This window comes from Impatiens glandulifera, chromosome 7 (assembly GCF_907164915.1).
Source record: "Impatiens glandulifera chromosome 7, dImpGla2.1, whole genome shotgun sequence".
Classification (NCBI taxonomy): Eukaryota; Viridiplantae; Streptophyta; class Magnoliopsida; order Ericales; family Balsaminaceae; genus Impatiens; species Impatiens glandulifera.
Window position 1 is genome coordinate 32278866 of NC_061868.1, and position 72089 is coordinate 32350954.

Consider the following 72089-nt stretch of genomic DNA (forward strand, 5'->3'; position numbering starts at 1 on the left):
GGAACCCATAAGTTTGAACATCTCCATCCAAATCCTTCCAGTGAAGTGAGTATCTCGATTGCTCACAATGTATTTTGGAATGCCCAATATTTCATCACATGTTTGAAGAACGAGTTGGCAGCATCTTCGGTTGAGAACTTTGTGGTCATGGGGATGCTCAAATGCTTCATTACATCTTGTATCCCAGCTCCACGACTTATTCTTTTTTAATAGGTCCGTTAACAGAGCTGTGATGGACGAGTACCCTTTTATGAACTTTCGATAGTAGTTGACAAGGCCAAGGAAAGATCTCAACTCGGTAACTTTCCTTGGTGGCTTCCAATCTTCTTATGGCTTGTACTTTGGCCTTATCCATTCGGAGTTGGCCCCTGCCTACGATGTGCCCCAAGAACATCACTTCTGGACTTGCGAATTCACACTTCTCTTTCTTGACAAACAGTTCGTTTTCCCTTAGTACCTGGAAAACTTGTTACAGGTATTGCAGATGATTCTCTAGTGTTCTGCTATATATCACAATATCGTCTAGGTACACCACAACGAACTTGTCCAAGAAGGGTTGGAATACTCGATTCATCAAGGTGCAGAATGTGGCAGGAGCATTTGTTAAACCAAAAGGCATAACTAAAAACTCAAAAGAGCCATACCTCGTAACACATGCGGTTTTGGGCTCGTCTCCTTCCGCTATTCTCACTTGGTAGTATCCCGACCGCAGATCCAACTTTGTGAACCACTTCGCATCACCAAGTTGGTCAAACAAGTCAGCAATCAGTGGGATATGGTACTTGTTCTTTATCGTCAACTTATTGAGTGCCCAGTAATCGATGCACATTCGTAGCGACCCGTCATGCTTCTTTTGAAAAAGTACTGGTGCTCCATAAGGTGCTTTAGACGGCTTGATATAGCTCGCGTCTAACAACTCTTGCAATTGTCTCTTCAAATCCTCCAATTCGGGAGGTGCCATGCGATAAGGGTCCGCCGCTGGTGGTTTAGTACCTTCGAGTAACTCTATTTTGTGGTCCACCTCTCTCCTGGGCGGTAGTTTCTTCGGCAACTCAGCGGGCATCACATCTTGAAATTTCTCTAGAAAATTCGCGACTTCTAGAGGTGTCTTCTCTTGGGACACGGTTTTCCCATCTTCCTTCAGGCTAACAAAGAATGTTGGGCAGGCCTTCTTCATACCTTTTGAGAGTTTCATGGCAGAGAGTTGCAAGGCTTCTATCTTGCCTTCCCTTGTTAAAGGTATCATGCAAGTATTGTCGGGTTCCAGAATACACATAGTATTTGCAAAAGAGAGTGGGAAAGCATTTACCTTGTCTAGAAACTCTATGCCGAGGACCATTTTGTGGTCGTCCATGTCGACAATGGAAAAATCGAGGACTCCAGTCCACTCCCCCAAGTTGACCCTTACATTATGAGCAATGCCGTATGTTGCACTTGGTGCTGAGTTGACCGCTTTAAGCCACCCCTGTTCTTTAGTGTAATCGATTCCCAACCTTCCCGCCTATTTTACCTCTAGGAAGTTGTTGTTGGCCCCCGTGTCTAGCAAAGCTTTAACAATGTGGTTCCCGACTTTAGTTTCTACGAACAATCGTCCTTTCTTCATGGACTTTGGTTCTTCGAACTTGGCTTTAATGGAATTGAGGAGATGTAGTGACCTCAATCGCGCCTCTTCATGAAGGCGTTCTTGCTCCTCCAGTAATGCAAATAATTTGTCTTTCGTAGGGCAATCCCTTGCCTTATGGGGTCCTTCACAAAAGAAGCATTTTATCCGGGGTCTCTCCCCACTTTTCTCGTCCTGATCCCTTCCCCCACTGGGTTTGTTGGACTTAAACGAGCCTTCCTTGTTGTGGAAACAATCTCAACCGTTCTTCCCCTTGTCACTCTTGTCGTGGGTCGACTTTGTATTGTCTTGCCTTCTTATTTCGATAAGTGATTCATCCACGACAATAGCGGAGCTTAGATCTTGGACACCACGCCGTTCCAACTCCAACTTCGCCCACATTTGTAGACCATCAGTGAAGGCGAACAAGGCTTGATCGTCTGAGTAGTTAGGGATCTCAAGGAGAGTAGCGATGAACTCCTTGACATACTCCTTGATACTCCCTCTTTGTGAGAGCCGCCGCAAGTTGGCCCTTGCTTCTCGAATGGCGTTTTTAGGATAAAATTATCTCTTGAGTTCCTCCTTGAATTCACCCCAGGTATTAATAGAACACGTACATTTTTCAATGTCGCTACTCCTTCGCCTCCACCACAACATCGCGGTGTCTTCCAGGTATGTCGTGGCAGTATCTATCTTCCTCGCCTTTTCTACTAGGTCGAGTGCTTTGAAATACTGGTCCAGACTCCATAGGAAGTTGTCGATCTCTTTCGCATTCCTCTCGCCTAAATACGCTTTAGGCCTTGGAACGCCTATCCTTATCGGATTGGGGACTCTCACAGGCGCGCGTCCGCACTCTTACGCAACCGCCTTCTTGAGTAACGCCACATCCTCTTCGGTAGCTTGTAACTTAGAAGTCATTACCTCGAGTTTCTCAGTCAAGGTACTGATTTCACCAAGAAGGGTCTGCTCCACGATCTGAGCTTGCTCTTGACATTTGGACAAGCCTTCGTTCAGGGCACCTTGCATTCCTCCTCGGAGCTCGTCTCTATCCTTCTCAAGCTCGGTAATGCGTTCCTCTATGTCCCCGGCATTATCTTGTCCGTACGCCACGATGAGTTTTACCTTCTCCAACCTGGAGATAATGTCAACGATAGCGTCTCTTGATCTTTCTCTCTCTTGGGTATCTTTGGTTCCTCCCGCCTGAACTTTGCGAGAGTTCCTACCCTCTTCTCCGGTCCCGTGGGGAAGATTCTCTACTTCGTCCACGACCTTTGAATTTTCTTCCGATCTCTTCGTCATTTCAGCTCTGATACCAATTATCACGGGCTTGGTCTTTGCACCAACGATCCGTGCGGCACTAGTTATGATCTTCGCAAGATTGAATAACTAGTCATCCTTACTCAAAGTAATACTCGAATAAACACAAGAACTTTAGAGAGAGAAAGTAATGTATTGATAAAATAATTCGTGATTTACAATGTAATACTTCAAGAGTATTTATAGGACTAATTCTAGTCGTTACATTAATTATGCACTAATTTAGGGATTCCTTCTAATTGTCAATTAGTGATGCACTAATCAAGGACATTCCTTTTATATGTCAATTAGTGATGCACTAATCAAGGAATTCCTTTTAACTCTCAATTAGATGCGCTAATCAAGGATCTTCCTTCCAGCCTAGAATAATCATTGGGTTGGGCTTAAGAGGGCTTAAGTTTCCTCCTCTTCTTGGGCCAGGAAGATTGGGCCGTGACAATTTGCACGAGTAATGATATAAAAATCGAAAAAACAAAATTATAGTTAAAATGTGATAGTATTTTTAATTTATTCTCACATATATATTCAAATTAATCACAGCTCTCGACCCGGCAATCCTGACACTTTGAAAATTATATATATATATATATATATATATATATATATATATATATATTTGTTAGTTAAAATTTTGAAACGTTCCGCGTTCATTTATTTTTAGTGTTGAATTTAAAATATAAAGTCTTATTAGCCTAGTTGGTTAAAGGGTTGTATTTGTTTTGTTAGGTTACAAGTTCGAAATATACCTATAGCATTTTTAATTTTATTTTTAACCGTTTTAAGTTTATGAACGGATCAACCAACAATTCGACCCAAATATTCATTACTTTCACATATATATCCAAATTAACCACAGCTCTCGACCCGGCAATCCAAACACTTTTAAAATTAAGCATCATTATATATATATATATCCTTCTTTTGACCGGTCTTCTCGGCAATAGGATAACCAATCGAAGATTAACTCTTTCCGAGGATAACCAATCGGAGATCAACTCTTCAACGGATCAAATCTGTTGTTCAAAATGTTATGTTCCATTTTGAACCACCTTCACAAAATAAGTGAAATTTTATTTTTCTCTTCATTACATTTGACTTATTCTATAAAATTATTAATTTTTGTGAATGTGGTACATAGTGGAACATAACATTTAGAACAACTCCTCTTCAATCGCATGCATCGAGATGCCATGGCTCTACCTTCACCGGCCTCCTCGACGTTTTCCAACGACGATTTGTTAGGGAAATATTCGAATAGAGAGATCCACTTTTTTTTGCTTCTTCCAATTATGACTGTGAAACAAAGTCTTCCATCGCATTGTATTCTCATTGCCAATGTCCCGCAATTGGAGAGGCATAACGACGTTGTCTTCTTCTTCAAGTGCTTTCGTCAGTTTCCGGCAATGAATTGCAAACGAATTGAATCTCAGTGGAAACTCAAATCCATTCATTCTCCGAGGTATTTCTTTATCACATTGTGCCTTGGTAAACGATATTCGAAGTCGGACACAGACCAAGCTCTCCCTTCATCTTTTCAACGAGTCAACCTCGCATCAGCGACGAAGCAGCTTTGTCAAACAGTCCTCCTTCTTTATTATCTGATGACGAGCATCTTCGGATGCTTCTTCACTGAATCATGCCTCTAGTTGTGTATCGTCCAAAACTCGAAGATGCTTACAAAATTCGAACAGAGGAGAACTCTCTGTTTTCTTCTTCTAGTGACGAATAACAAGTCGATTCGACGAACATCAATTGGAGATGAGGAGTAATTTAATATATCTTAAATCCTTGTCTATGTTAATCCTAGAAATATCTAATCTAAACTATTGAAATTTTTAGGGTCACTAGTATAATAAATAATTGTGCAAATGTCATATTTAATATAAGCCAAAATAATGTGATCTAATGTGAAATTAAGTTAATCGCTTATGTATTTGTCATGAATATAAAGTGAGGATATCTAAGTGGCATTTCTAATTTTATGAAGGGGCTAAATTAGAAATGACCTAACTATAATAACTAACTTAATATTGGTTATATGTAACGGTAATGGTCCTATTTGAAGTACGGCCAATTCTCTTTTGTGTCCCCATCAACAAAGAGAAAACCTATTGATGAACTCACCAAATGGAAGAATCATTTCATATAAGGAAAGTTTAAAGTAAATAGACTAAATAATCATTTCATTCATGCAAAGTCTAACAAAGAGAAGATTCATGATCCAACAAAATAAGTTACTTCCGCCGTATTCAGATTTTAATTTCTCACACATTAAATTTGGATCTAATTAGTATAATTCTAACAATTGATATCAGAGCCATCCTAATTTAACTCATTATTATTATTATTATTATTATTAAGATAATATATATATATATATATGCATGAATTTATAGATAATTTCATGTTTTCGGATTACATATATATTGGTTGTGATAATTTCAAACCATAATCTTATGAATATATATTGATTTTGATAATTTCAATCAATTATGAAAATTTTAATCGAAAGATTATATATATATATATATATATATATATATATATATATATATATTCATATATTTTGAATTAAAATTAAATTTTATGAAGTCTATAATAGAGATTGACTATAGATTAAGAAATATTTGAATTTTACGGATTATTTTAAGATAAGATCCCTAAAAATGAATATTTGAATTTTATCTTTCATGATTTCGAAATATATGGATATATTGATGTTTGATAATATGAAATAATTGAGTACTGAATATAAAGATAGATTTATGATGTTATTTAATAATGTTTACTAGATTTATGGATATTAGATTCTCGTTTAGATTTTTTCGTTAAAAGATGAATTTTCTGATTTACTTTGATGATTAATTAAATATCATTAGGGATATTTTTGTCAATGGATTTATATATAATATATATATATATATTATAAATTTAAAAAGAGAATTAAGGAATAAATTTATTGTCATATATATAAATCAATATATAATAAAATTTTAATTATAAACTTTATTTTATGATTAAAAGATTAAGGTTAATGATTATTAATAAATTAATGAATAATTGAATTTCGGCCATAAAAATATTTAAAATTTGGTCAAATAAATCTTGAAAATTTATTATTTAATTCGATTAATATGAGACATTACAAATTTCAAATTCAAGAAGTATAAATTTCAAATTCAAGTAGTATTATTTGGCCTACAGTATAATTTTATTTTTTATAATAAAATAAATTATATGTTTATTTGGTAAATTATATATTATTTATTTGACTTATATATAATAATATGACATTTAAATTTAAAATAATGATATTATTGTTCATTATTTGGATTGTATTAATTGATACAAATAATTACAAAAGTGATAATATTTGTTGAAATTAATTCAAAACAATTTTGAATGCTAGTATTGTGTAATTTATGTGATTATATTATTTGACCCAAAGACTGATAATTAATTGACAGAATTGTATCAATACTTGTGATATACTTGTGAGGTAAAATATGTAATAATTATAAAAGTCTTATTTATGTGAATAATTAATCTATTCAAAGATGAATTGATTATTTGATATGTCTTATTATTAATGTTTGATCATTACACTAAAATACTATATATTAGCAATTAATATTATTGTCCAAAGACTTGATATTAATGTTGCATTAAGTATTTTGAGATGGGATAAATCATTATTTGAATTTAGTTGTTACTTAAGTTTATAATTGTGAGAAACTAATTTATTGAATATCCTAAATAATTAGGGGCTATAATTTTTTTATGATGTAAAGTTAAAGATAATTTTTTTAGACGAGATTGCAATATTTGTTTTTGAGGATATTGAGTTTGAGGGGAGAAATGATTTTGTCTTTAAAAATGATTTAGATCCATAATTCCTATTGTGGAAGATTTGATTTATATCTTAAGTGTTTTTTGACATTGATAAGGATTTTATTGATATTGATGATAATGTTTAAAAATCAAGAGTAACAAGATAGTATTGATCAAATTCATTAAGTACAAACACAACAACCTAAAAATCAAGTGTCTTTATGACAATCCAGTTTAATTGAATTACTCTCTAAGAACAATTTATGGTATTCGTTGCATATTTTGATATGGAGCTTCACCAAATAGATGTTAAGGGGTTTTTCAATAGAGACATTGAAAAAGAATTTGTTGCAATGAGACAACTTTGTGTCGAAAGACCAAATTAATATGGTTTGCAAATTAAAGAAATTCATCTATAGACTTAAAGAAGCGTCTCATTAGTGATACCATGAATTTCACAAAATAACAATTCTCTTTTTTGGTTTTGAGGTGAATTTAATTGATTATTTGTGTATCACACGTTTAGTAGGAGTAAACGTCTATCTATGGTTTTATATATGGGTGACATTTTGTTTGTCACAAATTTTGTTTGACATTAAGTAGTCAATAGTTATGAGATATTTGAAAAGAACTAAGAATTAAATGCTCACATATAGAAAAGTGAAAAGTCTTGAGATCATTGAGTATTCTGACTCCGATCTTACGGGATGCCAAAACAGTATAAAATCTATTTCGGGTTATATTTTTCGTTAGCTAGTTTTGTCGCTTTTGAAGAAGTGTCAAACAAACACTTAAGGCATCATTCAATATTGTAGCGGAATTTGTGACATGTTATTAGGCATCAAATTAAGTAATATTGATATCAAGTTTCTTGTTATGAAATAAGTTATACAAAGTGGATAGATTTCTATAAAATATTTATGTACAAATTCTGTGGTTATAAACTCATTGACAATGAGTTTATCGCCTAATGTTTTTCATGAGAATATTGCTCGTATGAGTATCATAGAGATCGACGATCTCTAACTTCAGTGGGAGTTTGTAGTTTGGTTGTCTTTCAGTTTAGTTATTTTAAAAATATTTATGACGTTTTTTTTTATTCTGATCAGAAATTAAGTATTATTTAGTACATTTTGTATAATTATGTTTAAAGTATGATCTCACTAAAATCAAGTAGGACCAGTTAAAAATTGACATGAAAAGATCACCTTGCATGGAATTTTTATTCCTCACATTCATGATATAATTTGTCAATTAATTGTAATGATTTATGTGATCATTATTGGGTCTAGTTGTGCTTAAATACAACGACGAGCTCTTTGGTTCTATATTGATATGCTTAATTGATAAAATTGTTTATACAACACATGATTGAGATGACATAAAAACTTCGGGCGCATTATGGTTGATACATTTATTTTTGTATATACGAGACCTAGTGGGAGATTGTTGGAATTTTTAAGGTCACTAGTATAATAAATAATTGTGCAAATATCATATTTAATATAAGCCAAAATAATGTGATCTAATGTGAAATTCAGTTAATGGTTTATATATTTGTCATGAATATAAAGTGAGGATACCTAAGTGGAATTTCTAAGTTTATGAAGGGACTAAATTAAAAATGACCTAACTATAATAACTAACTTAATGGTGGTTATATGTAAGGGTAATGATCCCCATTTGAAGTACGGAAAATTCTCTTTTGTGTTCCCATCAACAGAGAGAGAAACCTATTGACGTACTCACTAAATTGAAGAATCATTCCATATAAGGAAGGTTTAAAGGAAAGAGATTAAATAATCATTCATCCATGCAAAGTCTAAGAAAGAGGAGATTAATGATTCATCAAAATAAGGTACTTCCGCCGCATTCAGATTTTAATTTCTCACACATTAAATTAGGATTTAACTAGGATAATTCACTGAGACAATCAAGCAATCACATATTAATCAATCAATTAAACGTTCCACAGAATAAAATTAACAACTAGATGAAAATGTTGATGTAGTTAATGTAGTTGATGATCAAGCAATGTTATAATATGAGTTGATGCTTGCTAAGCTCGGTAGTCTTACCTTAAGAATACGTTAAGAATAGCACAAAAGTCGCCGATTAGAGATCATTCGGTCGTTTCACACTCGTTCCAAAGTGTTCTCTCTAGGATTTAGGAAAATGATTCACTACTTTAAAATAATGAGTATTTTTTCTTGCAAGGGTCATTTAGGGATTTTCTCCCATTTGACTAGTTACCGACTCAGTGAGTCAAAAGGGACGTGTCGCGGCTTGGACTGAGTTTTTGTCGAGAGAACTAAGTAAGTAAACCATCCAGCTGCATTCTCCAACTTGAAACAACCTGTTTTATGTCTTGTCCTCAAGTTAAGCTTTTTTAAAGTTCAAACTCTTTTCAGTTTTGTCTTCAACTGACCTATTCGGGAAGAAACTTCCACATGCTCTTGAGAATTATGAATTGAGTAGAACAAAAGTTATGAATTTTGAAAGTGGCAAATATCATCAATTTTATCTAGGAGCTAAGCTAGTGCACTTGGGTCACCTTGCTTGGACGTGGAAGACCTCTTAGACATCGAATGATGACATGAGACCAGTATCATTCGATCGGGTTGTGTCTTAACTTTCCATACATGACAAGAAATCTCTTTTTGAAGTATCGTGGCTCAAGTTATGATACTCTCAGATTTCCAAAACATTCAGAATCATTCCAATCCATCAAGCATTGAGGTCGGAATGCTTTTTAAAGTTAGGTGTAAGTGTTGGTTTCCTTCAGTCTGGTTGGTCAATTTTGGCACCAATTGAGCATGCTGACTCGTGTTGACTCATCAGAGTTGGTTCAGATTGAGTTTTGAAAAAAAATTATTTTTTTTCTTTTGGTCATAGAGCATTTTCAGAAAGTTGAAAAAGATAATATTATACTCAAAATTCACGATTTTCCGAGCTGGTCATCGCAAAAGTTTCAGTTCTTCCAAATTCTGAGTATTTTGCGAGGTCGTGTTTGGGCAAATAAACGAGCGTTTAAATAGTTGTTCGGTGCATTTTGCGAAATTACAATATTATACTCAAAATTTACGATTTTCCGAGTTAGTCAATCTGAAGATATTATATCACTTAAATTTTATGTAGTTTCAGAAATTGGTGTTTAGACCGTTTGTGAAAGGCTGTTATGAACCGTTATTTTTGAAAAAATAAATTTTGTTTTTTTATTTAGTAATCAAGTATTTTATATTATATTATGGATGAGCTTTATCTTTTAAAATTTTATAAGAATTAATTTGTTTAAAAAATAATAATTATTATTCAAATATGCAGTTACTTATAAAAAGAAATTACAAAATAATGTCAAAAAAAAATTAATGTTATATCATATTTTCATATTTAAATAATATAAAAAATTTATAATAATTAAAATTTTAATAAAAAATATTTAACAATTTTATGGTGGCTGTAAAATCTGTAACGATAAATAATGTTGAACAAAACAATCAATAACGATAGTAGAAGAATTTCTATTAAATATTTTAAACCTTCACTAAAAAAAATTATTCTTACTCGGAATGTTGAACTATGTCCAACAGATCACGTCAATCAAGAAAAAAAATGGTTTTAGAAACTCATAAATATTTAGAGGATTAATGTAAAAAATATGTTTCAATAACTTTTTATTAAAAAAAACTACCCATTCATTTATTTCCATTTGCTCTAAAAATAATAAAAATAAAAATAAAATGCAATGTTATAAAAAACAGCAAACGACCCATCACCAACTAAAAATATGTTTTAAATTATAAAAATTTAAAATAAAAAATTTAATCCGACCAAACAAAAGACTTAAACAAAAACAAACATCTCAAATCTGAACCACCAAACAAAAACGAAATAAAATAAAAAAAAAAAAAAAGTCATCCAAAGAAAGAATAAAATGACTTTTCAAATTATATTGAAATTAAAGTCATAAGAGAGGAACCTTCTGGAACATTTTAATATAATGTCTAATTTTGATATATATATATATATATATATATATATATATATATATATATATATATATATATATATATATATATATATAAATATATAATTTATTACATAAATTTATGTCCAATTATAATGGTTGAATTTATTTTTTATATTATATTTAAATTCCCTCAAAAATTGCATTATTATTAAATCATAAATATTGAGATTTTATTTTTTATAAATTTATTTAATATTTAATTTATATTGTTTAAATTTTATAAATATTATTATAAAATATTTATAAATTAATTTCTTATACATAAGTTCTTATTTATTATTATTACCTTAGTTTATTAATGGTTTAGACCATCCAAACAACCATAAGTACACATAACCCATACCAAACATTATCAAGTATTATCAATATTGTAAATACTATATTATTCAACCAAATCCCCATAGTTTAATAACCTACCAAACGGGTCTATGAATCTCGGCTCTATATATCTGTTCCTCAAATTCAAATTGCATCTGAATATTTAGTTTTAATTTGAAAATAAAAATCTAAAAATAGTAGTAACATATGTAAGAGCTTCCACACAAATTCATTAAAACTTCCAGAGACATGTAATACAAAAATAATTCAATATAAAACAAATTCAAATTTGATTTCTAAGCATTGTGAATACCATCCTGAATTTCCTATAACCAACTCCAAAACTAGTTTAGGCTGGAAAATTGTCAAACAACTCAAACCGAGTGGGAAAAACTGAAATCGACACCATCTATGGGAACAACGTTATCAAAATTATCAGGACTACCATAAGAATAATAAGAACAGTTTTCTGAAAAAGCTAATAATACCAAAGCAACACAAAAAGTAGTAATATATATGTATCATGTACAAATATTAAAATTTTCGTACATTTAAAATTTGTCTACAAGGAACCATTTCAATATGTAAACAGCTTGATTAATCATATGTCTACTCAATGATCCATTTCTCATGTGATTGATTTGCTTTAATTCTGGAAATCCAGTCAATAATAAGCACTCACCAGAGATTAGAGATTAGTGTGTTGTCTTTGCAATTGGTGATCTGGTAAATGCTGGTTTTCCTCCTTCATCATAGTTGAGTAGAGGTTTTATGGAAACTAAATATTTTGGTCAAGTGCCTTTAAAGTGAGGATATCATCCCGTGGATGAGCTTCTACAATCTTAACTTCCACTTCATCGCCGATTTGGACTCCGGTAGAAACCCACGCAGAAGCTTGAATGCCAACCTGCCAAGTGTATAAAATAGTGAATGAGAAGTAATCATGAGCATAACGAAAACCTAGCATGTCTTAATGGGCATCAAATTCGATTAATCATTTGTGATTGGGTTCCCTTTTAAAGTACTTGAGAATATGCACAAGAGAGAGGCTAACCACTTACAGTTTTTTTGTTCCTAATTAAAAGGAGATTATAAAGCTCTCCTTTAACTTACATGTCTATCTTATTTCCTAAATAATAGGAATTTTGTTTCCACTACCCTCAAGTTGGGTTGTCCAACTACAAATTGTACTTACCTAACTTGTTACTAAATCTTCAAAATTTTGATTTAGGGAGAACTTTGTTGAGAATGTCAGCCATTTTAAGCCGGGATGAAGGTGTAACTCAAGGTGAGAAAGTTACACAACCCTTTTCTCAACCTTCTCTGAGATGAAGTTCTTTTAGTATTCTTTGAATCCATATTCCTTCACAAATTTGCGAAGGCTAAAGTTCTATGTTCGGCTTCAATACTGTCTTGAAAACAACCAGTTGTTCTTTTGCTTCTCCACTTTACAAATAAGAACATCTCAATTTTCGTTCTTGGCTAACATTAAAGGGTTATGTTAGAAGATCGTTGATATGTCTCTTTGCCAACCAATGTATTATTCTTTATTGAGCCAATTTATTATGTTTGGTGTGCCATTTGGTGTGTCAACTATTTTGTAACTAAGAATTCTTGTTTCCTGCAATAGATCTATTAGTGTGTCAACTAGTTGCAAGCATTCTTGTTTCCTTTAATAGATTCAAGAGTACTTACATTGTGACACAAATATGCCCGATGTTGACCGTGCTAGTTCCATCCCAAGAAAGAATTTGGGATTTTCAAAATCTATTGTTTAAAATTGAATTCTTTTTCATCATCTCCGATGAGGAAGATATCGCCGAGAATTGCTATCTTCTTTCGACTTTATATCTTTATAAACAAACTGTGATCAATTTGAGTTACCTACCTAACTCGTGTTTAATCACAGATTTTACAAATCTGTTAGAACTATACCGAGTAATGAGGTCATTCAATGAATTGTGGAGTCTAGGAAAATTTCTATTTTTGAAGCACCTAGTGCTAAAGGGATTTCCATGTATAATTCATCCATATTGTCATTTACGAAGTCATTTTTCATAGCAATTTAAAAAAAAAAATGGGACAACAGATTAAGTATGTCACCGCAAACACACTTAACCATTTAACCAGGCGCAAAACTTGTCGCCTGACGGGCTCGAACCCAAAAACTTAGGGTTAGTATCCCCTCTTAATGTCGTTAGGCTAGAAGAGGGGATTTCATGGTCATTTGATGCAAAGACATGTAAGGGGTTTCCATGTATACTTCATACATATTGTCATTTAGCACCCAAGAACTTAGGGTTAGTATCCCCTCTTAATGTCGTTAGGCTAGAAGAGGGGATTTCATGGCCATTTGATGCAAAGACATGTAAGGGGTTTCCATGTATACTTCATACATATTGTCATTTAGCAAGTCATTTTTCATGGCCATTTGATGCAAAGACAAGTCTTAGTTTAACAAAATTTGGCAATTGGGACAAAACTTTTTTGATAATCAATGTCATACTATTCAGAGGTTCCTTTAGTCCTAACTTGCACTCGTGAGAATCATTTGGCAGTCAAAGGGTTAATTTCCTGCAGATTGCTAACACGACCCCACCGCCATGGCCTCCCATTTAAATCAGAGCGTTCTTAGTAGGAAGTAGGAATCAGATGTTTGGTCTCTTTGGCAGATCTTTGGTCTCTTTGGCATGACTTTCACTTGAGTCACCTTAGTAGGAATCAGATGTTTGGTCTCTTTGACAGATCTTTGGTCTCTTTGGCATGACTCTTTCACTTGAGTCACCCAGGTGGATTGATGATTGTTCCATCGACTTTATGTTTAACTTTAAAGATCCATTTATATTCAATTGCCTTGATAAATTGCAAATAGACCATGTTCAGGATTAAGAATAAGAGAGAGTTCGGAGTGACTGAAAGAGTGAATGAATTATTTGTCCGTAAGGCATATACCTCATCATCACCTCTAAGGATGTTTGAGTGCTTCACTAACATCTTTTAGATATGAGTTTCGTCATAGGGAGTGACATGCTCTCGGTAGTTGGAGGATAGTTTGTTGTAAGAGATGAAGTTTCCAATTCAATACATAGTGCATAATCAAGTTCCTTTCCTCAAAGCTTTTCGAATATCAAAATTGTTAGACAAGGTAAAAATCAATCATGTTCAAGTATCATACCTAAGTGATTTTTTTGTAGAAGTTGGAGTTGGTTGAGAGTTGTGACTTATGGCCCAATGTTTTTCGTGTTGGGTACCTTAATATGAGTATTCACATAATAGAGTTGAGCCTCAAAAACTGATGTATGGTTACTGATATTTTTGAGAAGTTCAATATTTTGTTCATGATAATTATAGAACTTAGATTTAAGAATGGACAAAGAACTTACTGGACTCGACAATGTTCAAGATAATTATTTCAGATTTGAGAATGGACAAAGAACTTAGAGGACTCATTAACATACAAGAGAGATCTTCTCTCACATTCACTCCTAGCTACATGATAATTGACCTCACAAGTCATACGACTCACAATCCACGTTCAAGCCTTTTTTATGTATACATAATCTTCTAAATTTAGGCAAGATTCCTAATCAATCTTCATTTCCTCTAATTCTAATTTTATGTATACTCTTTCATAATTATCACTTAACCAAGTTTAAACAAAATAAAACATAGAAATAAACCTAGAGATAATTACTATGAGTAAAGATTCCAGTCTATATAAGTTGATAATCCTAGAACAACGTGATTTACCTCCATTATCAACAAAGAAGCTGTTTTGTCTTTGATGAATCTAAGGACCAAAGCATGAAACTTTGCCTCTTTTGGTTGTCTCCTCAAGTACTCTAATACCCAATACCTTAGACTGATGTTGCCCAATTTCTTTTTGATTCTAACATTCATGTTCACAATTGATGCCATTCCTTCAAGCTGACCAGATGAAAAAGGCAAAGAGTCACTTCTAAGAAATGCCTTCACCTGTGAATGGATTGCATGGACAAGGAATATGCCAATTAGCAAATATAAGGTTAAATTTATTTGATCAACAAACAGGGTGGTGCAAAATGATTAGCAAGTTCACAACATTCCCAATTTTAGTTATATCTAGAACACAAGTATGTGCTTTGAAGTTGGCAAAGGAATCACTATTCACTAGTTCCGTACTAAGGAATCCTGAAAGAAAATAAAAATTGCATAAAACTTAAAAGAAGTTTCCTCAACTAGTATCTTCTTGTGCAAAGTAAAAAACATAAAACTTGATAGAACCCCAGTTATCCTTGATCCACTAGTAGTCCATTATGTAACGGTAGTAGTAGGTAATTAGTAGTAGTTGAGTAAGTTAGTAGGTTAATGGATTAATGGCATTGTTAAATACCAGCCTAGAGATCTAGGATTTGTAGAAATAATGTAGGTGAGACTAAGAACGGCATAACCCTGAGAGATATAATCCAGATTTAATAACTATTTCATTCATTACTCCAAATATTACATACTCTACTAATTATAAGATACTAACTTATTAACCCCCACTAACCTACATACTATCCTTGTACTACTACTACTGTTATAATTTCAAGCCACACATGTGCAACAAAAGTTATGGATTGATAACTCAGGTACTAGGATCCAACTGTATACAGTAATGAAACAAATTTGTCAAACAGAAGTCTACTTCTCCTTGAACCGGAAACAACAACAAAAAGAACAAAAGAAAGAAAATAACCTGATAATGTGCCAGAAGATCCATGTATCGTCTAATGGGAGAAGTAAACTGGACATAACCAGGAAGCCCCAAAACTCCATGGCGGACAGGCTTCCGAAAATCCATCTCAGCTGCACGCATTACCCTAACAATAGCTGAACTTCTAACAGGCCCTTCAGGCAGGTGAGCAAATGCAGATACATCAATATTTGATTGGGGTTGTCCCCTAAACGGCAAAGGAATGTTATTAGAAGAACCATAAGTGGCTATAGCTTCTCCACAAAGTATCATCATCTCCGAGACAAGTCGCATTGCAGGTTCAGCCTGATTTTCAACATATAGATTGATGGAGGGCATAGGGTCATCAGGATTAGCCACTTTAATCCGTGTCTCTATTGTCGTTGTGTCAATTGCTCCCTAAACAATTCAATAAAGGTTGAGAGAATCATACAACAATTAGATAGAAATCAATGACTTCTTTTAAAAAAATAAAACAAACAGAGGTGAGACAGGGATGGGATCAAACTAGGCCAACATAACTTCCAAGGATGGAAAATGAGACCAAAAATAACACACAAAAACAACCCAAACATCTCATGCAAACAGAATCCTAGTCCTAGACCAAAATAATACCACCTTTTTTATTAAATGAAACATAGTCCACGCAAAAAAATGGCATTTACAATGAGAGGAAAAGTAAAAAAAGATACAAGTCATGGCCTGTTTGGCCATGAGTTACAAAAGATGAGTAAAAAATGGAAGACACAAATCCCACAAGGGACTAAAGAAAGCTCACAACGAAGAGTCTAAAATTGATGTTTATGTCGTTAAAAATGTATTTGTTCTTTTCACCCCAAGTTGACCAAATGACAATGCAAAACAAAATTGTCCGGTCAAAGTGAGTGGTCGGAGATTGATCCATGATGCGAAGTACTAACATATGTCGATCACGGAACGCCTCATAAATCATGTGAGTAAATGTCATTCAACATGATGATTGTATAACAATAGATGGAATATGGTGAAGAAGCATCTCCAAGTGATCAACATGACTGGTTATTCCATTGTTGACTCAATAATACCAACTGTAATAGGATCGATATGGACATCCATGTGATATGTTGAAAATGTGATGCATCTCCTATAATAGAGAATTCAACCTCCATACAGTGGATTCCTTCTGGTTTCTCATGACAAATTTGTGTTGTCATTATGTTTGATCGTGGAGAAGGTTGTTGAAAGTGATTCACATGTGCAGTGCAAGAAAAGAAAGATAACTCTAATACACTGATATAAGAGTAGAAATCTAGGATTTAGAGAAATATAGTGAACAACTTGAGAATAAAGGAAAATGGCTTAAACCTTTCACATGAGAAATCCATATTCCACAACATTCACCATTCATAACCCGTCACAATACACCACTCCCTTATTTATATGTCACTAACTTCCTCAACTAACATAATTACAATATTAACCATATCACTATTACACGTATACCCTATTACATAACAGTAAGTATATTAGTGGTTGCAATATTTATTCAGTAACTACAATTTAACTCTTGTATTTATCTCCAATCTAATTAAGTTTCTAGTAGATAGAGCCATTCCTATTTTATAGATTAAATTTTGTCTGTTTCGCTCTTGAGATAGTTTTGCAGGGTGGTCCATTGTAGCATATTTCAATTTATTCCGAAATAATGAAGTCCCTTTATTTTCTCTCAATTTCCGCATATAATCTTCATTTGAAAACATTTCTTATGTCAGATTTCTTAAATCTCATCTGGATCATAGTTATCAATAGCGTATAGCGCTCAATAGAGTCAAAACTGCTCATGGCTATGGCGTAAAGCGAATAGCATGGCGAGGGCTATTTGAAAATAAAGCGTAAAAAAGCATATAAATATCAAAAATAAAAAACATAACAAAAATATAAGTTCAAAACATAAAACCATCAATTCTTAAACTAGAAAAAGTTCAAAACATAATCTAAATTCATTTTCATCATTTTCTTCATCAAGATCGAGATCATCTTCTTCATTTGAAATTGCATAATGCTCGACATCATTCTCTTCTTCACTTTTTTCATCGAAATCAAATTCATATTCATCTAAAAGATCAAATGTGTTAGATGTTCCTATTAATCTTTTCCCCCTAAACTTAGATGTGATTGCCTTCGAGCTTCCTAAAGGTGTGATAAAGTTGTATTTGAGGTCCCTATGGATTTCCTCAATGTATAATAAGCTTCATCAACTCCAATAATATCGGTTACATCTTGCCAAGTCAAATCATCACCATCATAAAAATAGTTATGATTTTCTTCATTTAGTATTATCCCTGTCAACCATTCATTGTCATCATCTGGTTCACTTAATATGATAGGATCAATGATGTCACGATAGCAATAAGAATAGAAAAGGAAATGTGGAAAGAGGGAAGAAGAGGAAAAGGCTAGAGAGTAAAGCAATAAGAGAAGAAAAAGATGCGTGCAAAAAAAAAGGAAGAGACAAAAGAAAATTTGAAACTTAAATAAGTGACAAAAATTTGGGGAGATGAAAAGTCTAGGAGATAGAAATTAATATTATTTTTTTGAAAAAAACGTCGCTTTTGGGGGCAATAGGCATAGTTTTCATCGCTATATGAGCTATAGCGACAAAAGCTTGGCTGCAAACTGCGTAGCCTATTGAGCATTATAGCTACATATGGTCGCTACGCTATTCGCTATAGATAGCGCTACGCTCGCTATTGACAACTATGATCTGGATTGGTCCAAAAGGAAATACATTTGGAAACTGACCAGTAAGGCACATGTTCATAAATTTATTGATGGCTCCTGTCCAAATCCGGATCCAGAAAGAGAAAGTGTTATCAAACGAAGCCTATATTTTCCCAAGGCCTTGTTTAGATTGGGGTTATTTAAATAACACGTGGGCTTAAATAACTATGTTCAGATTGGGGTTATAAAAGTTGGATTATTTTGGTGACAAGACTTAAGGGTATTAATAATATATAATGAAAAATATTAAAAAAAGATAAATGAAATTGAAGGTAGTTTGGTATTTTGATTGATATGATGGATGAGAGGTTGTGTGAAAAGATGGTAGGTTATTTGAAGATAGTCAAATAACCCAATCTGAACAAGGCCTAAACACATTCCAGCTCCAAGAAAACGGAGTGGCACATATGGATAACCTTAATGGTCAAAAAATCATAGTTGTGCATCAAGCTAAACCAATTTCATAAGCACAAAGAGAATAGCCGTAAGCAAATGAGCCTTCTCCTAAACAATAACATGCTTTGATAAAATAAATAATTCCATATTACAGTTTTATGCCAATACTTGGTGAAAAAAAATTTACTCTAAGCAAATGAGGTAACCTGTTGTTGACGCCAATGAAACCGGAGAGATGCAGCCTCTTCTAAAATCTTCAGTTCACCCTCCTCCTCTAAGTTCAGATAAAGCAGTTCAGTTGCACTATGGTATGTCAGCATGTATGTCGGTTTAATAATAGAATTCTCCACTGAAATTTCTGCAATACTAAGAGAGATACATGTGCTGTAATAGCCACTCCAAACACACTAAGAAAGAACATAGTACCTGTCCTAGCAGCACTTAGCATTCAACCCATCCGCATATATTTACAGGGGATAATCCTTCAACTATTTTGTGTGGAGGTATAGTAATAGCTAGTAAGTGATGTTATAACACATGAAAACAATACATGGTCAATTGGTTTAAGAAGTGATTCCAGAACCCTTCCCCTCGCAAAAAAAAAGGCTACTTCAATCCTAAGCCACAATTGTTAGTATGTACAGTACTTTCAGTTTTCTATATGAGAATATACTGTAGGTAGTAGGAATAAGCATTCTTGAAACTTCTTGTGAAAATTTCCCCATGGCTTATCACTAATTATAGAACCTATCTGAAAGGGAAGATATGCATATATAGAACAGTACACAGTATAACATGCATGAGCATATTCAGCATAGTACGCAACTCAGAACTGCATAGCATAAAAATGGCCACACCTGCCATCGGAATGTAATACAACAGATACAGTTACGGCTCTGCATCGCATTCCCTGCTTCAAGCTCATTCCTTCCATTGCAAGTTTCTCAGGGAACATTGGATAAGTGGCAGTAGGAAGGAAGACAGATGTTCCTCTTCTCAAAGCCTCTCTGTAAAGCATGGATCTCTGAGAAACAAATGACAGAAACTGCAGTTACAATTGTATAGTTTAACCTTTAAGATACCTGTCTAGTTTGCTACCAGGTTGAACTAAGCTAGTTGGATCTGCCACATGTATCCAGACTTGAATCCGGCCATCTTCCATCCGTCTTGCACTTAGTGCGTCATCCAGCTGCATATCAATCCAGTTATATCTAATAAGAAATATTTTGATTGGAAGCTGATCACATGAAAATCTTCTAAGTTTACCTCATCAGCCTCATCAACGTCAATTGCATAAACTTTCAGGTGAGTGAGATCAATTCTGTCAGCCTATATTAAGGAGTACATAATTAGAGTAAGCAAATGATGAACAAAGGAAAGTTACAAGGATACACTTCAGTCTTCAAACCAAATCATTAGCCATAAATTTATGCACATAATGGTGCAAATTGAGATGGATTAATAACAATCCAAAGGGGTGTAAGAAGTTAAGCTTAGCAATCTCTTTAGCAATAAATAGTAAAGGTTTGAATTTTATGGTACTAAGCATATTTTAATTTACTAACCCAGCATATATTCAGATCATAGAACTGAAATCAAACTCACTTCATCCAGATCAATAGACTCTAAAAGAAGACTTTCAGCTGCTAATATATCTTCATCTGAGTGGTGAGTATGAATGTTGAGTTTCAACAGCTCCAGATTGACGTGAACAGGGAAATACCCAATGTTGACAAGAAGGTCGACTGCCGAAGATGATGTCTTTGCCAGCCCCATCGCCTTCAGGATCTAATGACAAGAAACAAATCTTTACAAAGATATTAAGAGATTGTGTAACAGTAAGATGACATGTGCATTACAGTTGTACCAACTTTGAAAAAATGCAGAAATTTGAAGAGGCTAGGCAAGCACCATTCCAGCGGTCTTTTGATCATCATTTTTGCAGGCATCTATAGCATAAGCTTCAAGTGAATTGATCCTTTGATGAATTTTATGGTCGGTTTTCCATGAAGTTTTACTGGGCTTTGCAGATGGCGGCATTGACTTGGCTGATTTTAGTAACATCACAAACTCATCAAACTCCTTATCTGCAGCCTCCTTTAAAAGCTTCCTGTGTTTATGTTCTTCCACCTAATTTCACACCAATTCTTCTTTAAATATATTGCAAAGCAAAACCTTTAAAAATCATAATTATGTAAGCTAACACAAAAGTTTCACCTAAATATTAAGTAAGCAGACATAGTAGAAATGGTTTGCGACAAACTGCTACAATTGTCACAGACTTGTAATAAGAACACAACTTTAACCTTTCTAAAATGCTTGTAACATGTCATAATAAACCTAAACATTACTTCATTTAAATAGAAGAAAAATTGACACATCACTTAATCTCGGGCGCTTGTCGCCCATGGACTGTTCTGTGTTTTTGGCTCCAGTACTGGCCACGCTTTCAGGTGTCTTTTTCGAACTTCTAGAGTACTACTTTCTCATCAATATTATTATTCAGCCTAGTTACAAAGACCCCACAATTCTGTTTTATATATTTCTTATCATCCTGACATACCTGCAGTGCTGTCCTGGGAGCATAAACAGAACAAGGACCTCTACTCTCCAGCACTGTGAAGTAAATTTCATCCTTTGAAAGTAAGAGATGGGTGCAATAGCTTTCAAGAGGCTCCATACTACCAAAGATCATCTGTCAGAATGAGCTAAATCATTATATGAACAATAAAATATATTAATAACAATGTCGAATTATTTTACCTTGGCTAACTCTACAACTGTCACTGACTTGCTATTTTCTAGAAGCTCAATCCAAGCAAATTCAAGCAATGAAGGATCCTGTAGCATATTATCGAAATAAAAACATACATCAAATTATTATGGCCAAAAGGGGAAAATAAACATGTTTTCACAAAATGCAAGAAGAACCAACCAAATTATCTTGAGCTTTCTGTATGAAATCACATATCTCTGCATGGTCAAAATTCTCAACACCAGGAACAATAAAAGTTATTTGCTGTGGTTTAATGGAAGTTGTAACACCATGCTGCATCATCAAAACAATCAGATTAATAGGAACCAGATAGATCTTAATCCGCTAAAAGAAGAGAAAAATAATAATCCAGAATTCCTTCTAACAAAAAAAAAGTTATAATCAGAATCTAGCAACCTATTCAATAAACTACATTTAGGTCATTCTACAACCTGGTCAGCAACCATCCAGTTCTTCTTTCCATCAGGCTTTTGGGCAACAGCTAGCAATAATCTATCAGAATCTTTTTTGAATTCCAAAAGGAAACCTTTTTTTAGTTCCCTTCTCTCAAGCTTATCTTCAAGAAGCTGCCCATTGCTTGTTAACCCCATGCTGTACAAAAGAGCCAAGAAAAGTTCATGATATATTCTACTTGTGTGAAGATGTCAGGAGAAACAGTTCATAGAATTTCACTACAAAATGAAAGAGTTGGTTCCTCTAATATATAAGAAAACCCAAAAGAGAAACTTAGTACCTTGTCTTATATCAATTTTTTGATAGAAAGGAGGAAGATTAAGGTTGTTTTAGGCTTACAGACTTAAAGAACTTTCCATCAATCATTACATCAAACTGGTAGATGTATTGTTGAATTTTTTGGCTAATTCTAAGTCTACCATTACCTTAACCTCAAATGTATTGATGCATTGATTTGGAGTAATGTTTTCAGTTCTAGTAATACCATATCTAATCCAGCGGCCATATTCATTAACTATACTTTTTGAGAAGGAATTTTAAAGTAAAATCTCGTTTGTACAAAATGAATACATTTGAAGTCATTAATTTATCAAGAACAAGCAAAAGTCCATAGAAAATATAGCGAATTTCTAACAAGAACATATTAGTAAAAAAATGCGCATTTGTAAATGAACAGAAAGTAAATTACTTATTGCTGGCGCGAACTTTCTTCCGCTTCCGCATGTTCTGGAGCTCCTCCATAACAGTATGAACAAGACTTTGACCGGAATAATTTCGAGTCACAGCATGGAAATTTAAACTTTGCAGCTGTGAATTTGGGATATTGTAAACGGATTTGGTGATTCTTCGACATTGTAGAGCTGGGAGTTGACAGAGATGACAACGGATGGAAGCAAGTGGAGGCGACGACATATAGCGGAAGATTGAGAAGGTGTTCACGGCTGGAACCGCCATAAGTATGCACATATGTTTGGAACGGAAGAAGAAACATGTAGAGGCAGTTCCAGAGAGATTTGGTGTGGCTAAGGATAAGTAGAGAAGAAAGACCGCTGTAACTATTTCATACTCCAATTTGGGATGTGAGTCTGATTTGAAGTCGATCTTCTAAATTCGCACAATTAAGTCTGAAACTTGTATAATTTAACAAAACTGGTCCTCCTGCACTCCTGAGTTCTCAATATCAGACTGCATAGTTATTCAAATATTTCATGTGTAATTTTTTATTTTATTTTATTTTTTTAAGAAATTCAAAATACATCATTTAAATGAGTTTTTATTTAAAAAGATACTATAGGAGCAACGAATTGAAACAAAAACAAAATAACGAATCTACTTGACATGTTGCGTTGTCGCTTATTTTCTCGTCTTTTTTTCGCCCGTCTCTTCGTATTCTTCTTCTTCCATAAACGATTTTTCTTCCACAATTTTCATTTATCCAGAAACCAGCAAGTTTCTTCTTCCAGAAATGATTCTTCTTCCGCAATTTTCATTTATCTAGAAACGGCCAAGCTTCAAAAGGCCACGAAACCCTAGTTCATTGTTCTTCATTATGTCTTCTCGCATTTATTGTCGTTCGGAAATACTCGTTCTTTTGTCTTCTCGTTCTTCATCGCCGTTCAAAAATGGTAAGTCTTCAACACTATTTGTCTTTTGTCATTCGAAAGCCTATTTTTCTGTCGCAATTATTTCCGAACATGGTCATGTACAGGACCAATTGTTCCTGAACATGGCCATGTACAGGACCAATTGTTTCTAAACATGGCCATGTTCGGGAGCAATTAGTCATGTACATGGCCATGTTCGGGAGCAATTAGTCATGTACATGGCCATGTTCGGGACCAATTGATATGTTTGTATGTTATCCCCACAATTAATATCTTTTGGATTCTCAATTGTATGTTATTTTTCTTTTACATTAAAATATTAACGTTGAATGTTGTCCCCATAAATATTATATTACAACATTTTCATACAGTTACTACTTTCGTTTAATGTTATCCCCACAATTATTATCTTTGGATATGTTTGAGAGGAGGACAAAAGTGATGTGAATGAATATTAAGTCGAGACTAGATCATTCCATTGTTGTTGTTGTGTTGAATCCTACACTATTGTTGATGTTGCCTCATTTCCCTTATTTCGACCCATTTTGTTCATAACTCTTTCGATTATAGATTGTTGACGTTTGATTGGTGGTCGACCTCTAGCCCTTACTCTCACAGGAGAGTTGATCACTTGTGTTGGTGCAAAAGGTGTATGTGAAGAAGGTGTTAGTGCAGAAGGTGTGTGTGCAGAAGTTGTTGGTGTTGAAGCGGGTGTTATCGAATATACAATGAACTTTTCCTTCACTTCTTTGACCACTTCAGCCAAAAAATAAGTATTATGATCAGAGTAAACTGCAACCTGTTAGAGCTCTTGCATCATTGGAGTAAGATAGTTATACCGATTTCTTTCAATGTAACCCATATCAGAATCATAAATGTTATTGATACTTTGATAATCTTTTTCAAATCTTTAAGTCAGCAGTCCAATTGGTCTTGTACATGGTCATGTTCGGGAACAATTGGTCCCTAACATGGCTATGTCCTGAAAATAGACCGATATTACCAATATTTCACCTCGGTTTATCAAACATTACACTTTAGTTTTAAAAATAACATTAAAGTTTAGACATTACACTTCACCTTAAAAGAATATTTCAGTTTAAGTTAAAAATAATATTACAGTTTAGTTTAGTGATCATCTTTTTCGTGGTAGTCGTCTTCTTCGTAGTGGACTTCACGGTGGTCTTCTTCTCGGTGGTTTTTCTTCGCGGTAGTCATCTTGTAGGTCGTCGTCAGCTTCAAAATGAGTTTCTCATTGAAAGTGAAATCTAAAGCTGGTACTTTTGAGCTCTTTTGAATAAGAGAATGCTATAATTTGATCAAAAATGTAAAACATCGCACAATTTTTTCTCTCTCTCATCCATCTAACGTGGTTTTTTTTTCCACGGTGGCAGTCAAGTGGGGCGTTGCTGGGGTCGCTGCCCTCTCTCCCTATCATTCCTCATTGTTAGGATGAGGTACAACAATATTTTGGGGGTTTGAATATTGTTAAACTCAATAAGACACTTTCAATTCGATTTTAATCTTGTTAGAGATGAAATTTTGTTTCTATTTTTCACAAATCTTCGCAAGCTCATTAACGGATTCAAGTGCGGAAAAGTTTGCTCGATTTGAAGCGATAGATACAAAACGAAAGATGCGGAAAAGAAACAACACACGGAGTTTTATGCATGTCCGGAGATAAAACTTCTACGTCACCCCTTCTTCTATTTCCAAAAGAATTTTCACTAGAAGACTTTGATTCGTATAGATACTACACAAACCCAGTCCAGTCAGACACACATGACTTACCAACTGTCTATTTCTGAACTTCTAGCTAACACTTTGTTAAACAAACAAAGTTCTGTTCAACTTATAATACTGAAATTTCACTAAGAAAAAACAGTCGGTGAGTTACAGAATAGACTTAGAGCAAGAGTAATCACAACGCTTGGTAATTCTTAATTCGTGCAATTGAATCGGGACAGTTAGAGAGATTCGACGTTGTACTATGATCGCTTTTTATACTGAAGTCGTAGCAACGGTCGAATCCTTCTCTTGGATGCGTGTCAGCTATCCGTTGGATGTACGCCAGGTGTACGGGAATGTACATAAGAATATATATTCGTTGGATCGTGCCATACCAGATTGTACTACAGAATGTTCGCTGGAACGTGGTGTAGTGGAAGGTACAACGTGAGCTGCTGGAATATTTGAGTATGTGAAACTTAAGCAGTTATAGCGTGATAAACTGGCTTGACAGACGGCTGATAGCGAGCACATCTGATCGCTATGCTGATAAGCTGAGCAGATAAGCAGACGTTTTTTCAAACGGCTGCTGAAGCAAGGCGTCTGCTTGCGCTTCTTCAGACCTAAGCGTCTGATGAAGCAGCGCTTCTTCAGACCTAAGCGTCTGATGAAGCAGGACGTCTGCTCGCGCACTTCTTCATACTAACACGTTTGTAGAAATTAGACGTATGCTCGCGCACTTTTTAAGAAACATGTAGAGGCAGTTCCAGAGAGATTTGGTGTGGCTAAGGATAAGTAGAGAAGAAAGACCGCTGTAACTATTTCATACTCCAATTTGGGATGTGAGTCTGATTTGAAGTCGATCTTCTAAATTCGCACAATTAAGTCTGAAACTTGTATAATTTAACAAAACTGGTCCTCCTGCACTCCTGAGTTCTCAATATCAGACTGCATAGTTATTCAAATATTTCATGTGTAATTTTTTATTTTATTTTATTTTTTTAAGAAATTCAAAATACATCATTTAAATGAGTTTTTATTTAAAAAGATACTATAGGAGCAACGAATTGAAACAAAAACAAAATAACGAATCTACTTGACATGTTGCGTTGTCGCTTATTTTCTCGTCTTTTTTTCGCCCGTCTCTTCGTATTCTTCTTCTTCCATAAACAATTTTTCTTCCACAATTTTCATTTATCCAGAAACCAGCAAGTTTCTTCTTCCAGAAATGATTCTTCTTCCGCAATTTTCATTTATCTAGAAACGGCCAAGCTTCAAAAGGCCACGAAACCCTAGTTCATTGTTCTTCATTATGTCTTCTCGCATTTATTGTCGTTCGGAAATACTCGTTCTTTTGTCTTCTCGTTCTTCATCGCCGTTCAAAAATGGTAAGTCTTCAACACTATTTGTCTTTTGTCATTCGAAAGCCTATTTTTCTGTCGCAATTATTTCCGAACATGGTCATGTACAGGACCAATTGTTCCTGAACATGGCCATGTACAGGACCAATTGTTTCTAAACATGGCCATGTTCGGGAGCAATTAGTCATGTACATGGCCATGTTCGGGAGCAATTAGTCATGTACATGGCCATGTTCGGGACCAATTGATATGTTTGTATGTTATCCCCACAATTAATATCTTTTGGATTCTCAATTGTATGTTATTTTTCTTTTACATTAAAATATTAACGTTGAATGTTGTCCCCATAAATATTATATTACAACATTTTCATACAGTTACTACTTTCGTTTAATGTTATCCCCACAATTATTATCTTTGGATATGTTTGAGAGGAGGACAAAAGTGATGTGAATGAATATTAAGTCGAGACTAGATCATTCCATTGTTGTTGTTGTGTTGAATCCTACACTATTGTTGATGTTGCCTCATTTCCCTTATTTCGACCCATTTTGTTCATAACTCTTTCGATTATAGATTGTTGACGTTTGATTGGTGGTCGACCTCTAGCCCTTACTCTCACAGGAGAGTTGATCACTTGTGTTGGTGCAAAAGGTGTATGTGAAGAAGGTGTTAGTGCAGAAGGTGTGTGTGCAGAAGTTGTTGGTGTTGAAGCGGGTGTTATCGAATATACAATGAACTTTTCCTTCACTTCTTTGACCACTTCAGCCAAAAAATAAGTATTATGATCAGAGTAAACTGCAACCTGTTAGAGCTCTTGCATCATTGGAGTAAGATAGTTATACCGATTTCTTTCAATGTAACCCATATCAGAATCATAAATGTTATTGATACTTTGATAATCTTTTTCAAATCTTTAAGTCAGCAGTCCAATTGGTCTTGTACATGGTCATGTTCGGGAACAATTGGTCCCTAACATGGCTATGTCCTGAAAATAGACCGATATTACCAATATTTCACCTCGGTTTATCAAACATTACACTTTAGTTTTAAAAATAACATTAAAGTTTAGACATTACACTTCACCTTAAAAGAATATTTCAGTTTAAGTTAAAAATAATATTACAGTTTAGTTTAGTGATCATCTTTTTCGTGGTAGTCGTCTTCTTCGTAGTGGACTTCACGGTGGTCTTCTTCTCGGTGGTTTTTCTTCGCGGTAGTCATCTTGTAGGTCGTCGTCAGCTTCAAAATGAGTTTCTCATTGAAAGTGAAATCTAAAGCTGGTACTTTTGAGCTCTTTTGAATAAGAGAATGCTATAATTTGATCAAAAATGTAAAACATCGCACAATTTTTTCTCTCTCTCATCCATCTAACGTGGTTTTTTTTCCACGGTGGCAGTCAAGTGGGGCGTTGCTGGGGTCGCTGCCCTCTCTCCCTATCATTCCTCATTGTTAGGATGAGGTACAACAATATCTTGGGGGTTTGAATATTGTTAAACTCAATAAGACACTTTCAATTCGATTTTAATCTTGTTAGAGATGAAATTTTGTTTCTATTTTTCACAAATCTTCGCAAGCTCATTAACGGATTCAAGTGCGGAAAAGTTTGCTCGATTTGAAGCGATAGATACAAAACGAAAGATGCGGAAAAGAAACAACACACGGAGTTTTATGCATGTCCGGAGATAAAACTTCTACGTCACCCCTTCTTCTATTTCCAAAAGAATTTTCACTAGAAGACTTTGATTCGTATAGATACTACACAAACCCAGTCCAGTCAGACACACATGACTTACCAACTGTCTATTTCTGAACTTCTAGCTAACACTTTGTTAAACAAACAAAGTTCTGTTCAACTTATAATACTGAAATTTCACTAAGAAAAAACAGTCGGTGAGTTACAGAATAGACTTAGAGCAAGAGTAATCACAACGCTTGGTAATTCTTAATTCGTGCAATTGAATCGGGACAGTTAGAGAGATTCGACGTTGTACTATGATCGCTTTTTATACTGAAGTCGTAGCAACGGTCGAATCCTTCTCTTGGATGCGTGTCAGCTATCCGTTGGATGTACGCCAGGTGTACGGGAATGTACATAAGAATATATATTCGTTGGATCGTGCCATACCAGATTGTACTACAGAATGTTCGCTGGAACGTGGTGTAGTGGAAGGTACAACGTGAGCTGCTGGAATATTTGAGTATGTGAAACTTAAGCAGTTATAGCGTGATAAACTGGCTTGACAGACGGCTGATAGCGAGCACATCTGATCGCTATGCTGATAAGCTGAGCAGATAAGCAGACGTTTTTTCAAACGGCTGCTGAAGCAAGGCGTCTGCTTGCGCTTCTTCAGACCTAAGCGTCTGATGAAGCAGCGCTTCTTCAGACCTAAGCGTCTGATGAAGCAGGACGTCTGCTCGCGCACTTCTTCATACTAACACGTTTGTAGAAATTAGACGTATGCTCGCGCACTTTTTAAGAAACATGTAGAGGCAGTTCCAGAGAGATTTGGTGTGGCTAAGGATAAGTAGAGAAGAAAGACCGCTGTAACTATTTCATACTCCAATTTGGGATGTGAGTCTGATTTGAAGTCGATCTTCTAAATTCGCACAATTAAGTCTGAAACTTGTATAATTTAACAAAACTGGTCCTCCTGCACTCCTGAGTTCTCAATATCAGACTGCATAGTTATTCAAATATTTCATGTGTAATTTTTTATTTTATTTTATTTTTTTAAGAAATTCAAAATACATCATTTAAATGAGTTTTTATTTAAAAAGATACTATAGGAGCAACGAATTGAAACAAAAACAAAATAACGAATCTACTTGACATGTTGCGTTGTCGCTTATTTTCTCGTCTTTTTTTCGCCCGTCTCTTCGTATTCTTCTTCTTCCATAAACGATTTTTCTTCCACAATTTTCATTTATCCAGAAACCAGCAAGTTTCTTCTTCCAGAAATGATTCTTCTTCCGCAATTTTCATTTATCTAGAAACGGCCAAGCTTCAAAAGGCCACGAAACCCTAGTTCATTGTTCTTCATTATGTCTTCTCGCATTTATTGTCGTTCGGAAATACTCGTTCTTTTGTCTTCTCGTTCTTCATCGCCGTTCAAAAATGGTAAGTCTTCAACACTATTTGTCTTTTGTCATTCGAAAGCCTATTTTTCTGTCGCAATTATTTCCGAACATGGTCATGTACAGGACCAATTGTTCCTGAACATGGCCATGTACAGGACCAATTGTTTCTAAACATGGCCATGTTCGGGAGCAATTAGTCATGTACATGGCCATGTTCGGGAGCAATTAGTCATGTACATGGCCATGTTCGGGACCAATTGATATGTTTGTATGTTATCCCCACAATTAATATCTTTTGGATTCTCAATTGTATGTTATTTTTCTTTTACATTAAAATATTAACGTTGAATGTTGTCCCCATAAATATTATATTACAACATTTTCATACAGTTACTACTTTCGTTTAATGTTATCCCCACAATTATTATCTTTGGATATGTTTGAGAGGAGGACAAAAGTGATGTGAATGAATATTAAGTCGAGACTAGATCATTCCATTGTTGTTGTTGTGTTGAATCCTACACTATTGTTGATGTTGCCTCATTTCCCTTATTTCGACCCATTTTGTTCATAACTCTTTCGATTATAGATTGTTGACGTTTGATTGGTGGTCGACCTCTAGCCCTTACTCTCACAGGAGAGTTGATCACTTGTGTTGGTGCAAAAGGTGTATGTGAAGAAGGTGTTAGTGCAGAAGGTGTGTGTGCAGAAGTTGTTGGTGTTGAAGCGGGTGTTATCGAATATACAATGAACTTTTCCTTCACTTCTTTGACCACTTCAGCCAAAAAATAAGTATTATGATCAGAGTAAACTGCAACCTGTTAGAGCTCTTGCATCATTGGAGTAAGATAGTTATACCGATTTCTTTCAATGTAACCCATATCAGAATCATAAATGTTATTGATACTTTGATAATCTTTTTCAAATCTTTAAGTCAGCAGTCCAATTGGTCTTGTACATGGTCATGTTCGGGAACAATTGGTCCCTAACATGGCTATGTCCTGAAAATAGACCGATATTACCAATATTTCACCTCGGTTTATCAAACATTACACTTTAGTTTTAAAAATAACATTAAAGTTTAGACATTACACTTCACCTTAAAAGAATATTTCAGTTTAAGTTAAAAATAATATTACAGTTTAGTTTAGTGATCATCTTTTTCGTGGTAGTCGTCTTCTTCGTAGTGGACTTCACGGTGGTCTTCTTCTCGGTGGTTTTTCTTCGCGGTAGTCATCTTGTAGGTCGTCGTCAGCTTCAAAATGAGTTTCTCATTGAAAGTGAAATCTAAAGCTGGTACTTTTGAGCTCTTTTGAATAAGAGAATGCTATAATTTGATCAAAAATGTAAAACATCGCACAATTTTTTCTCTCTCTCATCCATCTAACGTGGTTTTTTTTTCCACGGTGGCAGTCAAGTGGGGCGTTGCTGGGGTCGCTGCCCTCTCTCCCTATCATTCCTCATTGTTAGGATGAGGTACAACAATATCTTGGGGGTTTGAATATTGTTAAACTCAATAAGACACTTTCAATTCGATTTTAATCTTGTTAGAGATGAAATTTTGTTTCTATTTTTCACAAATCTTCGCAAGCTCATTAACGGATTCAAGTGCGGAAAAGTTTGCTCGATTTGAAGCGATAGATACAAAACGAAAGATGCGGAAAAGAAACAACACACGGAGTTTTATGCATGTCCGGAGATAAAACTTCTACGTCACCCCTTCTTCTATTTCCAAAAGAATTTTCACTAGAAGACTTTGATTCGTATAGATACTACACAAACCCAGTCCAGTCAGACACACATGACTTACCAACTGTCTATTTCTGAACTTCTAGCTAACACTTTGTTAAACAAACAAAGTTCTGTTCAACTTATAATACTGAAATTTCACTAAGAAAAAACAGTCGGTGAGTTACAGAATAGACTTAGAGCAAGAGTAATCACAACGCTTGGTAATTCTTAATTCGTGCAATTGAATCGGGACAGTTAGAGAGATTCGACGTTGTACTATGATCGCTTTTTATACTGAAGTCGTAGCAACGGTCGAATCCTTCTCTTGGATGCGTGTCAGCTATCCGTTGGATGTACGCCAGGTGTACGGGAATGTACATAAGAATATATATTCGTTGGATCGTGCCATACCAGATTGTACTACAGAATGTTCGCTGGAACGTGGTGTAGTGGAAGGTACAACGTGAGCTGCTGGAATATTTGAGTATGTGAAACTTAAGCAGTTATAGCGTGATAAACTGGCTTGACAGACGGCTGATAGCGAGCACATCTGATCGCTATGCTGATAAGCTGAGCAGATAAGCAGACGTTTTTTCAAACGGCTGCTGAAGCAAGGCGTCTGCTTGCGCTTCTTCAGACCTAAGCGTCTGATGAAGCAGCGCTTCTTCAGACCTAAGCGTCTGATGAAGCAGGACGTCTGCTCGCGCACTTCTTCATACTAACACGTTTGTAGAAATTAGACGTATGCTCGCGCACTTTTTAAGACTAACACGTCTGTAAAAGCTAGACGTCTGCTCACGCATTTCTACCGACGAGACTATTGTTTGTTTTGTTGTATATGCCAATTAATTTTTTATTGTTTGAATTATGTTGGTTTGACTTTTGTCATTATTTGTTCAAGTTTTGAAATAACAACCAAAAAAATCAAATTTATATAATCTGAATCCAAAACAAAAAGTTGCAAATTACATTGAATTTTCTTGTTGAACAGTAGAGACAAACAAAATTATCATTAGCTACATGTTGTAGGAAAATAAGAAGAAAATCTTGTCCATTTGCTCATTCATTCCCAAGTTTCTCAATTCACCTGAAATCATGATTCCGCAATTCCATCAAGATCAGTGGCATCATCTTTCATATGATCGACAAGCATATTCAAAGAAAGATGAATAGGTTCCATATCCGTACCCACATTATTTCCCACTACAAAACTCCTAACCTCGTTTTGCACCTCAACCCAACTCGTTCCAGCCTGTTTCCTTCGTCTCATTCCTCTCATCAATTTCCTAATTTTCGCAAACTCTCCCCACTTCCCTTCTGCTGCGTAAATATTCGAAAGTGTAAGATAAGTTGTCGGAATATTAGGCTTCATAGCCATTATCCTCCTACCAACCAATTTCTCTATATTAGGAATCCTATGTTCTCTACAAGCTCCAAGAAACGCTCCCCAAACAGACTCATCCGCTGTAAAAGGCATATTCTCAATAAAACCATAAGCTTCCATAACTTTCCCTGCACGTCCCAAAAGATCAACAACACAACCGTAAATTTCTTGATCAGGGGCCAATTTATATTCAGAAACCATCTTATTAAAACAAGTTAATCCTTCATTTACAAGCCCCGCATGACTACAAGCACCCAAAACCGCGATAAACACAATCCTATCAGGCCTTACACCAGATTCGACCATCTGGTTAAACAAATCAACAGCTTCGGTTCCATATCCATGGCTGCCATATCCAATCATCATAGAAGTCCAAGAAACCAAATTTCTTTCGCCCATCATGGTGAATACTTTATATGAATCTGAAATGTTTCCACATTTGGCATACATGTCTATCAAAGCATTAGCTAATATTAAGTTTCTTTCGAAACCTTTTCTATGGATAGATCCGTGTACTTGTTGTCCGAAGCTCAAAACAGTTAGGTTTGCACAAGCGGCTACAATGCTGGTGAATGTGAAGCAATTTGGGCTGAAACCGGAAGATTCCATTTGCGAGAATATATGGAGGGATTCGGTTGAGTCGGATTTCTCATATCCTGCAATCAATGTATTCCATGTGATCAAATCTCTTGGATTTGTCTCGTTAAAACATTGATTTGCTTCCACTAGATAATTGCACCTACAATACATATCTAATAGAGAATTCATAACGGGTATATCAGATTCAAACCCACATTTGATCACTTCGGCGTGAATTTGTTTCCCACACGTCGGAGAGCTAATTGAAGCACAAGCTCTAACCGTTATCGATAGGGAAAATGAACATGGCATAACTTCCTCCTGTTACATAGATTGTATTAGGGTGAGGACTGACTCAAAAATATTGATGACTCATTTAGCATTTAGGTATGTAAGCTCATGGGTTCGAGTATTCAGAACCAGACCATAAAAGGAAAGACTAACTCAAAAATATTAACGTGTTACAGTCATTTAGAACACATACCGATAACATTCTCTTGAAAGTTTGTATTCCACCATAACCATCACCGCGATGAGTATATCCAGCAATGAAGGTAGTCCATGAGACAGCAGTTCTTTGACCAATGTCTTCGAATACCATAGATGCATCATGCATGGAAACAGAACAAGAAGCATACATGTCAATTAGAGCATTACTAACATATAACCCACCATCTAACCCATGTTTAATTGACAGTCCATGAACAAGAGCACCAGAAGAGAGTGAACCTAAGCCTTTACAAGCTTTCAAGACACTTGAAAATGTAAACGCATTTGGCCGGTTTCGACCATCTCTCACCATGTCACAGAACATCGACCATGCTCTGGAATTTTGATTGCAAGATACATAACCAGAAATTAGAGCCGTCCAAGAAACCACATCCCTCACAGGCATTTCGTCGAACATCTCACGTGCTTCTTTGACTAAACCAATCTCGCAATAAGACTTGATGAGATTTGTAGCTAAAACGGAAGCACCCTTTGGTTGAAATGGTTGAGAAGATTGTTGTGGTAACTGAAGTGCTGCCCGAACTGCTTGAGGTATCCGGTGATGATGATGAGTTGGCCTGCGAAGTAGATTCCTGGAACTCATATCGGCTAAGCATGGTTTCAGCCTCTGGTTAACTGAGATAACTCATAAGAAAATGTTTGTCTTGGAAAGTAAGCTTTACCATGTTCGTGTATTAATCCTGTGATAAATAAATGTACAAATTTGTAAGATACAACACCTCAAACATCTTCTACTTGTTCGTGGGCACGAGCTCTTCCGTCTACTCTTCACTCGTGGGCTCAGTTAAGGAGAAGCTCTTGTCATCAGTATCTCTCGTTTTCTTTCTGTTCTTTCGTGAACCAACCAAAGTCTCAGGAAGGGTCTAGCCCTGACCGGCAAAATGATCCCAAAAGTCGGGCCCTGTTTAGAGCTGGGCTATTTTCCCATAGGGTTCTGTTCGCTTTGTTAATTAAAAGTTTTATATATTAGTATGTAAATGGTATATATATAATTATTTAGGTTTAGGCCAAAAAAAAAAAAAATAATGGGAAATTTGAATGAATGATCATAAAGATACTCTTATATGATTTTTTGACCGACGCATAAAATTAAATGCGTTAATAAAATTTTTTGGGACGAAAATGCTTCCGTTGCGAAAAATCTATAATCGCGAGACGTAACCCTTCGCAACCGGTATTCGCGAGACGCAATTTTTTTTTTTTTTATATTTTGTAAATTTTTCAAAAAAATAAAAATTGCGTCTCGCGAATGCCGGTTGCGCTCGCGATTATAGACTTTTCGCAAGGCATTGTCGACTTTTCACATGGCATCCGGTTGCGTCTCGCGACAGGGACAGTTTCGTCAAAAAATATAAAAGTGTCACCAACACATTTAATTTTATGCGCTGATCAAAAATCAAATAAGGCCATCTTTAAGACCAATTCGTCAAATTCCCCAGAATAATCAAATAAATGTTAATTAAACTAAATAATTTGTTAATTAAATTAATGTCACACAAAATATCAATAATTTGATGAACAAAACAACCATCACACTAAATATATTTATAAATAGTCAATAATATTAACAAAAACATCATTGTCAACGTACAATGTTTTAATCCAAATATAAAATCATTCTCAAAACAATGGTTATTTTAACAAATCTTTACTCAATCAATTCGTTCCAATATGAATCACTAGACTATGATCTTTATATAATATTTAACAATATTAATAAGCTAATATTTTATATGGAAGAATATCTCAATATTATAAATTGACAATATAAAAAATATTACAATTTACTTTCACATTTCTATCTTATTCTTCAACATAAATGAATATTTCCTCTTGCATTATATCCAATTCATTTATACCAATATATAATATATGAATCTGGTTCTAGTTCAAATGATCCAAAATTCTATTTCAATTAACAAGCTTACTTTTATACCTTAAGTCATTCTTAATAACTTTTCCACCATTAACAGATTTTAATTATGTTCTTTTTCAAGTTAATAAAGGTTTAACTTAATAAATTAGTTTAGATAATAAGAACAATAATCATGACTCCTATTAATATTGATAATGCAACTCATGGAAAAAACCTAAACTGATAATGCAACCCATGGAAAAAACCTAACCATCAACCCATGTCTCTCATTGAGAAATTATATGTTCTTCTCTAATTGATCAACAAAACCAGTTGGAGAAGGCGTCGTCATTCTTAATAAGAACAGTGGATTCCGATTCATGCGGTCGTTCTCTGCTGCATTGGTCTTTTCACTCTCCACCATATAACCAAATGTTTTCACTATATCTCGGGAGTAAGAAAAGGAAGTACTGCGAATCTAATCAATTTTCATGATATTCATTACAAAATAAACTACACTTATGATATACTTGAGTTCTAGTTAATCCAATTTACGGAGAAAAGGAGAAGCTAGTTTTCCTTCTAATATCATCACTTCTAAATTCTTTGTCCAAAAATTTAAAACCCTATATCATCAATTTTCCTAAAGTAAAAACACAACAACAAAATCATTATACTCACCTCTGCAATAGAATTTTATATTTTCTCTATTCTGGCATGAAAGTACATGAGGTTACCAAAGAGATAAATATTCAATTGCAAAGGCATACACCATAAAAAAAGATGAATGCTTTGTTTGAAATCAATATTTTTATTTTATTTTATAAAAATATAATATTATTTTTATTTAATTGTATTATATTTTAAATAATTAATTTGATTAATACAACGTAAATAAAAAATAATTATTAAATAATAATCTCATGCAATAACTCCTTGTTGAAATATTTAAAAGTTAATTTTATTGATTCAAAGTTTAAACAAATTAACAATAAAATAGTTAAAATGAGTGCCAAATTAAGCAGATCAATTTGCGCACTAGTTGATAATATTATTAAAAAATTGGAGGAAAAATGTGTTGCTTCATTTTTAGTATAAAAGAAATAAGAGCTTGTTTCATATTGGTTTTTTATTTGTTTGTTGGGTTTTTTTTAATAATTATTTGATAAAAAAAATAAATAAATATTTAGGTTCTTTTAATAATTTAATTACTAAAATATTTTTTTTACTAAAAATAAAATAAAATTGAGTTATTTGATAGTTTAAAGAATAATGTAATACAAGAAAAAATTTATTAAAAAAATTTAATACAGTGATTTATAACTTGACTTATTACTTAATTTAATATATTAAGAACTTATTTAATATAATTTTATTTAATAACACTTATTTATAATTATTATTTTAGACTTTTTTTTTTTAATTTTCACTTTAAATTTAATAAAATTATTATTATATATATTTGTATTAAGTTTTTTATTTTTGTTTGTCTCTTTACTTACTAGTATAACAATTTTTTTATTATTCTCTTTAATCATAATTTATCACATTTGTAATGTTATAAGATTAATTTCAAACATTATAAAATAAAATAATAATTATAATATTTAAGCTAGTTACGTAGAAAATAGAGAGGATATAGATTTAATATATATATATATATATATATATATATATATATTATATGTTATATATATATATATATATTATATGTTATATCCCAGGCCTTCATGAGGTCCTGGGTTTGAGTCCGTCAGGCGGCAAGTTCTGCGTCTAGTTAATTGGTTAAGTATGTTTGCGGGCTATGTACTTAACTCGCGGAGATTAGTCGCACTCCATAGGAGTAGCGGAACCCAGCGTTTTAAAAAAAAATAAAATTATAATTTAATACATAAATAAAAAAAATTATTATTTATTTTTATTTAATATTTAATATATTATATTATATAATTTAATATATTAAGTTTATTAAAATATAATTAATATATAAGTGTATAATAGTGTTGATATATATATATATAGAGAGAGAAATGATTAGGTGAAGGAATTTGGTGAGGGAATTTGGTGAGGAAATGACGTGGCATAATCTTATTCGCTGAAAAAATCAAATAATTTCTCTCTTTTTTCACTTTCCTCCCACTTTTACATTTTCAAACCAATGAAGGTGATGCCACGTCATTCCCTCCCTCTATCACTCCTCATATATATATATATATATATATATATATATATATATATATTCATATATTAGTTTTAAATATTATTAAATTTAAATATTAAGTAATTAAGGTATAACCTTTAGCGATAGTTTTTTAAGATAACCTTTAGATAACCATGTTTTGTTAAGTGATGAACAAGGGAATGATTTTGAAGTGTCGTATTAGTATTTTTTTATATAAAAAAATAATTATAATTTAATTTAAAGACATTATTGGTTTTACTAGATTTGTATGATGTAGGCTTATAGATAAATTAGATAATAAAAAATTAATTAAGAGAGTATAAATGAGAATTGAATAATTTTTGTTTTTATTTTAGTGTGAATATTGGAAATTAGCATGGTACTATTCATAAACTTTATTTTGATTTAATAAATGAGATTGAAATAATTAACCTAAAATTTAGTATTTTAGGAATCACTCTTGACATTTACTACTACTCTTTAGTGGTTTGAGAATTGAATAGTTTGAAAAACAATTTTTTTTTTAAGTTTGTATACGAGATCAAATTTATAGGTGATATTTCGAAAGTTTGGAAAAAAGAAATCTTATTCCTTAATGAAAAAAATCATCACAAATGATGGAAAAGATGTTCGAAGCCTAGCCACGAAATACGTTTTGAATCCAAAAACGTTATGATTCGTTCAAAAAGATCAAGGTTTATTCCAATCTCGAAAAAAAAGATAAACAATGATAGACCGGAGAACAAAAAATGTTTCTTTATCCAAAAACATGAGTCATCTATCCATAATAATACCTTAAAAACAACGACTGATTTTAAAATTAGTTATGAAGGTCATTTTGGAAAAAGAAAGGGAAACAAGAATTTTATTGAAATATTCCCTTAAAAGGTATAGAGCCACGACCGATACTACAAAAGAAAAATAAGAAAAATTGAGTCTCCAAAACCCTATCTGTCGATAGGTGTGAGAGATCCTTCGTACACGATAACGCTAAAAACCCTAATTGTAGTTAGATACTCAAACCCTATTTGTCGATAGGTGCAAGAGATCGTTCGTACATGATCCCTCATAAACCCTAATTGTAGTTAAGTATCCAAACCCTATCTATTGATAGGTGCGATAGATCGTTTGTATATGATTCCGCTAATAACCCTAATTGTAGTTATATACATAGAAACCCTATATGTCGATAAGTACGAGATATCGTTCGTACACGATCCTATTTCTAAACCCTAATTGTAGTTAGGTATCATAAATCCCATATGTTGATAGGTGCGATAGATCGCTTGTATACGATTCCGCTACAAAATCCATAATTGTAGTTAGGTACCTAGAAACCCTATTTGTCGATAGGTAAAAGAGATTGTTCATACACGATCCTGTTTATAAACCCTAATTGTAGTTAGATATCCTAAACCCTATTTGTTTATAGGTGTGTGAGATCATTCGTACACGATCCTATTTTAAACTCTAATTATAGTTAGGTATCTTAAACCATATCTATCGATAGGTATGTAGATCGTTCTTACACAATTCCGTTGCAAGCCTTGTTTGTTAACAAGCATATAGATCATTTGTAAGATGATATGTTAACAATCTTATCTGTCGACAAAGATCTGAAATCACACGTACATGTTTCAGTCAAAATCCTATATGTTGATAGATCGAGACATCATTTGTATATGGTTTCGATAGAAACCCTATATATTGATAGGTACGCGAGATCGTCCGTACACGATTTCGTTACAAGCCTTGTTTGTTAACAAGCATATAGATCATTTGTAAGATTATCCATTAACAATCTTGTCTATTGACAAGGACCTGATATCATACGTACACGATCCAGTCAAAACCCTATCTATTGATAGGTGGAGACATAATTTGTATATGGTTCCAATAGAAACTCTATTTGTTGATAGGTGTGCTAATCGTTCGTACATGATTCCGTCTGAAAACTCTATATGTCGATAGATCGGGACATCATTTGTATATGATTTCGTCTGAAACCTTATATGTCAATAGGTCGAAACATTGTTTGTATACAATTCCGTTAGAAACATTATCTGTTGATAGGTGCGTTAATCGTTCGTACACAATTTCGTCTAAATACCCTATTTGTCGATATTTTGAGACATCATTTGTATATGATTCCGTCTGAAAACCCTATCTGTCGATGGATCGAGACATTGTTGGAATACAATTCCGTTAGAAACTCTATCTAACAATAGGTGTGATAATCGTTCGTACACGGTTTCGTCTAAAAACCCTATATGTCGATAGGTCGAGACATTGTTTATATACAATCCTGTTAGAAATTCTATCTGTTGATATGTACGCTAATCGTTTGTATACGATTCCGTTTGAAAACTCTGTATAACGATTTATTTTGAAATATCTTGTAATATAATCTTTACTTCTCAAGGCAAAATATGTATTGATTTCAAATAGGTTTAGGACTAGTTAACCTGAAATTTTTGTTTCTATTCAAACACATTAACTATAATAAAAACGTGTAAATTTATTTGATTTTAAACCATTCTAGCTAGTTAAGTATTTGATTTTAATATTTATTCTAATAATTAAAGGAAATTTGTATAATATTAATATATATATATATATATATATATATATATATATATATATATATATATATATATATATATATATATATATATATATATATATATATATATATATTCTGAAAGATATTTAAAGGATGTAATTAAAAAAGTAACAGAAATGTAGAGAATTCCAAAGTATATTTTTAAAATTTTCTAATTATTGAGACAATTCAAATTTATTTCCGTTTGAATTGAAATTATAATTATAAGTTTTATTATATTTTCATTTCAAACATACATTATTATAAAACTTTCTGTATATAAAAAATAATAGAAGGATGATTCAACTATTGTTCATAAAAAGAAAAGTTTATAATAAAAAGACTATTAAAGATTACAGATAGAGTTTCTTCATTTATTTTTATTAATTTTATTTTAAATTTTCTATACTTCGATGTTGAATTTATTACAAAATTAGAATACCGTTAATTTAAAACAACAGGTCTATAGTAAAATATAAATATAAATTTTAACGAGGTTGATGAATCAACAATCTATATATATAAAATGATGCTTAATTTTCAAAGTGTCCGAATTGTCTGATCGAAAACTATGGTTTATTTGGATATATATATATGTGAGAGTAAATGGATATTTGAGTCAGATTGTGGTTGACCCGCCCATAAACTTAAAATTGTTAAAAATAAAATAAAAAATGTTATATGTATGTTTCGAACTCGCAACCTAACAAATCAAATACAACTATTTAACTAACTAGACTAATAAAACTTTATATTTTAAATAAAATACCAAATTTGATGAACGTGAGACTTTTTAATAATATAAATTCAACTTTGTAACTAACTATAATATATATATATATAAAATAATTTTTAATTATCAAAGTGTCTGGATTACCAAGTATATGTTTTATATATATATGCTTAATTTTCAAAATATCCCGATTGTCGAGTCGAAAGTTGTGGTTAATTTGGATATATATGTGAGGGTAAATTAAAAAGGCTTATCACATTTTCACCGTAATTTTTTTCTTCCAATTTTTATATTATTATTCGTGCAAATGTACGAACTACATGCTCATGTCTATGTAATTGGTCATGAATCACTTTTTATAAATATTTTATGAAATAATGATTCATATAATCCTAAGTTACATATATAATCTCATAGGATAGGATCGTGTGTTAAGTCATAATTTGTTTTCAATCTAATCTCATTAAAACATAAATTATAAATAAATATGAGCCCGAATATAAATTATTCATTGCACACTCATTTAAATTAAGATACATAAATATTTAATTTAAATTATACAATAAATATGGTATATTCCTTTACTTAATTAAATTTGTGACTAGCAATTTGGGATCTTTCTTATTACTTATTTTTGGTGATAGATTTTATTTTTATCTCTTCGTTCGAAGAAAGGAAGAATCCCAAATAATTGTTCTTTAATTGTTAAATCTCTATTAAATTGACCTATTTTTTTAATAATATTCAGAAAAATAATATTCGATCAGATAGTACATCTCTTATTTATCGAGTTGTGCCAATGTGTGCCTACATTCTTATTATATTTGATTTATCAGTTCCGGGAAAGAGATTTTTTGAATAGAAAATCAGTACCAACTTATCGCCAACCGTGCTTCTTACCAACTCCGCCAACCCTAGACAGAGTTAGATAATGATTTAACCGCACCTGAACTCGCAACTGCTGCCTCTTAGAGATTTTTTTCCCTTTTGGAAGATAAGTTAGGGTCAATACTTTTTGTTTGTAACTACTATTCTGATACCTTACAAACATTTATTACTCATCTTCTCTTGAATCTCACATTGTAATAACCGCCTTGAAATTTATGTTTTAGTTTGAAACTATAACTTACAATGTACTATAATGCAATACCACTAAAAATAAAAAAAAATAATCTTAAAGACTTACTAACTCTCCAAATTGCCTCCATTATGCTTTCCATGATCATTTATTGTTTTATCGAAAGAGATTGCGAATTGAACTTCAATAGATCGATTCCACCGAATTTCACTAGTTCGTGAAAAAAATTATTCGTTCGTTTTCATCCAATTTCACTTGCTTAGAATCAAATTTAACTTGAGATTGCGAATTGAACTTCAATAGATCGATTCCACCGAATTTCACTAGTTCGTGAAAAAAATTATTCATTCGTTTTCATCCAATTTCACTTGCTTAGAATCAAATTTAACTTATTCGGTTCTAATAAATTTTACTTATTCGCAATCTCTTTTACATAAATTGTAATTATCCACATTACTAATAATCTTCCTTAACATCACAAAATCTCCGCTCATGACCATGTTGACCATGTGTGTTTTCGATGTTTAAAAAATTGTCTCCACCTCAACTTATAATTCTTTTTTATCTCAAACTTCCATTTTTACATGTATTAGACTATTTAGAGATCTTCACCAGAGAAGTTAAATCAAAACAAATTTAACACAAATCAAACAAATTCATTACTAAATTAAGTCAAGCCAAAGCTTTAAGAACATACTTAAAATCAAACAAAGCTTTTATTTGTTTTTACAAAATGTAATCAAACATACTCTTATCCCTCCATAGCTGTTACTATATGCTTTCTTTCTTCTTTTATTAATTTATTTTCAATTAAATCCAACCAATAAGAAAGCTTAATTAAAAAAATACCTTAGTCAGCTTATTTGCTTCTATTGTACTATGCAATATGCATGCAAGAGAGACAAATTAAATAAAAATGAAAAACATACATTTCTAGCTGCACTTCATATATATTTAATTATTTATTGCGATTATTATGTATATTAGAATTATATTCTGATTTTTTTCTAGGATAAAATTTCATAAATGGGATAAAGAAAAAATCCTCTTATAGAAAGAAAATGATCACTTTTTTTATAAGGAATATCTCTTGATATTTATAATTAATATTTTTATTATTTATTTATTTCAAATAAAGGAAAAAGTCCATATATAGCAATAAAATAATTCATAAGGTAAAAAATTATTTATTATTATTTAAATTGAAAATGCGTTATTTATAAATTAAAATAAAATAAAATAATGCAAATTTAATTAATACATAATTGTTTTTGGTAATTAGTAATTAATTAATAATGATGAATTAATTCTTAAATGTTGAAGTTTTCCAAAAGAATTATAACAAGTTCTTGAGAGAGAAGAGATAATTACGCACAATCTAATCGTAATCATATCAAAAGCATTTCTAAAACTTGACAATTTGTTGAATTTCGCTTGAACCTCTCTTTCTCTCTCTAGAACTCTACGATTTTGTTGCTCTTGGAGTCGGTGATTCTACGTGTGTATGTATGTATCAGACTACTTCATCTGCTTTGCATGCATAATCGCGCATTATTTCTAGCTATCGTCATTCGCCAATCATTCGATTCAGAAAGATATAGATATAGACGGTCAGATCGGCGATATAGCTAGATTGTTGAGAAAAGAGATATGAAAGGAGATGACGATTTTGGACCGGATCGCCGGATTGAGTTTGAGACCGATGATGAAGAGAATGAGGCGCAAAGAGCCTGCGACAGCGAGGATGACTCGGATTCCGACTCGGTTGATCACTCTCGACACGCTTCCGGAGTCTACGTTGATTCCGACGAGCTATTATGGCCTCAAAGTTACAGGTATAGCGCCATTGTATGTTTTGTGTTTGTGTATGTTCTATTCATTGTTAGAAATTGTCATGTAGGTGTAGAAGTTAAGGACTAGGAATTGCTCAATGTTTAAGAATTAGCTGATGTTAATCTTACATCTGAATGTTATCTATTAAGTTGCTGCTGAAAATGAATGAATAGATTGGTTTTTCCTTGACCTAATTAATCATACAGCTCAAACATTCATGGATATTTTAGCTTTGTCAAAAACGTGATGATGTTTGATTGGTTATACGTGCAGGCAGTCAATTGATATGTATTCGACTATAAATACAAATTCCTTTAGCTTTTTAAGGGGATCTCAGTCTTCCAATTCCGATTCTCTACTGACAACACCCTTAGTTACAGTAGAAAATCCAGACAATGAAGGACAAATTGGGATGCCCTTGATTGATAAGCCAATTTCTTCCCAGACTGGCTTCTTTGTGGATGAGTTACCACCACCAAGCGAGCAATGTTCATATCTCCAGACAGTCCTAAATGGTAAACTTTGCATCTCCTTCTGCTATTTGTTTTGTATATTGTTCTTTTGCATGGACAGCAACATAACTTAACACTAAGCATCCAAGTATTATTTTATTGCACTTTATGAATATAAATAGTGTGATTAATCTCATAAATCGATTGATTCATCTTGGTAATGACTATTTTTTAAAATTGAGTATCTTTTCATTAATCAATGGGAAACGTGAAGCTCACGTTTCCGATAGAGAATACCAAAATGTTTGTAATAACATTTGTCATCATAAACTCGTTGGTTAATGACTAATATCCTAAAGGAAGACTAATTCTTCAAGCACTTTAAGATGCTTACTCGTGTATATTTGATCTATATATGAATGCAGCAATCAATATTCTGTGTGGAATTGGGCTTGTTTCCACACCTTATGCACTCAAACAGGGAGGGTGGTGGAGTCTCTCCATTCTTTTTATACTGGGAATGATCACTTGCTACACTGGAGTTCTGTTAAAAAGATGTCTAGAAAGTTCACGTGATCTCAAAACTTACCCGGATATTGGCCAAGCTGCATTTGGAGTGTCTGGTCGCATAATCTTAGCTGTAAGTTTGACGACATTAAATACTTTAACACTGTGTTTGGATGGCGAGAATTGAAATTAGAATTGGAAATAATATTATAATTCCAGGTCTATAAAGATTGACATTGAATTTCAATTCAATGTTTATGTTTGGAAAATCATAGAATTTTGTATTCTTAAAAGATTTCTTCTTTTTTTCTTTAAACTTTTTGTTCTTTTCTAAATACTTATAAGCATCTAAAAGTCATTTTCAAATATAATCAAACACAGCATTAATAGAATGTGTGTGATTAAGAATTGAGGGATAGTATGGGGGCTTGAAGAACAAAATGCAGTGATGGAGTTTAAATATGTGATTAAGAATTGAATTTTTTGCTTAAATGGAATTCAATGTAGAAGAAATATACTTATCTTAATTCTGTCAAAATTCAATTCTAAATTCAGTTCAACCTTTTAAGCCAATTCATCTATAACAAAACACATGCCTAAGAATTTCTGATTGTAAATATTTAACTTCTTGTGTTCTTATACTTTCTTGCAGATAACCTTGTACATGGAGTTATACGTAAGCATTTTTTGGCTCTCTCCTTCATTTTTTGAATTGCTCCAAATTAAGTTATTAAACCATAGGTTCTGTTTTTAATTTACAGTCTTCTTGCGTGGAGTACTTGATTATGATGAGTGATAATCTCTCTTCATTTATGCCAAATGCTAATATGAGTTTTGCTGGAAGTAGCCTTGATTCATTTCAACTCTGTGTTATAATATCAACTCTCTGTATTCTTCCAACTGTGTGGCTTCGAAATCTAAGCCTGCTTTCATATCTTTCAGGTTTGTCATTCTCTTTGTTTTCTTATTACTCTTTTGAATATATTATCATATGACTGACCCATTTATAAAACGATTTCAGTTGGTGGAGTAGTAACAGCAATTCTAGTTTCAGTTTGCTTGTTTTGGGTTGGAACAATTGACAATGTTGGTTTCCATCCAAATGATAGAGCTTTAGAAATTGCAAAGCTACCTATCACAATAGGCCTCTTTGGTTTCTGCTATGGCAGTCATTCTGTTTTTCCAAATATCTATTCTTCAATGAAGGACCCATCAAGATTCCCCTCTGTGCTTATAATCAGGTGAGTAAGAGCTAACTTGGAATATCATGATCTAACTGAAAAATTGAAATTATTCTTTTTTTTTTCAGTTGTCACAAGATTTTCTAATAAGCATGTTTTGATACTATTGCAGCTTCATTTCATCCACTCTTTTGTATGCTGGGGTTGCAGTATGTGGTTTTCTTATGTTTGGTGATGAAACAAAGTCTCAATTCACATTAAACATGCCACCTGAATTTACCGCCTCCAAAGTTGCTGCTTGGACGATGGTAATTAATTTTCTCATCAAGAGCTTACTTTCTCAAATAACAATAATAATTTAGTCATCAAGTATGATATTCTTTTATAGTTCCAAATTAGGATGGAAGTTAATTTATTCCTAAACTTTCATCGAACACTTGTTTTACTTCCTCAATTATTTGTGTCAGACTCATTTTGCTTTTATACTTTAAAAAGTGATTGAAATTACTTTTCGCCTTAGAAATTGGTTAACTCCGTTAGCTTATTAAATTATCTTTTTGTTTCTAAAATGCTTATCAAGACAATAACGGAGTTAACTATAAAATGACGACAAAAGTAATTTAAAACGAGTCTGCGCAAGTTTAGGAAGCAACAAAATTTGATTTTTTTTCCTTGAAATTAAGGCGTTTGCTTAAATCCAAATAACCCTTTATCCGATTATCAATAATTTCATCAATAATCAAATGATCAATTGAAATACTCTAACTCTATGTTGTATTCCATTTTGTAATAAATACATAGGATGTTTTTAGTAGTTAACCCGTATAATCCACTTTTATATCAAACAAGCTCTAAGTATAGCATACTAAACCAGTTGAATTTGTTTTTCAGTTCATTGCTCCTCTGACAAAGTATGCATTGACAATCACTCCCATTGCGTTCAGTATCGAGGAACTGTTGCCATCAGCCAAGCTCAGTTCTTCTTATGGTAGATCAATAATCATAAGAACAATACTGGTTGCATCTACCTTTGTAGTTGCACTATCATTTCCCTACTTCGGTAAGAAAATAAATGCTTCTTAAGATTTTAATTGTTTCCATCACCTGATTATTTGCATATTTTGCCTCCAGGATCTGTAATGGCTTTCATTGGGAGTTTCCTTGTGATGCTTCTTGTATGTTTATTTTACCTATTATCAACTTCTTCTACTTTTATAATTAATAAAAGAATTTATTCACAACATTTTATTATTTGATCTCGCTAACATCTTCTTGTGTTAAAATTGATTTAGTCTATCGTTTATCCTTGTGCCTGCTACCTGAGCATCACCCGGGGTCGATTATCAAATTTAGAGGTAATTAATAATCTTGTTCAAGTACTTGTTTTCATGCTGAATTTCATTTTGCTTACTCAACTTACACTATAACCTCGTTTTGCTTCTAAACTTTTAAAAATGGTCGTTATCTTTTGTTTTGTTAACTACATTAGTCTATTGATCATATGCATTTCAGAAATAATAAAAGATATTTTAGTTGTTTAGAGATGGCTTAAAAACTTAACAGAATTAACAAAAATTGGCTACAATAATTTGAGCCATTTTTTTAAAATTGAGGATGCACTTTGAGTAAGCAAAATGAACTTTCTAATTCAAGTTAAGGAAACAAAATAAACTTCTATCTTTTCGTTTTCATTCTGATCGGCTTAGTTGTGATTATAGTGAGATTCATTTTGATAAAATGCAGGTTGCAACTAATGTTGTGATAATGATGATTGGCCTTTTCTGTGCTTTGGTGGGAACTTATTCAGCTATTGCAAGTGCAGGAGAAGAGAAGGGGCAATGATGAACTCAATGTGTGTTTTCTAAATTGTTGAGAAATAGCTAGCTAGCTGGTATTTAATCAGATGGATTTATGGTTACTTCTGTTTCAATTAATGTACTATTTTCATTTTTGTTTGTTTAACTCTATTTGATACAACTATTTGTATCGACATTTTCAAGTTGCAATTACCAACTGAGAGGTTTTAGAATTTGAATGAATTTGTGTTTTTACAAGAAGCTTGACCTTGAAGATTGTGATGTAGATTGGAGATGGCTCTCCTTTTGAATTGTTTATGTATCTGTTACATTGATAAACTCATAGCAAATTGTCATGACTTATTATAATTTTTTTTATCATTATCTATTGTCAAACAAAATAAGAACCTTGAAAAACAAAATATATGACTCCAGGGACTGCAACTTGTGTCTAAATAATGTGTACCCAATTAATAATTTAGCCAAGGTTATCATAGTTTCAAAATAAACAGCAAATTATTGTTCGGATACTTCATTTGAATATCGTACTAATCTTTGTTTTATTCAATATATACTTAGTGAATTTCGAGTTTTACATTTTTCTTCCTTAGTTTTGTTATGCGGTAATATTGGTGTCGCATTCACATTAGTCAACCGATATTTCATACACGCACAAAACATATTGAAATTAACTTTTAATTTGTTCGAAAAAAAGTTGTTCATATTCAAATATCAATTAAGTACAACAATTTGCTACTAAACACCAAGAATCTCACATTTTGTGCTCACTATCTTGTTCAAATGTGATGATGAAATATTAACAACTAGATTCAAATAATTAGTAATTATTATGTCATCACAATCTAAACAAAAATAAAAACTGTCAAAATTAATTATTAAGTTTAAATATATTTTATTATTATTTTCATATTACTTCATTTTTTACCTATTATCTTTTCATTTTAGATTCAGTTAAGAGTTCTACTAATCTTATAAATACATAAACTATTATAACAATATGTATTTTCTACAATATATCTTTAATCTTTCTATTTACAATTCAATCAAATAGAAGTTTTTTAATTTTTACACTATCAATTTTAAAATTAAACTTTAAAATGAATTATTAGATAGTGGAACGAATACATTTATCTAAAACGAAATAGACAACATTATTTATTTATTTTAAAAAGATATATTTTTCGTTACACTCTTAATCTGGAAGATCGCAACTCACTAATAAGGAGAAAATATACTTGAAGATATAATCCAATAATGTAAAGAAAACAATTAGAAATGCCTATTGAAGAAGAATATCGTATCCTCAATTTAAGACATCAAACAAAAACAAAATAAGTAGCAAATTAAGACAAACTTCAAATGTGAAAAATGATTATATCACACAAATAAAAGCGACAAGATACTCGTTAAGGTACTCCATAACATTATGCGGTGAAATGTCTTTCTAACCTCTATTTTTATAGAATGCTTGATATTTGTTTTTGTCTAAAAACACAAAAACAACCTTAAAAAGAACACTGCTGTATAAGACTAACTAGAATCAAGCTTCAATGCCAAAAATAACATGCATGCTTGTGAACAAAATCCTCTCATAAGCAAGATCTCAGCAAAAAGAAAATTACTTAAGAGCAAAGATGATTCATTGACCTTCAAGAAAAAAACACACTAAAATTGTAATGAAATCCAATGACAAATTGAATTGCTTCAAATATAACAAAGAAATTAAGCATAAAGTTTATCAAATACTCAAATTTCATACTTGAATATAAAGATAATATGACCATCAAAATAGAAGTATCGCATGAGTTACATAATTGAGGCTCTTAGCGTCACAAGACAAGATCCTCATATTGGATTAGATTAATTTCATTAGTACATTTACCTATAATTATTGTGTTCCCTCGATACGGTCTTTTTTTTATTCTTACATCGATATCATTTTCTACCTGCACCAAATGTTCTTTTACTTTCGTAACATTATCATTCTCACCCTCATTGTCTAAATTGTGAGATCCAAAAAGGCTACGATCAATTCCATTTGGTTTTGGATTGATGGTATCATCAAGGATTTCAGAAACAGATTCAATATGAGTGGTAGGGATTTCACTCAGCTATTTGAAAAACACCTTCAAAATTTAAAATTATACAATCATTTGTCTCAATCATAGACTCATAATAGTATCACCTGGGACAATGTGTACTGCAATATTAGTAGGAGTAGGGAAATTAATTACTATAATCGGGTAATTTTAAAGAACAACTTTGATCTAAGAAGTTGAATGAATCAAAGGAAGAACCTCCTATTATAAAACACAAGAATGAGAATTTGAGAATTTGAGAAAGAGGGACAGTGATAAAAATGTGAGTGAATGTTTAAAAATAAACCAGTAAATTAACGTCCTATCTTGAGAAAAACTCCCACAGTTAGCATTAAACCATTTTTTCATTAGACCATTAAATAATTGTATCATTATATTACTTAACTAAATCAATACAAAAGGGATACACAATATAATTACAACAACCAAACAATATAGAAAGTAATTAGCAATTAGGAATGAGAACACTGTATCCTACCCACCACCGGGGCAATGAAGTAAGTACTTATCCTTGAACCCGATTTTTATTTTATTACACATCCCCGACTCCGAACCCGACGGATATATCTATTTGTATTCTCATCCCCAATTCGCTAGGTACCCAATCCCGATGGAAACCCAAATTACCCGATTAAAATATGAATTTTTATTTATTATTTTCTAAATATATTAAATATTAAAAACACAATAGTTAGGTGATAAAAGTTGAATAATATAACAAATTTATTGTTATTATATACATGAACTTTCAAAAAAAAAAATAGAAATAATTCAAAAAAAATAAAAATTAAAGAGAAGATTGAAGTAAAATAAAGATGAAGAAATATTATTCTTGAAAATAAAAAGTGAATAGTGAAAAAATATTTTGTTATTAAAGAAACGAAAGATTAAGAGTCATAATAACCTAAATTAAAATAATGATGACATGATAGAATGTTGGTATAGCCAATTAAATAATATATTTAAGGTAAATGTGTAATGATGATATTTATTTGAAATTTGAAAAGTTATTTTAATTTAATATATATATATATATATATTTAATATTAATATTTCGGGTATCGGGTATCAGATTTGAGTTTTGCACATTCCCATCTCTGACCCCGAACCCGATCGAGTAATCATTTTCTTCTCATTCCCGATCCCAAACTCAATTTGAAATACCGAACTCGAACTCGAACTCGACTATCGAATATGTAAATGTATCAATTGTTATCCCTATTAGGGATAGTGAAATGCAATTACAGCATTTAATTATATTAATGCAAAGATCAATGCATTAATAATATAATTCTAATGAAATGTAATTACAACATCTAATATTAATGCAAAGATCAATGCATTAATATATAATTAATATAATTCTTAGTGGTGCATTTATATGCATAATTGATTAATTCTCCATTTGATAATATTACAATTGTATCCATACATTATTTAAAATCTAGTTTGAATTGTATTTGATACAATTTTACACAGTATTTTTCTAGCATACAGAAAATTATGATTTTATTATTTTTGTTATAGCATTCTCATTTTTATTTATTATAAATGAAATCCATTTAATTGTTTAATTCAATAATGAATACAGCCTGATCACCATAGTTGGGAAATTTGACGAAATGACCCTAAAGATGGGGTCATTTGCCTCCGTGGTCACCCAATAATAAAATTGATCTGATGACCACTTTATTTTTTTTAGACGAAATTACCCTTTTCGCGTAACGCGAAGTGAAACAGTGTGACTATATATACTCAATTTTCTTCATTTCGTTTCTCTCTCTTCTCTCTCTGTTCTTGTTCGTCGGCGGCGGCGAAACTTCGGCGACGACGACTTCGGCTATGCCCTGAATCTACAAAGATAAGAAAACCTTAACTCTGAATCGATGTTTATAATACAGATTTATGTTCTTATTTCCATATCTTCATTTCAAACCCTAACCCTAACCCAAATCGATTTATGTTCATGTTTCCAATATCTCCATCTGAAAACCCTAAATCAATTTATGTTCTTATTGTCTATTATCTTCATTTCAAATGATTTATGTTCTTCTTAATGAAACACTAACCCTAAATCAATTAAATCTGTTCATATTGGTTCATATTTGTTAATATTGGTTCATACTGGTTCATATTGGTTCATTTTTTTGTTCATCTTATTGTTCTTATGTCGATGATGATATTTGCAGATCATATGGGTTTCGTTACGCGAAGGGCTTCTCGTTTCGTGAAGGGCTTCTCGTTTCGCGAAGGCTTCACGTTTCGTGAAGGGCTTCACGTTTCGCGAAGGGCTTTACAAATCCAATCTTGGGCGAAGATATTGAAAGAAATGGGTCGGGATTCAGTGAAGAAGTACTTACAGGAAGACGAAAACCGGCTAAGTGCCGACGTTATAGATGAAGGGTTTTCTCAATAGTCAATACAATTGAGTTGTTTTCATTTAGGTGTTCTATAATTATATGTTAATGGGTTTGTTTGTAGAATTGCATTTTGAAAGGGGGGGACATAGAGAAATTGAGATTGAACTTGGATAAACTTCCCTTCATATTAAGGGACTTTAATCCAATTTGCATTATTAAACCTAATCCTAATGGAAATTAAAATAAGCTTCATTTCCTCATATTCTCTAATTAAAAGGAAGCTTCATTTCTTTTGTCTGTTTTATTTTTATAATCAGATATATATGAAACTTTTCTAATTATTAATGTAATATTGTATCCTGTCAACTAAAGAAATCAAATGATAAATATATTTTTGTTATTTACAATTTGGGATAGAAATTTAAGATAAAACTCACTAAAATGGAATGTTTTTATCATTCATACTCACCAAGAAGTTTCAAACTAGACTAGAGAGTTATCATATATATAGCTATAAAAAAACAAAAAATGGAGGACCAGTCTAGTTATTATTTGAACAAATAACAGGATATATCTTTTCTTTGGATATTGGTGGTAGTCTATTATTGAAATGAAGAATTGTTCTCATTCACCTAATCATTTCTTTGTCCTCGTCAATTTGTTCTAGTTGTTCATATCGCGCACCACCACGCCCATTATTATGATTGTCTGAGTTTTAATAGTCTTCTTCGTAGTGCCTATGGTGTCGTTGACGACATTCATGTTCATACAATCCCTCCACTTCATCCTCCGGTTCATCACGATCCTTTGGCTTCTCATAAGATCGCTCACGAGATTTCTCTCTATCACCCTCTCTATCTCTTCCCTTTTCACGGGATTTTTCTCTACACATGATGGGGAAATGAAAGTGAAGAAAATTATAAAAGTTATGCAGATTAAAAGATCTCATATTGTCTACTTGTTATAGGTAGTGGATGCTAGCTCTATTAGATATACAACCATTATTGCATTCTTTCCTCTTCAAAATTTAACTAAGTTGTTCAGCAAATACATTGAGAAGGTAACATATAAGGAAAAAATTCACATAGAGTTTCTATAGAGGCTTGTGAAAGTAAAAGGCATCCTAATCAATTACCTCCCCAATTGTTTTTTATTTACATCTTCACCTCCAATCCTGGTTGTTCCTAGACCCCCACCAAGTCGACGAGGTTTCCAGTTTGGAACTGTTCTACCTCGTTCAACATCGACAAGCACTCTTCTGTTATCAATCTTTGTTCCATCATCTTGTTTATATGCAGCTATAGGAAACACATGTAGGGCTAGGAATCAGGAAAAAAAATAAACACACACATATAAAATATAACATCGATCTATACAAATTACAGACAGACCTTTCATGTCTCTTGTGTGAACATACTCTATGAATGCATAAAGGGAAGCCCTTCGCGAAATGAGAAGCCTTCGCAAAACGAGAAGCCCTTCGCGTAACGAGAAACCTTTCGCGAAACGAAACCCATATGATATGCAAATATCATCATCGACATAAGAACAATAAGATGAACAAAAAATGAACCAATATGAACCAGTATGAACCAATATGAACCAATATGAACAAATATGAACCAATATGAACCAATATAAACAGATTTAATTGATTTAGGGTTAGAGTTTCATTAAGAAGAACATAAATCGTTTGAAATGAAGATAATAGACAATAAGAACTTAAATTCATTTAAGGTTTTTAGATGGAGATACTGGAAACATGAACATAAATCGATTTGGGTTAGGGTTATAGTTAGAGTTTGAAATGAAGATATAGAAATAAGAACATAAATCTGTATTATAAACATCGATTCAGGGATGAGGTTTTCTTATCTTTGTAGATTCATGTCATAGCCGTCGTCCCCGTAGTCGCCGTTGCTGAAGTTTTCGCCGTCGCCGACGAACAAGAACAGAGAGTGAAGAGAGAGAAACGAAATGAGGGAAATGAAAAAATTTGAGTATATATATTCACACTGTTTCACTTCGCGAAACACGAACTCCCTTCCGTTACGCGAAAAGGGTAATTTTGTCCAAAAAAAATAAAGTGGTCACCAAATCAATTTTAAATATTAGGTGACCACGGAGGCAAATGACCCTGTCTTCAGGGTCATTTCGTCCAATTTCCCCCATAGTTATATATATTCATTCTTATTTTTATAATATATTAATATATAATAAATGTAAAGACATATATTTGAAACATTTTTGTACTACGTACCTTCAAAATATTAAGGACATTAGACACTCTTTTTCAAAAGCCACAAATACTCATTTGTTTGAAGCCAAATAAAGTAAGACTAGGCTTATATTATTTACACAATAGTGAGCCAGCTCATCCTAAAAAATTAACAATATTTACAAATTGGAAAGTTCAATTACATGAATAAAACAATTAAGGTTTTTTTTAGGTTTATCAATTATTATCGGACATTTTGTTTCGTAACTATTGCATAACCTATTTTAGCTCTACCTAATTTTAAAGGTAACTATTGCATAACCTATTTTAGCTCTACCTAATTTTAAAGATGTATTTATTATAAAAACATATATTTGTGATTACGACATTAACAATATTAATGTAGAGATGCACATCAATATAGTGACAACTTCAAAAACATAGTAAATTAGTGATAGGGTATACATTAGCTAACTCACCTTTATGGAAGTGACTTCCTTATATTACAACTTATCAAAAACTCAAAATGATCTATTTTTGGACTAAAATAACAAAGGATATTCGAATTTTTGTTCATGATAATACATGTTCAAGCAATATATACCACTACTAGAGCCGTCAATTTGGGTTAGGCCCGTTGGGTTGGTCCGTCCCGCCAAACAATTTAGGCGGGTTGGGTTGAAATATTAGCAACCCATTTGAAAGTGGGCCTATACGGGTCAGCCTGCTCGGGTCACGGGCCTAAGCGGGTCAGGCTTAGGTTGGCCCGTGGGCTGGCAACAAAAAAATATAATCTGATTTATAGCCTTATAGGCATATATCGCATAACCCTAGTTTTTTTTATTGTACTCTCTAATTAGTTTATATTTTCTTATTATAACTATTTAAATTAATGTAGGAAATGATGACATATGAGAGCCAAACAATTACAAGTGCTAGAAAATCTCAATTGAATCTCTATTTGGAGAAGCCTAAACTTGAATTTGTATATTATCAAGATTTGGATGTTTTGGAGCATTGGAAGAATCAAAAGAATCGATACCCAATCCTTTCACTTATGTCATGTGATGTTTTGGCTATTCCGATAACTACTGTTGCATCAGAATCAACTTTTTTCATTGGTGCTCGGGTGCTTACCAAGTATAGACAAGACTATTGTTGCATTTGTTGAACTATTTGGTCAATTAATGTGTAACGATAGATAAGATTCTTGTTTGATGTGTATTATGACTATTTGATCATATTCTTGAACTCTTGTTTTCTAAAACTATTAATGATTTTTATTTATTTTTATTTGTAGTGAGACAACTCGCGGGCTGACCCGCCTAACCTGCAACCCACATTGGGTTGGGTTGAGAATTTTTAGCCCTCCGAGACGGTGGGCTGGTCCACCGTCGACCCGTCAAACGATGAGTTTTGGTGGGTAGACCCGCCCCGCCATAAGTTGGCCCGTGTGACCGCTCTAACCATTACCAATACTTGGATTGGTATAGTCTTCCGTTTTCACTAATTTTATTGAAGCGTTACCCAATTTGAGTGAGAGATCTATCATATTTGTTGTTCACAGCTCTTCAAAATGGCTCTTTTCATATTAATAAGATACTCTTTCACAATCCACAATGGTCCGTTGCAACATTGATCACATCAATATTATACGGGATGCAACTAAATCCCAACTAACAATTAATTGTAAATGATTATGATAAAAAAGTAATTTTTGGAAATAATCTTTAAATATGTGAGATGTTGAAAAACTTCTATCATCGCTTATCATTCACAAACCGACGAACAAACATAAGTGGTTAACTACTGCTTAATAACATGTTGTATGAGGCCAAAAACTCAAGGAATTTAAAGTTGTTTATAGGAAGTCACCTCTTGTCCATACTCCGTATTTAGCTAGTGATTGTAAGGTTGAGGCAGTGAATTACGAGAAATGGAAATTTTTTTAAAATTCCTTAAATTTTAACTTAAAATAGAATGAAATAACAAGCTCATAAAAAACAAAAAGATATTCAAATAGAAGTAATATAAGAGAATGTATATTTCTTAGATTATAGTCTTATAGACAAACTCTCTTGCACATCGAATATCTAACAAATTGAATTCGATTTTCGGGTCAATCCAAGTCATAGAGGGTATGAATAAGATGTTTATCGTATGAGACTTCCACCTATAACAAAGATTCAAAAATCTTTTACATCACAATTCCAAAAAAAGTCGGATTCCTACCTATGTCATCAACGATTCCACCGAATCAAAAAAAAAAACTAACTCATATTATAATTGTAAAAAGAAATGATTACATATGAAGAATGGAATGCTAAAAATGTGGGGAACAAGACATAAGAACTTACAACAATTTCTCATATGTTGAGTAATTGACTAACTCAAGGAAATCTGATGCTTAAAGGGAGGATGTTATTGATTTCGAGTTTCTTTCTCACAAACCATTTGTTCTTTTTAGACATTTGTTTTAAGAATATTAATACATTTTGTTGGTCTTTTTTACCAATAATGTATTATTATTGTATTTTTTTTCACATGTAATATATATATATATCACTCTATAAAAAATTATTACTTAGTCTTTTATCCTGATTTTATTATTTCACTGTTTTTTAATAATGTGATATTTTTTTAATAGTGTCAGTCAAGTGCGTGGACATAAGCAATTAAAAATTAATATAAAAAATTATTTTAGAATAGAAAATTATCCGCATTAATGCATCAATTAAACTAGTGTGGACATAAGAAAATGAAATTTTAGTATATAATATTAGTTAGTAAAACATGGACAAATATCTTGAATTCTTATGGATGTTCAACAAGCTTTGGAGGCTTGCAACAATAGGTGACACTAAGTTGTGTATTACAGTATTAAGCCTATCCATGTACTAATTTAATTCTAAATTATTAACAATTTATTTATACTCTATTTTCTTTTATTTATTTTGTTGGGTTAATAAAGGAATAATTATATATTAGACAACCTTTTATTGATATAATTAATTAAGAAACTATGTCCCTTTTCATTTGTAAGAGAAAGAGAAAGGATAATGGGAAGAGAAAGACAACAGGTTGAAACTGTTGTTTTTAACACAATTAGAATTCCACATCAGAAGATGATGGTGAGAGTGAAAAAAGTTTCTTAGTATATAAAAGAAACTATATATTCACAATTAGAATAAATGAGAGTGAAAGAAGTTTCTTAGTATATAAAAGAAACTATATTCACAATTAGAATAAATTCCACATCGGAAGATGATGGGAGTTGGGGTAGTTTCTTAGTGTATAAAAGAAACTCTCCCCTCTTTGGTTTATTGCACCCAATATTTGTATCTCTTCTTCCTTATTAATTGATTGTCTACGTCTCCGAGCTCTAAGACTATCAATTAATAAGGAAGAAGAGATACAAATATTGGGTGCAATAAACCAAAGAGGGGAGAGTTTCTTTTATACACTAAGAAACTTCTCCAACTCCCATCATCTTTCGATGTGGGATTCTAATTGTGCTTAAAACAACAAATCTCCACTTTGACACAATATTCAAATACTAATCTTTAATATTAAAAATAGCTTTTCAGTGCTTCCAATTGGCGCTCTTCAGCGCCGACTCAAACGCAGAATATGTTTACTAAATCTAAACAAAGTTCAAATTTGTTTTTCCCATGTCTTTTATCTCCAACTCTTTACCCAATTGAGTCTTCAATTTGTCAATTTCATATTGGCTCTTTGATTCTATCAACATATCATCAACGTACAAGAGTAAATAGTTATAAGACTCATCTGACAGTTTGCGCAAATACACACATGAACTGAATTTGCTTCTTGTGTACTTGTGCTCAATCATAAACTTGTCAAGTCGCTTGTACCATTGTCTCGACGATTGGTTCAACATGTACAATGATCTGTTCAACTTGCAAACCCAATTTTCTTTATCAGCAACTTTGAATGCATCTAGTTGATAAATGTAGATTTCCTCGGAGACGTAGACAACATTTTGACCGAACTTCGTTATCAAATTCTGTTAGTGTGTTCTTTTGTTTGTTTTCTTCTTTTGTGTTTCTGTCAGAGTTTTTCTCAACAGAAACAATATATTATATGAAAATAAAAATCCTAATTGAGATAGTTAGGATTTGATATAGTTTGTAATATTTGTCTGTAATATATGTTTCTTGTACGTTTGATTCCTACTAATTATATTATTTAGGGTTGTTTGATTGTCATCCTTTAATTACATATAAAATTTGTCTAGTTTTAATTCTTGACCATCATACTTTTGAGATTTTAAAATAACTGTTTCTTAAATTATTATTTTTAAGAAATTATTTGTTTTGAAAGAGATTAATTAGAGAAGTACAAAACTATTTACTCTGACATATTTACTATGCAATGTCCTGATAATGGTAGGACTGTTTTTATTGATGATACATTTATTAGTATCTAAAAATGTTGGTTTAAATAGTTGATGTTGACTCCAATTTGTAAGGTTACATAAGTAAAACATATTACAGTGCTTAGTGCTTGTATTAAAAAAAGTCTTTTATAATGAATTATAATATGATGGAATTGAAATCGATCCTCTACACTGAACCGATTTAATTGAAAATTAACAATCGACAATGATTCACGATTTATAAAATTGTTAAACATACCCTAATAGTCCGATTGATCAGTTTAACGACGTCGACTAATCATGATTAAATTGTAAAAATGTGGTTACAACTTATTTGATTCATAAACATTTCTCTTGATAAATAAATTTTTAATCATTCAATTATAATATAAATTGTTGATATTTATTTTTTGAAACACAATTGATGTATAATTATATTATTTAATAATATTTTTTTTAAGAACAACCAATATTGATCCTAATTAAATTTAGGATCCCCTCTTTTAGTCTAGCGACAACAAAATGTGGATATTCCCACCTTAAAGTCCTGGTTCGAGCCTGTCAGACGTCAAGTTCTGCGTCTAGTTAAATGATTAACTGTGTTTGTGGGCTATATCCTTAATCCGTTGTCCCATTTTAACCCTATCAAAATAGCCCAGTGGTAATAAGAGACCAAAATATCACAAATTTAATTTCATCTTCAATTCGAATTAGCAAAAGCAATGTCTCCTTGCATAATATGGATTCCAAACATTCATGATCTGGATGTGAATGAGTCGAATTACTTATCCCTCGGTCTATTGGTCTATTAGTGAACCATCTCTCCAGAGATTGTGATAGATGTTCCACTAAAAATATTCTTGTTATTGCTTCGACTCATATTCCCCAAAAGTGGATCTCGCTCTAATAGAGAATAAAATTTGGGTAGAGAATTAATAAATAATTAAATTTGGGTACTAAGAAAATGCTTTCATCAATTAAAAATTATACCCCCAATTATATTGGATAATTTGTTAATACAAAATATATCAATCAACTCATAAATATCTTAAAAATAGCATTATCTAATTTTTGATTGCTTTTTTCATGACCAAATCTTGATTCAAGACTTCTCTACCTCTTACCCACCTCTGCCCCCATAACACCAAAAATCTCAATAAATATTTCTTTCTCTTTCCTCTATTTCTCTCTGCTCAACAAAGAAACAAACAACCAGAGGACTGCCAAATCCAAATCCAAATTCCAAATTCCAAATTCACCATGAAAAACCTCAACCTTATCGCCCCATTTCAGATTCTCTCTCTAGTAATCTACCTTTTGCTCTTCCAAATCCAACATTCTTCTTCCTCATCCTCATCGTCTTTAACCGCACATCAAATGCTTGTTTTGCCTCTCAAAACCCAAAAAATCCCTTCCATTTCTCTCCCCAGTAAACTCCCCTTCCGCCGCAATATCTCCCTCACGGTCTCTCTCTCAGTCGGCACGCCGCCGCAGAATGTGACCATGGTTCTTGACACCGGCAGCGAACTTACCTATCTCCATTGCAACTCCACCTCTTCTTACCCTGTTTTCAAACCCACAAATTCCTCTTCTTTTTCCTCAATCAGTTGCTACTCACCCATCTGCACAACCCGAACCCGGGATTTCTCCGTTCACCCATCCTGCGACCCGAATAACCTATGCCACACCATCCTCTCCTACGCAGATATGTCCTCGTCTGAAGGAAACCTCGCCACCGACATTTTCAGACTCGGAGGATCCGAATTACCTGGTACAATATTCGGATGTATGGTTTCGGGTTACAGTAGTAACCCACAAGAAGACTCGAAAACAACTGGGTTAATGGGTATGAACCGTGGCTCACTCTCTTTCGTATCTCAAATGGGTTTCCCCAAATTCTCTTATTGTATCTCCGGATACGACGTTGCCGGAGTTTTACTTCTCGGCGATACAAATTTCACTTGGTTGGCTCCATTAAATTACACACCTTTAGTTCAGATTTCATTGCCACTTCCCTACTTTGACCGGGTTGCTTATACGGTTCAGCTAGAAGGAATTCGGGTGTCGGATAAATTACTTGCGTTACCCAAAGAAGTATTTGAACCAGATCACACAGGAGCGGGTCAAACAATGGTTGATTCGGGTACTCAGTTTACTTATATATTAGGGCCGGCTTATGCTGCTTTAAGAACCGAGTTCTTGAATCAAACAAATGGGATTTTACGTGTGTTTGAGGATTCGAATTTTGTGTTTGAAGGGAGTATGGATCTTTGTTATCGGTTGCCAAACTTGCCATTGATTGAAACTGTTTTGCCCCGGCTGCCGTCGGTGACGTTGGTTTTCCGGGGAGCGGAAATGAGTGTTTCAGGTGAACAGTTATTGTATCGAGTGCCGGGGATGACGATTGGGAATGATTCCATACATTGCTTCACATTTGGAAATTCTGATCTTCTTTCAGTGGAAGCGTACATTATTGGGAATCATCATCAGCAAAACGTGTGGATGGAATTCGATTTGGAGAAATCGAGGATTGGATTGGCTCAGGTGCAATGTGATTTGGCTAGTCAAAGATTCGGTATCAATAAGTAGAATTAATATCCGGGTTGGGTTCGATTTCATCTAAAAACGCTTGAAATATCGTCGGGTTTACGACAGATTGTGGCGGTGTTCGTGTACTACTCTAGTAGGGTATATCTGAAGAGGAATCATGTCTGTGTATCAGACGGCAGCTATTGCAAGATTGAAGAAAACATTAACTCTACTCCACGTGATGCATGTGAAGACATATTCTTAACTTGATAAATAAATAAAACTGACATATTTATGTTTTTGGCATTGTATTTTATTCCTTTTTATCTTTTTGTATACCTAGTAATTTATTTATTTTATACTGTATATGCATTTACTATTCTGTGTGATATGATTAGCTTACACAATCTGTATATCTTATTATTTTATACTGTATGCCATGCATCAAACAATTTGAAATTTATGTCAATGTTTGTAACACAAACATTATTAACCATTTAAACAAATTGAATACTATCAATAAATTCACAAAATTACTATTAAGGAAAAAACAAAAAAGGCTAATCAAATGACATGGACACATGATCTAGATCATTCCACAAAGGAACATATAAAGCTGGATCCTTTCCCACATATCTATGAGTTAGTAATTATTAGTGCACACATTAGTTCATTCCAAAAGGAACATATAAAGCTTCCTTTATCAGTTAGTAATTATTAGTGTACTTATATATATATATATAATAATTCAATCCTCTCGGTTAGTTTAGCGACAACAAAATGTGGATATTAATTTTAAGATTCTGGGTTCGAACCCGTCAGGTGACAAGTTCTGTGTCTGATTAAATGATTAAGTGTGTTTGCGGGCTACATACTTAATTCGTTGTCCCATTTTTTTCCCCCAAAAAAGTTGAATTCTAAACCAACATTTTATTCATTCTCTAATTAATCAAATCATTTAATTAATTAACATAAATATTAAAACACATTTAAAAAAATTAATTTTTGTTATCTTGTAATAAAAAATTAAAAAAAATACTTATATAGTCAAAAATCAAGCACTCAACATTAAATCAATAATATGAAATTATTATAATAAATTCATACACAATGACTAAGGCAACTTTTTAAGCTTCATTGTTGTCTGGAATCTAGATCCGTTATAATTAATTTAAAAAAAAAGAGTGAAAGCATCTTGTCTTTGTATTTAGCTTTAGTTGGTTCACTTTATTTGCTGGAAGCTTTGATTCTCTACTTTTGAAGGAATTGTAAGTAGTTTTAAAGGAAGGGCTATTTGTCATAATAAAAGCATAATGTATGATTAGTAGTTGTTTGTTTGGTCCAATGTCCAAACCCATTCAAATTCAATTATTGTCTAGAGAATGGGACCTCTAGGCCCATATTCATTGATGAACATTTCATTTCAATTTTAAGATCTAAATAAATAAAAATTTAATGTCCCCATGATTTCTTTACCATAGTTATCCTCAATCTTCAACAAAGTTTATTGTGTGGTCATTGGCAGTCTTGATTTTTTCCCCTTCTACATTGCTTGTTCCATTTAAAATGTCATTGCTTTAGTTTGCTATTATTTGATTTTGTCTAAAGAAGAGAAGAGACACAAATCTCAGGTCTAGTTTATTTGCATTAGATCAACTAGTTAGTCCGCATAGATGCATTGACCTATTTAGAATACATATAACATTAATAGTATGTCAAATTAATTAATCTATTTAATAATAATAATAGTGATTCTAGGGCGGTAAATGAGTCAAGCCGCTCGTGAACTGCTCGCAAGCCGCTCGGTCAAAGCTCAACTTGAGTTTGACTTTGACCGAATTCGAGTCGAACTCATATAATACTAGCTTGATAACTTGTCGAGTTTTTTCGAGCCTAATAATATATAATATATTTTATTTATTTATTTTAATATTAAAACATAAAATTTAAAACAAATATTTTTTTTACTTTTTTTTCAAAATTCATATGGCAGACCCACAATCCACATTATTATATGGTCTAAAAGTTAAAAAGAAAAACCATAATTCTCTAATACATCATCATATCCTACATGACTTTTCATATTCACTATTTTTCTTACTTATTCACAAGAGTTCTTCATTTTTCTTCATATTATCTCTCATTTACTCATTTTCTCTCACTCACTCATTCATAAAATTTTTCATTTTTCCATATTTATTATCTCTTATTTATTCAAATGGCGTGCACAAAACAGACATCGCTAGGAAATCGACTAGAGACAAGGAGTTGGGAAGTGACTAGCGATGAAGGCGACTATATAATCTTCTCCAACTACCGAAGGTGTGAAGAAGCCTCACAAGTTTCGACATGAACATTTGCTTTGAGAGAGATCCATAAGTACCAAAAGAGTATGAAACTTTTGATCCGTAAACTTCCATTCAAAAGATTTGTTCGTGAGATTGCACAAGATTTCAATACAAATCTGAGATTTCAGAGCTCCGCCATAGTTGTTCTTCAGGAGGCAGTGGAGGCTTATTTAGTTAGTCTATTTGAAGACACTAATCTCTACGTCATCCACGCCAAACGGGTGACAATTATGCCTAAAGATATTCAACTTGCGAGACGTATTCGTAGTGAGAGGACTTAGAGACCTTATAGGTGTTTAATGATTATGTTAATAAACATGTTTTTGTCAATTATCAACTAGTTTATCTCAATAAACTCCACTTAAAATATCTATCGTGGCTTTGTTAGATCGATATATTATGTTATTTGTTATTGATGATTAAATATTGATTTGCTTTAATTGATTTTTCATTTTAAAATATTATGTTTTTAATGTTGAATGAGTATGAAAGTTTGATATTTTTATTTTGAAAATAAATTTTGGTTTGAATTTAAGCTCGAATTCGAGATTGAAAATTTAATTTTAGTTCAAGATTTCGACTCGAGCCGAGTTTGTAGATAAATAGTCGAGTCGAGTTCGAGCTCAAATTTATAAACTCGTTCGAGCTCAAGTTCGAGTCGAGTTATAGTTCGAGTCGAGCAAATAAATAATTAATCGAGTTGAGCTCGAGCTTAAGCTGGTTCGAGCTCGACTTGACTCATTTGCAACCATAGTAGTGATTATCAACGTATAAAAACTTCAAATTTTGTGAGTTAATTTATTTATACTCCTAAAATCAATTTATGAATATAATAAAATTTTAATTTCTCTTTTATTTTCTTATTTTTTTAATGTTAAGTCATTAGTCTATTTAATGTAAATAAGTATTATTATCTACACAAAAGTTATTTAATGTAAATAATTATTATCCTAAAAAAAATATTTATTGTAAATAATTTGTAGAAAATTGAGAGAGAAAATATTATTTAGATAATGAGTTGGAATTTACATGAGAAATCCAGATATTTAAAATACTTTCACCCATTCGACAAACAAGTGCCCTACTAATAATTCTCGAAATGCCAATCCAAGCAATCAAGCAGCTAAGAGGAGTGACCAAAATACTGAAAATGATAATCAGAAAAATAAAACTGGAACATCACAAGAAGCATCTGCCAAAACCAATGTCTCAATAGAAAATCAGGAAACAAATCAAATCCAATCAGAAATTGCCAAGGAATGAAATCAACCTAGGGTTGAAGCTAAAGAAATTATTTAGACAGAATGTAACAAGGCTGGAAATCAAGTGCAGAATAAAGCAAATTTAGATCAAGGTTAAAAGAAAAATAACAAAAAAGATGAAATGAGTCAGGGTTCAGAAGAATGATGAGAATCAAAGTCGTGATAATAATCAAGGTATGTAAGTCAGTTCTAAAGGTCATGATCATCACAAGGATAAAAGCAATGAGGGTCTAGGTCAGCACCAGGCTAAGAGTCAGAATCAAGATCCAACTATGGGTCAAGATCAACAACAGGCTGAATGTAACGAGGGTCTGGGTCATAATCAGGGTCTAGGTCAAAATTAGGGTCTGTGTCAAAATCAGGGTTTGGGTAAACATCAGAATCTGGGTCGGAAATAGGATTGTGACCAAGAAAATCCAGAGCTCAAAAATGTCGAATTTCTTGCTGAATCTATTGAACGTGACCTAGGAATACTTGGGTTTAGAGAATTTAAAAATCCAGAATTGGACCTAAATAAGAGAGGTATTGAAGCAGAAAGCTTAAGCTCCAAAGTGGGTTGAATCAAAATAAGAACTACTCAAGAATCTAGTAGTGAGGAAGTCCAAAGTCAAAAAAGGACACATGCGGGTCTATTTTTTCAATGTTAAGTCATTAGTCTATTTAATGTAAATAAGTATTATTATCTACACAAAAGTTATTTAATGTAAATAATTATTATCTTAAAAAAGATATTTATTGTAAATAATTTGTAGAAAATTGAGAGAGAGAAAATATTATTTAGACAATGAGTTGGAGTTTACATGAGAAATCCAGATATTTAAAATACTTTCACACATTCGACAAATAAGTGCCCTACTAATAATTCTTGCAATGCCAATCCAAGCAATCAAGCAGCTAAGAGGAGTGAACAAAATACTGGCAATGATAATCAGAAAAATAAATCTGGAACATCACAAGAAGCATCTGCCAAAACCATTGTCTCGATAGAAAATCAGGAAACAAATCAAATCCAATCAGAAATTGCCAAGGAATGAAATCAACCTCGGGTTGAAGCTAAAGAAATTATTTAGACAGAATGTAACAAGGCTAGAAATCAAGTGCAAAATAAAGCAAATTTAGATCAAGGTTAAAAGAAAAATAACAAAAAAGATGAAATGAGTCAGGGTTCAGAAGAATGAGGAGAATCAAAGTCGTGGTAATAATCAAGGTATGTAAGTCAGTTCTAAAGGTCATGATCATCACAAGGATAAGAGCAATGAGGGTCTAAGTCATCACCAGGCTAAGAGTCAGAATCAAGATCCAACTATGGGTCAAGATCAACAACAGGCTGAAGGTAACGAGGGTCTAGGTCATAATCAGGGTCTGTGTCAAAATTAGGGTCTGTGTTAAAATTAGGGTTTGGGTAAACATCAGAATCTGGGTCGGAAATAGGATTGTGACCAAGAAAATCCAAAGCTCAAAAATGTCGAATTTCTTGCTGAATCTATTGAACGTGACCTAGAAATACTTGAGTTTAGAGAATTTAAAAATCCAGAATTGGACCTAAATAAGAGAGGTATTGAAGCAGAAAGCTTACGCTCCAAAGTGGGTTGAATCAAAATAAGAACTACTCAAGAATCTAGTAGTGAGGAAGTCCAAAGTCCAAAAAGGACACATGCGGACACTCACGAACATAAAGAAGGGGCTACTGGCATTAGTGAAGTTGATCCAGATGCAATAAATCCAATCATCGATGAGTATGAATTTCAGAAAACACAATTTGTAGCCATTGAAGACAATGAGGATAGTGATGCGTACGACTTCACTGATGATGAGACATATCGTGTAGTGCAAGACAATTTTGAAATGCAGGAACCAATCTCTTATATACATTCATGAATATCATAACATGGAACATAAGATGACTTAATGATCCTCTCAAATGTAAAGAAATTAAGAGGATTATTAAGAATTAGAAGGTTACAATCATGGGGATTCTGGAAATGAAAGTCAAAAGCAATAATGTTGACAAGGTTCGCATGATGTGCGTTGATAGTAGTTGGGAACTCATTCAAAATTCGAACTCGAGAACTGGAAGAATCTGGGTTGTCTAGGATCCAATGGTTGCCGAAGTCAAGTCGCTTTTCTCCAATGATCAAACAATACTGCTTGGGGTCAAGGAAAAAACCACTGGAATTGAGTTTCAACTTTCTATCGTCTATGGTAGTAATTCTAGTACCGAGAGAAGACTGATCTAGAGCTGTCTTAGGAACTAGGTTGATGGCGATAAATCATGGGCTATCCTTGGTGATTTTAATGCTACAAGAAGCAAAATTGACCGAAGGCCAGAGTTTAATATTCCTCAAGATATGATTGACTTCAACGATTGCATCAAAGACATATGATGCATTAAACCAACCAACTCAGGGAACTTCTTTACATGGCCATCAACTCGAGGAAATGGAAATATTCGGAAAAACAGAATTGATAGAAGTCTTGCCATTGAGAAGTGAATTGCTTAATTCCCGAGAAGCCAACTACACGCTTTGAATCCAGAAATCTCGGATCATAGCCCTATCAAACTCTTCTAGGAGAAGGAGGAGAGCTTCAAAAGACCCTTCAAGTTCTTTAATTTCTGGATGGAGAGTGATAATTTCAAAGATATACTAGGAAAAGTGTGGGCCAAAAATGTGGAGGGATCAAACATGTTCAGAGTCTTAGAAAAGTTCAGACTTCTAAAAATCCAACTGAAAAAGTTTGATAAGAAGAAGTCCAGTAACATCTCCAAACGAGTCCAAATAGCCAGAATTGAGTTAGAAGAAGTCCAAAGCAAGTTACTTAGGGGAGAAAATGATGAGAAACTTAATGAGGAAGAAAAAGACGCCCTTGGCAATTTCAGAAAGTTGAGCTTATTAAAAGAGAATTTTGTGAAACAGAAATCAAGACAGAATTTACTTTCTCTCGATGACAAGAATATTGCCTTCTTCTATCAGAAATATATGGCTAGGAATTTGAGGAACAATATTTACAGTATGGAGAATGATGAGGGTGAATATGTACAGGGATAGAGAGGGGTACAAGATCTCGTCATCAACTTCAATAAAGAGCTAATGGGTACAAAGAAAGCGCGACCAAGTCATCTGAACACCTTATACCAGATTATTGATAAAAGAGTTTCTACAGAAGACAGTCAAAATCTAATTAGGATTGTTACACGGGATGAAGTAAAAGAGGCTCTGTTTAGTATCAACGGTAATAAAAACCTAGGTCCAGACAGTTTTAATGCTCAATTCTTTAAGGAAAACTGGTCGGTTCTGGGTCACGATATTACGGAAGGGGTACTCAATTCTTTTAAGACTCTGTTTTTTTAGCGAGATAAATGCAATTTAAATTTGTTTGTAATTCCGATGATTGTTTATAATTCATTTGTTTTAGACCGTAATGAACTTAATTTTCCTAGGCTTGTTTAGAAAATTTTAATGAAATAACGTTAAGTCGTTTCCCCCCCAAAAAAACTCTTAACTCAAAATCTATAGATATAATAATGCTTAATTTCAAAGTGTCCGGATTGTCGGGTCGAGAGTTGTGGTTAATTTGGATATATATGTGAGAGTAATTGGATACTTGAGTTGTATTATGGGTTGACCCTCCCATAAACATAAAAAAGTTAAAAATAAAATTAAAAATGATATATGTATGTTTCGAACTTCCAACCTAACAAAAACAAGTACAACCATTTAACCAACTAGGTTAATAAGATTTTATATATTAAATTCAACACCAAATTTGATGAACGTGAGACATTCTTAATAATTTAAGTTCAACTTTTTAACTAACTAATATATATATATAATAATGCTTAATTTCAAAGTATCTGAATTGTCAGGTCGAGAGTTGTGGTTAATTTGAATATATATGTGAGAGTAAATAGATACTTAAGTCGGATTATAGGTTGACCCGCACATAAACTTAAAACAGTTAAAAATAAAATTAAAAAGCTATATGTATGTTTCGAACTTGTAACCTAACAAAATAAGTACAACCTTTAACCAAGTGTGATTATGATATGGTTCACCGATGAATAATAGACCGGTAATAATTGAATGTGGCTAAAAAGTATGAATCAAATATTTGATTGACCAAAGTGTGAGATCACGATGCTAAATATCAATTGAGATTGGTGGTTTATTTTTTTTTAGGGATAAGAGACGTGTTAATGTGTGTTTGAGATCTGGTTTGTCGAGAGATAAGCGGTTAGTAACAAAGAATCATGATTAGAGGTCGAATGAGATTAGTAGTTAGTTTACTGAATGATACGAGGCGTGTGAAACTGTGATTGAGATTGGTGGTTGGTTTATATATATATATATATATATATATATATATAAAATAAACCTAAAAAAGATAGTTTTAAAAAATTCACACATTACATTATTTTTTATTTAATAATAAATCTAAATAAATAAAATTAATAATTCAAAATTTATTTAAAATAATAATAAAAGATCAACATTAATAGTATAATAATAAACCTTAATGAAAAAATTAATAAATTTTTTAAATTAAAATATATTAAAATAAAAAGTATTTATTAAATATTTAAAAATAAAAATATTATATATATATATATATATATATATATAAGTATTTTTGAATTATTAGTCATACAAATTATATATTCATACACAAAATTATAAATATAAATAAAAAATCTTAAGTGATTTAGTGGTTAAAGTGTTAATGCTACATAATAGAGACCATGGTTTAAATCTCGTTAGGCACAACGTTGGTTTATCGAAGTAAAAGAGATGTTTGGATGCGAATGATATTTTGGTTAAAATATACGATGAAATTTGTGGTTGAATAAATGACATTCATGATATTGAAGGAGATGGTTTGTTGTTTATTGATTTGATCGAAGTCTAAGATCACAAGATTAAAGGTCAATTGAGGTGGATAAAAATATGGAATGAGATGGGTTGGTCAGTCGAAGTGATAAGTCGGGTTGTTTATTGTAAAATATGTGAGAGATAAATTGTTTGACCAAAATGAAAGTAAAGTCTTGAGATGAGAGGTCGATTGAGATTAGTAGGATAAAAATGTGAAATGAGATGGTTTTGGTTAATCGATGCAAGCGGTCACGCTATGAGAGGTCGATTGGGGAATTGATGAGTCAAAGTGAGGGTTAAAAAGATTGGTAACATTGGAGATAGTTGATTTGACCGAAATGAAATTGGGTAAGGTCACACAATATGAGAGGTTGATTATGTTGTGGATAAATGTGGAATAAGATTGTTAGTTATCCGAAGTGAGGATAAAAAAGACATATATTGTAAAATATGTGAGGAGATGGGTCACGAGATAAGAGGTCAGTTGGGGATTGGTGATCAAAGAGAAGAGTAAAAGAGATTGGTGATGTTGGAGATGGTTAATTTGACCGAAGTGAAAGTGTAAGGTCACATATGAGAGGTCGATTATTGGGGTGGATACATGTGGAATGAGATGGACGGTTAGCCAAATTAAAGATAAAGAAGGTCTAATTATATATTGTAAAATATGTTAGAAGATGAGTTGTTTGACGAAGTGAAAGAAAGGTCTCAAGATGAGAGGTCGATTATGAATTGGTGGATAAATGTGGAATGAGATGATTAATTAATCAAAGTGAAAGTAAGGTAAATATTATAAAATATGTGAGAAGATGAGTTTTTAATAAAATGAATGTAAGGTCTTCGAGAGAATAGAGGTCATTTATGATTGGTGGATAAATATCGAATGAGATGATTTTTGATTAGTCGAAGTGAAAGTAAGGTAAAGAGATAAATGTCGACTGGGAAAGAATTGATATTGGTGGTTAAAATATGCAAGAAGATTACTTGTTTGGCTGATGTGAAAGTTAAGGTCACGAGATGAGAAGTCCAATTTGAATTGATAGATAAATGTGAGATGAGATGATTGGTGAGTCTGAGTGTTTTAAGGTCACGAGATGAGAGGTCGATTGAGCATTGATGGACTAAAGTGAGGGTAAAAAAGAGATTGACAATATTTGAGATTTCTGATTTGACCAAAGTGAAAATATAAGTTCTGAGATGAGAGGTTCGTTAAGAAAAAATATGTGATGAGATATGTGAGAAGATGAGTTGCTTTATTAAAGTGAATAAAATGTGGAATGAAAGTGTTTTATTTTTATTTTAATATATTATTCGTGATTTATTAAAAAAATTAAATATTAAATATATATTATTATAATTTATTTTGTTTATATTTTTATTCTTGTGTATTGCACATAATTTTCATAGTTTAACTAATAGAAAATAATAATAAAATAATTTTAAACTTAATAATTAAGGTGCCACTCTTTATTTTTGTTAGGATTGTGATGATGTGCTAAATGGTTTTTTATATATATATTTTATCAAAATATTTATAATATTGAATTAAATAATATTTGAAATCTAAATTTGTTTAAATTTAAATAATCT

At 32.6% G+C, this 72089-nt stretch overlaps 4 protein-coding genes across 5 annotated transcripts; 2 read left to right on the forward strand and 2 right to left on the reverse strand.

The window, feature by feature from the left end:
• Positions 1-11590: 11590 nt before the first annotated feature.
• LOC124944621 (ribonuclease II, chloroplastic/mitochondrial-like) lies at positions 11591-23230 on the reverse strand. The gene is made up of 14 exons (XM_047484920.1): positions 22887-23230; positions 22177-22336; positions 21905-22018; positions 21733-21810; positions 21533-21664; positions 20881-21099; positions 20575-20757; positions 20236-20298; positions 20052-20158; positions 19827-19976; positions 19176-19335; positions 15817-16212; positions 14847-15071; positions 11591-12003 (listed from the first exon to the last, which is right to left on the reverse strand). Exons 1-14 carry the CDS (start codon positions 23162-23164, stop codon positions 11875-11877), a joined length of 2394 nt encoding a protein of 797 aa, XP_047340876.1. The 5' UTR covers positions 23165-23230; the 3' UTR covers positions 11591-11874.
• Positions 23231-32651: 9421 nt separating this feature from the next.
• On the reverse strand, positions 32652-35111 carry LOC124944973 (putative pentatricopeptide repeat-containing protein At1g56570). Of its 2 annotated transcripts, XM_047485327.1 has the most exons (3): positions 34896-35111; positions 34151-34791; positions 32652-33987 (listed from the first exon to the last, which is right to left on the reverse strand). In XM_047485327.1, exons 2-3 carry the CDS (start codon positions 34757-34759, stop codon positions 32797-32799), a joined length of 1800 nt encoding a protein of 599 aa, XP_047341283.1. In that variant the 5' UTR covers positions 34760-34791; positions 34896-35111; the 3' UTR covers positions 32652-32796. The 2 variants fall into 2 exon arrangements, with proteins under 2 accessions (XP_047341283.1, XP_047341282.1); XM_047485326.1 differs by lacking the exon at positions 34896-35111 and having other exon boundaries at positions 34151-34884.
• Positions 35112-44192: 9081 nt separating this feature from the next.
• Positions 44193-48553, forward strand: LOC124910243 (amino acid transporter AVT1D-like). Its single transcript, XM_047450861.1, has 11 exons — positions 44193-44461; positions 44733-44974; positions 45337-45551; positions 46071-46094; positions 46180-46360; positions 46440-46659; positions 46772-46907; positions 47491-47659; positions 47731-47774; positions 47892-47954; positions 48343-48553. The coding sequence occupies exons 1-11, from the start codon at positions 44277-44279 to the stop codon at positions 48439-48441; spliced, it is 1578 nt and encodes a 525-aa protein (XP_047306817.1). The 5' UTR covers positions 44193-44276; the 3' UTR covers positions 48442-48553.
• Positions 48554-60615: 12062 nt separating this feature from the next.
• On the forward strand, positions 60616-62410 carry LOC124945785 (aspartic proteinase PCS1-like). Its single transcript, XM_047486279.1, has one exon. The coding sequence runs from the start codon at positions 60753-60755 to the stop codon at positions 62079-62081; it is 1329 nt and encodes a 442-aa protein (XP_047342235.1). The 5' UTR covers positions 60616-60752; the 3' UTR covers positions 62082-62410.
• The last annotated feature ends 9679 nt before the right edge of the window (positions 62411-72089 follow it).

What these genes read in the sequence shown, in the direction of transcription:
- LOC124910243 (XM_047450861.1), top strand. Translation starts at nt 44,277, where the DNA reads ATGAAAGGAGATGACGATTTTGGACCGGATCGCCGGATTGAGTTTGAG. An exon ending in TCTCCAGACAGTCCTAAATG is followed by an intron (nt 44,975 to 45,336) that starts GTAAACTTTGCA and finishes ATATGAATGCAG; the next exon opens with CAATCAATATTCTGTGTGGA. An exon ending in CCTGCTTTCATATCTTTCAG is followed by an intron (nt 46,361 to 46,439) that starts GTTTGTCATTCT and finishes AAACGATTTCAG; the next exon opens with TTGGTGGAGTAGTAACAGCA.
- LOC124945785 (XM_047486279.1), top strand. Translation starts at nt 60,753, where the DNA reads ATGAAAAACCTCAACCTTATCGCCCCATTTCAGATTCTCTCTCTAGTA.
- LOC124944621 (XM_047484920.1), bottom strand. Translation starts at nt 23,164, where the DNA reads ATGTGCATACTTATGGCGGTTCCAGCCGTGAACACCTTCTCAATCTTC. An exon ending in ATCAAAAGACCGCTGGAATG is followed by an intron (nt 20,758 to 20,880) that starts GTGCTTGCCTAG and finishes TCTTGTCATTAG; the next exon opens with ATCCTGAAGGCGATGGGGCT. An exon ending in ACGTTGATGAGGCTGATGAG is followed by an intron (nt 20,159 to 20,235) that starts GTAAACTTAGAA and finishes ATTGATATGCAG; the next exon opens with CTGGATGACGCACTAAGTGC.
- LOC124944973 (XM_047485327.1), bottom strand. Translation starts at nt 34,759, where the DNA reads ATGAGTTCCAGGAATCTACTTCGCAGGCCAACTCATCATCATCACCGG. An exon ending in CTTTCAAGAGAATGTTATCG is followed by an intron (nt 33,988 to 34,150) that starts GTATGTGTTCTA and finishes TCTATGTAACAG; the next exon opens with GAGGAAGTTATGCCATGTTC.